This window comes from Cnephaeus nilssonii (genome assembly GCF_951640355.1).
Source record: "Cnephaeus nilssonii genome assembly, chromosome: 3".
Classification (NCBI taxonomy): Eukaryota; Metazoa; Chordata; class Mammalia; order Chiroptera; family Vespertilionidae; genus Cnephaeus; species Cnephaeus nilssonii.
Window position 1 is genome coordinate 241,040 of NC_137074.1, and position 61,368 is coordinate 302,407.

The following is a 61,368-nucleotide window of genomic DNA, read 5'->3' on the forward strand; positions in this document are numbered from 1 at the left end:
AATAAAAATAAAGAACCGGTTAGTGGATCTGGGAACTGAAGACACGGTCACTGGCTCGGGGAAGGTGGGGTCGGTGGGCAGCGAGGTTGGGCTCTGCCCGTGGCCCCGCACCGTTCACTCACACGTGCTCACACCGTGCTTGCTTCAGGAAGGCCTGTCGGCGGCCGGCACTTTCTGACGCCTTTAACGTCCCACGCTCCGCCGTGGGCATGACAGTGCCTCGTGAGCTTGGTGTGTTGTTATTTACTTTCATCTATAAAACTCCAGACTAGACCTGGGAAGTGCTAGCTCTGTCAGTGGGCGGCCACACAATTAAGCCACGTGATTAGGCCACATGAGTTTAGAAGAGTGAGTAAACGACATTGGGATCTTGTCATCAAAAATGAACGAAACGTACGAGTGTAAATCATTTTTAGAAGATAAATGTAAGTTTAAATGATGCATGAGTTTCCCCAGGGGCTCAACCAGGGGTGACGTAGGTGATTTAAACGAAATCTTCTGGTTTGAGTATTTGTAATGTAACCCCAGGGGCCCCGATTCATTGTCACTTTGGGCACAGCCAGGAAGACCAGCTTAAAGCTTCTCGAGCTTTAGTTCTTAACCTGCCCTTAAGGAAAATCGTCAGAAACATCTCAGGTCAAGGACAGATACAATTTTCTTGAAATCTTTGTTTGAAAAACCTAAATGGAGTACAAAATACTGTCTATATTTTCATTAATCTTCATTTACTTTTTTTCTTGGTAAAAAGGGAATGTCATTCTTGTTCATTGTGAATTTCAGAACCTAAATTTGGGAAGAGAATTCTAAAGGCACGCTAATTGGGCTCTGCAGAGAGCTCTTTAAGATTTTGACTATATACATAATGGTAGCATTCAGAGTATGAATTCCCTGTCATTAGTCCAGAAGGCTTTTTAAAGCAATACGCCTTTCTTCATGGGCAGGAATGTTTTCCTGACACACAAACAGCTTCCATGGCATGGACCTCAGCCCCGACGGGCACTGGGCATAGACTGGTCTAATTCGAGTGACTTGGCTGAGTTTGGCAAACGGTGAAACACTCGGATTCTTATCTCGGTCACATGCACCTGAGGAAGGCTTCTTGCTGGCTCGTGAAGCCCTCACTGCTGGTAGATGCAATGCATTCCCAAAGCTCCCAGGAGGCCCTGCTGACGTGGCTCCGCGGTGGAGTGTTGACCCAGGAGGTTGTGGGTTTGATTTCGGTGAGGGCACAGCCTGGGTTTCAGATTCCATCTCCACCCAGTAGGGGGCCTGCAGGAGGCAGCCGGTCAATGATTCTCTCTCACTGATGTTTCTATCTTTCTCCTTTCCTCTAAAAATCAATATAGCCATACTCAGTGTGGCTCAGTGGATAGAGCGTCGGCCTGCAGACCAAAGGGTCCTGGGTTCGATTCCGGTCAAGGGCACGTACCTGAGTTGCAGGCTCCCCCCTGGCCCTGGTTGGGGCCCTGGTCGGGGCGTGTGCAGGAGACAACCAACTGATGTGTTTCTCTCACATCAACATTTCTCTCTGTCTTTCCCTCTCTCTTCCACTCTCTCTAAAATCAATGGAAAAATATCCTCGGGTGAGGATAAAAAAAAAAAATTCAATATAAACATGTTTTAAAAAAAAAAATAAAGCGCAGAGGAGAGGCCCGGACCTTCGCTGGGCTCTCTGCCGCAGGACAAGGTCGGGTCTATCCGCCGCCTCTTCCAGGAAGCCTCCCTCCTGTTGGCTGGGCCCCGGTGGGAGGCCGCCCTCTGTGGAGCTCACACCCTGTTTCCGTGTCTCCTTTGAGAGGCGAGGCAGCCACTCGCTTGTGGCCGATACTGCAACTTTTAAGTGTGTTTTTAAGAAGCAGGGGACGTATCTGAGGCTCCGCTTTAGTCCGAATGCGACCACTGCTCAGGCACACGTGTCTGTGTGGGCGAGTCCGCGGAGCTAAAAACGGGAAGCGGACAGGTGTCCCCGAGGCCTGGCCATCCGTCACCCGTGTCTGCACCGCGGGGGACCCCTCCACACCGGCCGCATTCCGGGCTTTCAGGAGGAGGCCGCGGCGATGCCGCGCCACTATTTTGGGACGTGATGGCTTAATTCGAGAAGCGTTTGGACGCACAAACCACCGTCTCTTCCTGCCGCGGTCTGGCTGTCCTGGGCTCCCGGTGTCACCGGCGGAATGGGCTCCGCTTGGGCAGGAACCCCGGTGACTAAGAGGCTCGGGGACGCTGGTGGCACTGGTAATGGGCTCCATGGAGAAGAGGAAGAGGGATTATCTTCCTTCTTTTCCTGCCGGTGGCTGTCAAGTGTATTTTTGGTTTCTTACAAACCCGTGGACTCTTCACTGAATCAAAACCAGGGAAGGAGTCCCGAGATAATCATTTGTTCATTTGGGGGCTGATCCAGCCCCTAAGATGAAGGGATGTAGATTCTAAGGAGCTTGGAGAGCATCCGTTTTATTTATTTACTAGAGGCCCGGCGCACGGAATTTGTGTGCGGGTACGGTCCCGAGGCCTGGCCTGCGATCAGGGCCATCTTCCTCGGCTGCCGGCAGCCTGCCCCGCCCCCCGCCACCACCCATCCCCGGTTCCCCATTCGCCATCGAGCGATTGGAGCCTGCCGGCCTGGAAAGGGACCGAGAGGTGGTCAGTGTGCCTCCTAGTGACTGGTCGAGCAGTTGTTCCGCTGTTAGGGTCAATGTGCATATTACCCTTTTATTAAATAGGATAGAGGCCCAGTGCACGGGTGGGGGCTGGCTGGCCTGCCCTGGTGGGGGCCCCAGATTGGGGTGGGGGTCCCCGCTGGGGGCAGGGCAGGCTGGTGGGAGGGGCCACGGTCATTCTAGTTTCTGGTTGTTCTGGTTGTTCCACCATTTCGGTCGCTGAGCTTTTATTATATAGGATTTTTTGAAAAATATATTTTTATTTATTTCAGAGAGGAAGGGAGAGGGAGATAGAGAAAGAAACATCAATGATGAGAGAGAATCATGGATTGGCTGCCTCCTGTACACCCCACACTGGGGATCGAGCCCACAACCGGGAATCGAACCGTGACCTCCTGGTTCACAGGCCGTCGCTGAAGCACTGAGCCGCGCCAGCTGGGCGAGGGCATCTGTGTTAGAGCTCTGCCTTCCAGGTGAGGAACTGCGGCAGAGAAGTAGGGTCGGTGTCCACGTGGCCGAGAGAGCTGGAACCAAGAGAAGGTTTCTCAGCCGCTCGTGCCCTTCACGGAACGCGAGGCCCCGTTCTTGCGTTTCTGTGTTGACTTTTTCACAGGAAGGTGACTTGCTAAGCGACGTGCCAGCCTCCACTCTGTGTCCTTGACCTTTGACCCAACCTCTGAAAACACCGGCTACGTGGAAACTGATCCTCCGTCGAGAGGTTCGAGTCGGTACTCTGATGGGTTGGATGCCATCGCCGTCACCACCAAGTGCCCGCAGCAGTGTCCAGGCAAGAAGCTCCAAACCCAAAGAAGGTTCCGAAGCACTTGTCTGAGCCCAGGTTCAGGGCCCAGTCCCGGGGCAGCATCGCCAAGGGCGGAGGCAGCGGTTGGAGGAATGGCCGCGTCAGGGTTACTTTGTGCCTGAGAATCATTGCGTATACGTGAGGAGGGACATGCAGGGCCTGGTGGCAGACGCAGGGGGAGGAGGGAGCAAAGCAGGGAATCTCCGGGATAAAAAGTAAAATTCAGCCCTGGCCGGTGTGGCTCAGTGGATAGAGCGTCGGCCTGCGGACCAAAGGGTCCCGGGTTCGATTCCAGTCAAGGGCACGTACTTCGGTTGCAGGCTCCTCCATGGCCCGGGCCCTGGTCAGGGTGTGTGCAGGAGGCAATCAATCCATGTGTCTGTCTCATACCGATGTTTCTCTCTCTCTCCCTCTCTCTTCCACTCTCCCTAAAAATCATGGAACAATAGCCTGGGGTGAGGATTAACAAAACAACAACAAAAACACACAAAAAACCCGCGGCTTTTTGGCTACTGATTCTTCACAAAAACAGATGGAGCGTCGAAGGCTGACATGCAGCCAGGTCTAACTGGGAGGTAAACCCATGTCTCCTAACGTCCGCGTCCCCCGGCGTCCGTGTGTCCTTCCCTGCGACACGCTCACGTCCCGCGGTCAGCTTAGCTCCGGGCACCCCCAGCTCCCTGTGGTGTCTGTGCTCGGGGCTCCTCGGGGAGGGTCCACCTTAAAGCGAAGGGAGAAACACCTCGCGCTGCCAGGAGCTCGGCGGAAAGGAGCAAGGGCGTCCGGAGCGCCTCGCGGGCGGCTCCCGGAGGTGACAGCCGCGGGCCTCGCTCTGCAAGGGACAGAGCTGACCGGCCCCAAGTCCCGCTGTCCATCGGGGGCCTGGGCGGAGGTCAGGGTGCCCCCCCACCCAGGACAGGGGAGGAGCACACGGTGACGGCATCGAACGCTGCGCTCCCCTCTGCGCCCAGTGAGCCGGCAGGCGGGTCTGCGGGCGTTTTCACCTCATCGAGGTCTTCCCGCTCACACGGGACCCGCTCACACACGGGACCCGCTCACATGGGACCCGCTCACACGCGGGACCTGCTCACACGGGACCCGCTCACACACGGGACCCGCTCACACGCCGGACCCGCTCACACACGGGACCCGCTCACACACGGGACCCGCTCACACGCGGGACCCGCTCACACGCTGGACCCGCTCACACACGGGACCCGCTCACACACGGGACCCGCTCACATGGGACCCGCTCACACGCGGGACCTGCTCACACGGGACCCGCTCACACACGGGACCCGCTCACACGCGGGACCCGCTCACACGCGGGACCCGCTCACACGCGGGACCCGCTCACACACTACAGCAGCGGTTTCCACGGGGCACACGCCCGGGGCGGGGGGCAATGTGATATTTAAGGGGGTGATTCCAGAATGCGTTATGAACAGTGAAGTTTTTGCATTTCTTGTGGGTCTAGGGGCCTCATATACAGCATGTAAATAGAATTGTGACATTTATGCATTTCAGTTCTCTATGTTTTGAAACTTTATTTGCTATTCTTTTCACATCACTTCCTATTATTATGATGTTTTTAACAGTTTCTTAGTGACGTCTTCCTCAGGACCCCCACGGTCCTTTTGTCCTTTTGTTTTTCTCTTTCATGGCTGTCAGGTTCTTTGGAAGCTTGTGTAGACCAAGTTCATGGCCTTTCAGGCTTCCTCCCCGTGAATAGGAGTCACTTTTTGAACAACAAGGATTCTACGTGGGGGGGGGTGGGGAGGGGCTCCAGGATGTTAGAGATGCTGCCGGGGAGGGGCTCCAGGATGTTAGAGATGCTGGGGGGTGTGTGGCCAGAAAAGGTGGGCCCCACTGGGCTGGAGGTTTGTTACATAAACGCCCGCAGGGCCCTGCCTCCCTCCCGCCTTCACTCCAGAGGCCACCACTCAGGCAGGTCCTCACCGGGATGCGTCTGCATCGCAACGTCTTGCTTTTCCCGTCTGGGCCCTGCCTGTTGGCTTCCCGCCCTGGAGGACGGGGACTCGGCCCTTTCTCCCTGCACAGACCTCCTCCCCCCCCACCCCCCTTCACTCCCGAATTCCAGTGAGATCCACGTTCAGCACCGACAGCATCAAGGCCGCGTAGACGCCAGTCGGGCCAAGGCAGAGCCCACCGCCGTTAGGGCCCCTGTGCGGCAGCTGCCCCGGAGCCCAGGTGTTTGCTTGTTTGCTTTTTGTCTCATGTCCTTGTCTTTGCTCTTCGGCCGACTGACTGTCTAAATCTCCTCCCGTTCAGTCCAATGAAGTCCATCCCTGACATCCCCACAGAGCCACTGCTGCGGCCGCCGACCTGCCTCTGTGGGGGCCGAGGTGGCTGCCCCTCCTGCTGCCCAGGCCACCCCGTGGCCCCCCTTCAGCCGCTCTGGTGAGTCACTTGACTCCCCGTGCCCAGGACTCCCTCTTCCCTGGTTCCCGCCGCTTTCTGAGAGAAGTGCACGGGAGGTCAATGTTTTCCTAAGACCTTGATCCTCAGACTCGATTGGAAGTGTGCCCAGGTAGGGAATTCCAGGTGGGAAATACGTTTTCTTTGGCACAGTCAAGGCCAGCCCCTCTCCTGGTTTCCAGCGTGGTTCCTGGGACTGCGCCTCTGACGGCTGCGCCTTTGTTTTCTCTCCTCCGTGCGGCGTGGCACCTGTTTGGATTCCCCGCTTCCCCTGCGATGTTGGTCCGCTCTCTCAGCCTGTGATCCCCGCGCCCGCGCGTCCACCTGCTTCCCAGCCCCCGCCCTCGTGTTCCTGTCGTGTCCTTTCCCCTTTGCCATCTTACGGGTTGACGCCTGTGAGCAAAGCCAACCAACAGAAACACAAACAACACAACCGCCACGCTGCACTCGCGCTTCCCAGGGTTTCAGAAACGGAGGTGACGCTCTGTCCTGCCCGGAAGGAGAGTGGGTCCGGGGTGCAGTGCTTGAGCTCCTCAAGTATCGTTGGAGACAAAGGCTGCAAACTCAGACGCCCTCCAGGCCCGGTAAGACTACGCACCGGCCGAGGCCCTGCACCCCGCCCCCCACCTTTACGGTGCACCTTGCAGGCTCGAGTGTCCCAGCCCTTCTGGTCTGGCTCACAGAGTAGACATGGCGCTCACGCTTGGCCAGTGACTGTGGAATGAACGAGGGACTATCTGCTCCAAAGCAGAGGGAGTATTTAATGGAAAAATAAAATAAATTTACACAAAAACAATTTTATTGGAGCCCATCCATCCACTTATATAGTGTATATGGCTGTGTTTCACAATAGCAATAGCAGAGATGAGTAATTGCGAGGGAGACCTATGGCCTGGGAAACCTAAAATATTTGCAGAAAAGTTTGCTGACCCATCTTCCTGATGGACAGACTGAGGCTCAGAGGGTTGGCGGGTCTGGTCTAACTTGCACAGCATTTGGAAGCAGAATCGTAGTTCAAACCGAGGTTTTCTAACATGTTGAATGCCTTTGGGTGTGGTTTCCCCTATATTTTTGCCCTTTGGAAGAATAATCCCATATAATAAAGAGCCAATATGCAAATGGCCATCACGCTGTCACACTGGGGCCAGGGCACCTGAGGCCAGGCCGGGGGACCTGAGGCTGTGCCCCCCGCCCTACGGGGCTTGACAGGGGTGGGGCTGGCCGGGTCTGGATCTTGCGCGATTTCGAGGTGTGCGCGGGTGGGTGGGGACTTGACTCTGGGTCCCATGGTGCACCCCAGCCTCTGACAGGAGGGAGATTTTCATATACATTTTACTCATTTTCTTTCATCTCTGACGCTTCTATTATAGAGAAAGGGCAAATAGCAATATTAAAATATTTCCTCTAATTAATTCCCTATTAATGTGTACAAATATCGTGCACCGGGCCACTAGTTTTACTTGGAAAGTGCTTATTGTCTTCCCTGTTATTGTAAGTACTTTCCTTGTATTAAATCATTTAACCTCCATGTTCAGGTTGGGGTAAGGCAGGAGCTGGTAAATGCGGGCCTGAGGCTGAATCCAGGCAGCTGTTCGTTTTTGTAAATAAAGTTTTGCCCTAGCTGGTGTGGTTCAGTGGACAGAGCGTTGGCCTGCAGACCAAAGGGTCCCGGGTTCGATTCCGGTCAAGGGCATGTACTTCGGTTGCAGGCTCCTTCCTGTGCCCTGGTCGGGGCTCGAGCAGGAGACAACCAATCGATGTTTCTCTCTCTCTTTCCCTCTCTCTTCCACTCTCTCTAAAAATCAATGGAAAAATATCCCCAGGCGAGGATTAACAATAAGTAAGTAAGTAAATAAATAAAGTTTTGTTGGGACACACCACGCCCATTTGTGTCCTGTCTTTGTCAATAAAGTTGGAGCCCATCCACTCAAAGGCGTCTCCTCTGTGGCTCCCAGGAGGGCAGAGATGAGCAGTTCGCACGAGCCCGGAGCAGCCCGTGAAGTGTGGACACAGGTTGTCTGGCCCTTTACAGAGAAGGGCCTGGTGGTGCGGGGACCGCTGACCGTTGCACCAGCGTGAGAGATTTCTTTCTCGGAGACAGCAGGCTGCACAGGTCACACGGCCTGGCAGCGAACGTTAAAGCCTGAGAAAGCGTCTTTAGACCCTTCTCCAAACGCTGCCCACAGATAGTCGTGTTTCGCGTGCCAATGGAGAAACCCCAGGCCTGCCCAGCTCTGCGGAGTCACTGCCTGGCAGGGCCTGGTCGTAGTCAAAGGCATGAAGCCAGGATTGAGGCAAACTTGGGAAAGACCAGCCTGGAGCAAACTAAGTCTTCCCAAAACGTTTGCTGAGTCGATGAGATCACGTTCGTTGAGGCCACAGGCGTGCAGGAGCTGCTGTGGGTCTGATGGGCCGTCGCTCGGAAGCAAGCCCGGCGCTCAGCCTCTGAGAGGCTCCTCCAAGCCTATTGAGCTCCACTTTCTGCACCGCAGGAAACCGGTATTTACTGTGACAAGGACACAGTACAAACCGCGCGTCCTGCCGCCTCCCGGAGCCTCCGTCCGTGTGCTAATACTCCGATGCGCACACGCCTTTCGGGTGGAGTTACCGTAATTTTACTGAATTCTCAAAATGCCGAGAGGCTACTTTTGGTTCCAGTTCTGGAAAGCGATTCCCCTGGGGGTTCGGGTTTGTCGCTTTCCCGGACACGTTTCGCTCAAGAGCCAAGGAGATACACGGTTGCTCCTCGGGGAACGGAGAGCGCGGAGTGTCCCTCATTACCGGCATCGGAACGGCCTGAACGGAGACGGTAGACCGGGACAGAGCACACAGCCTGTGCAGGGGCCTTCTCCTGGTCTCTTTCTTGTCAAACTGTCCTTGAAGGACACCTTTTCCTCGGTGGCTCTGCACCGGCCGGGCCTCCGACGCCATCTCCGCGGTCAGGAGGCTGCAGCGCGGACCAGCCGTGCCGGGCAGTCCTGGGTCCGTCCCCGGCGTGGTCTCCGGGTGAAGCTCTGGGCGGGATCTGTCAGTCGCCCCGACAGTGTTGGCAGGTGACCTTTCCCATCGGGTCCGTGTGCGGCTGCCCCATCCGACTCGGGCGGCTCCCCGAGGGCCTCGGCCAGGCCAGACACGTCAACCCCCAAGCCTCAGTCTCTTCGTCAGGAAGACGGGCCGGGGAGGAGGAAGGGCTACTCATTCCAGCTCTTCCTGTTCCGAGGGGCCAGTTTCGTGGAATCCAGGGGCTCCAGCCACTGACTGCCATGGCCATGGCGATGGCGATGGCGCCGTGCAGATGTGCCATCTGCTTCCCCGTCAGCACACGTCAGAGGCACGTCTCTGACTCCCTCGGGGTCTGTCCCGAAGACGCCGGTGCCGGACGAGCCTGGATGCAAGGCCATTGGAGAGAGTCACACCTTCGTCTGCTCCGAGCCAAGAGCTGAGAGCCAGGCTTTTTTTATTTATTATTAATTTGTTTTTATTGATTTCAGAGAGGAAGGGAGAGGGAGAGAGAGAGAGACATCAATGATGAGAGAGAATCATGGACCGGCTGCCTCCTGCCCGCCCCACACTGGGGACCGAGCCCACAGCCCAGGCATGTGCCCTGACCGGGAATCGAACCCTGACCTCCCGGTTCCTAGGTCGACACTGAGCCACGGCGGCCGGGCCGGGCTTGTTGTTAATGGAACAATTCCGTTAGAGCGTTCACACAGACCGCATCTGGTTGGTGGGAACAGCGTGAGCTGTCACCCGGTTGTCTGAGTCCGTTTGCTCCTCTGTCATCAGGGATGACAAGACGGGCCAGGATTATTTTACCGGATCTTGGGGAAAAGGAGGGAGAGACGGTGAATGAGGCGCTTTTGATGAATTATACCGTGTCACACAAGGCCATGTGAACTGTCCAGTGAAACCATCGCAGTGACAATTCCCGGGAGGATCTGCCGGGCGCAGTCAGAGAGGTTTCTCTGGGAACGCTCTCAGGGTCCGCCTCGCCACGGCCTGCAGTGCAGCGTGAAGGAGCCTCCATTCACCAGGTCAAGGAGCTGCTAAGTGCCCTCCCTCATTGCCGAACCTGTGTGAGCCGGGTGAGGCTTGCAGGTTAAAAGTGAGAGGCATTCGGAGTTCTCATACATCCCCTCCCCGTGATGCTGCCCATCACGGACGCCTGGCATTAGTGCGGTGCACGTGGTACAACCGAGCCCGTGCCGATTCGTCGCCGTTCCCTAATCCCGTGGCGGACATCAGGGTCACGCTCGGGGGTGTCCAGTCCATGGGTTTGGCAAAAGTGTGGTGACGTCGTGTGTCCACCCTGTAGCATCACACGGAGTCTTTTCACGGCCCTAAAACACCCTGCATGCCACCTGTTCGCCCCTCCGTCCCTCTCCCTGGACCGCTGGCAGCCACTGAGCTTCCCCTGTCTCCCTAGTTTTGCCTTTTCCAGAATGTTCTACAGCTGGGATCTTATTCCTTTGTACGCCATATCGTGGCGTGTGGGGATGGCTTCCGTTTTGGACGCGTGGCAGTTAACTGGTTAGTCGTGTGGAGCCTTTTGACCCCGGCTCCGTTCACTTAGTAACACTTACTGGCTTCCTCGCTGCCCGCCTGTGGCTGGAGAGCTCACTTTTTACGGCTGGATAACCTTCCACTGCGTGCACGGACCACGGCGACGCGCCCGCCACCTGCTGAGGGCAGGCTGCCTCTGGCAGTGGCCGTTGTGAGGGCAGTGGCGACGGCTCCCGGGCAGGGCTGTGAGCTCCTGCGCATTCGGCTCCTCTGGGGGAGCAGCCGGGCATGGCCGCTGGGTCCTGTGGTCACAGGGTTTCGTACTGAGAAACCACGAGCCGTCGTAGGGTCAGTGCCATCTGCATGCCCACCCGGGATCGCGCATTCCTGCGGCTCCACACCCCCCAGCAGGGGGCGGGTTGTGCTCCGGAGTTCAGCCTTCCTGACAGGTGTGCAGGCCTCCTGGTCTGTTTGTTTAAATTTGTTTTTATTGATCTCAGGAAGGGAGAGGGAGAGAGAGAGAGGAACATCAACGATGAGAGAGAATCATGGGTCGGCTGCCTCCTGCACGCCCCACACTGGGGATGGAGCCCGCGACCCGGGCGTGTGCCCTGACTAGGAATCCAACTGTGACCTCCTGGTTCAGAGGTCGGCGCTCAACCCCTGAGCCACGCCGGCCGGGCTCAAACCTCACCTTCTGAACGGGGCTCCCGGCTGTTGCCCTCCGAGCGTGGGCCCGTGGCCGCGAGCGGGCTGGGTGCCTGGCGCTGCCCGAGGGCATTCCTGCCGACTGGGGTCACGCTGTGTGTGCCAGCCCGAGGGCACAGCCGGCCCCGATTGGGTCACGCTGAAGACATTCCTGCCGGGTGATGCAAGCCTGCTGTATTTTGGGTTTGCCAGGACTAACGAGTGAGAGCACTTGGCCTCGCCGCAGTCGCTGTTCATCAATGCCTCTGACAGGAGGAGGGCTGCACCGCCCTGCTTTTTCTAGAAGCATGACCGCATCCCGGCTGTCGGGGCGGCGAGGGCAGGAGGGGTGGCAGCGGGAGGGAACAGGAGGCCCGGGGACGCGGGTCTGGGACAGCAGGTAGCGGAGCGGCGGGCAGCTGTCGCTGCTGCTCAGACCGCCAGCGGCCGCGGCAGGTGCGAGCTCTGAGTCTCTGCGCACAAAGGCGCCGGGCGGCCAGCAGCGCTGCCCTGGACGACACGAGGGCACACTCCCCGCCGAGTGAGGTAAGGAACAGGTGTGCCCGCCGCTCACCGGGCGGGGCACACCGCCTGGCCGAGCTCGGCCGGCCGAGGAGGGATGGGAGGGCATCTGCTGTCGGCCCCCGTGGTCCACCCCGCGTCCCGACTTGGCCGCCGCTGCCCCGGAGGCACAGATGTCTCCGTGGTGCGTGCGGGCAGCAGCCGGGGTGTCTGTGGGCCACCTCCCTGCCCTCTCGGAAGCACAGAGCCGGGAGCCCCGGCCAGGGGCAGCCCAGCTGCGCATCCTCAGACGCTGTGACAACGTGGCTTGCGGACCGTGACGTTTTTCTCTTAGCCACAGGGTCCAGGGGGTTTTACGGTTTGTTTTGTTAAACTTGAGACAGTCTGTTCTACCCCCAGGAGCAGGTGGCTAACAAGACCCTGGATCCTAAGCAGACCGGGCTGCACAGGAATGAGCGTCAGGGCTGAGAGGAAACACTCCTTATGTCACCCTGTCCCCAAGCTGGAAGTCTCGTGTTCCCACTCCTTTCTAACTTAGGAGGACGGGGTGGGGTGCCCCGGGAGTCCTCGCTGTCAGGAGTGTGACATCAACGGGCCAAACGTGGTTCTAGCTTCGTGACAAGCAGTTGCTGTTTCTCCCCCCAGAGCTGAACGAGGTGGAAAAAGCCCGTTTTCTGTCCACATTCTGGGCGAGAGGACTCCGTGCATACTACGTCTCGTACGCACGTACATATATATGCCTCCGCTCTGGCTCTATAAATAATCGTGAAAACAAAACCCAATGTTCTGGGCACTATTTTTAGGTGGAGAAAAGTTATGGGAAAGACTCAGGGCCCTTCTTGTGAGAAAACGCTCTGCCGAAGTGGTTCCCACAGCCCCGCGGAGGGCGGCTGAACGATGATTTATATTTTGCCGTTTTTGGAGACATTTTCCTTAAAATACCCTTCAGCGTTTTTTGGTTTGCTGTCTACATGGAAAGGAAAGTAGAGGGTTTAGGGGAAACATGACTAAAAATAGAGACGTTAAATACATGTATTTAAGGAGCAAAGATATTTATAACAATATCTTTTCCTGGTGCCCGTGAACAAAAACGATCACACATCTTGGTTCAGACGTATTTGGGCTGAATTGTCTTATTGTAACAAATGTACGTGCCCGGCCGAGCCCATCTCGTCTGTAGGATATTTTCCTATTCGTCCGCCCTCGTTGATGAATTAAATGGTAATTTAATGGGGGAGGATGGTGGCAGGCTTTGTGTTTTGTATCGTGCAGGTAAGACACGCATCCTCAGCGATGCTGACAGATTTACAGGGAGGGAGTCCGATGTTAACGCACAAACGGTTCATAGCACGCCTGTGGGGTATTTTAAAACAGTCCTTGTTGTTTTTCAAAGGATTCCCTGATGCTTATCCTTTGCCACCTGATCAGTAATTCACGTCCCGTAGACCTTCGAGCCCAGTCTAACGACAGTCCCCGGTGCCCAGGACTTCTCCGTCCCTCAACTCAAAAGGAGCGGTCAGACCCCGAGGGGCCAGGGCTGTGCCGGTCAGGGTGAAAGGATGCGACAAAGTCCAGATGTCTGTTTCCAAAGCAACATTTTTGTGTCAGAAAAGGGACTGTAAACGGGGCCGGGACTCTGGGTGCAGGGAAGGCAGGCCGGGGACTGGGAGCATCTTCACGAGAGAGCGTCGCCTCCCCCCACCCCCCGCCTTTGCCAAGGCCCTGCGGTTGCGACCTCGGAGTGAGTGACGATGCCTCTTGTCCTGCAGCTGGAAGACCCGGGGGAAGGCCGCGGCTCCGGCGCCCACATGCTCAGCGCCGCCAGGGTTCCTGCGGATCGGCCCGTGCGCATCGCCTTCAGCCTCGGCCAAGCCTCAGGTGCGCCCTCCGTCCTCGCGCCCCCTCCCCGCGCGCCCCGCGGTTGTGCAGTGTGCCGGCTGACCTTGACCTCAGGGCAGCCTGTGCAGGTGCTGCTGGCTGACCTTGACCTCCTGACCCCCATCAGGTCCCAGCTGGGAGGCTTTAAGGCGGGAGCTTCCCCGTCTCTCATTCTTTGGTCATTTGAGTCCATTTCCTCTTCTTCCTGCCCCACTTCAGCTTTCTGTTGTTAGGAGAGTCATGGCTAACTTCCCGACAACAGCAAAGCAGGTCGTTGCTGAGTTTGTTGAGAGCGGGCGGTCGGTGGGTGTAAAAATACGCTGTCTCGGCTCCAGTAGCGTTTCCTGCCGCTGAGCTGCTGGGCGGCTCCCTTACTTCCCACGGGCAGAGTGAGGGGTGGCAGGTGAGGGGGGTGAGGCGGGGTGAGGCACGTGGTGCCTAGACAGGTGAGGTGGAGGGATGTGTGGACAGGTGAGGGGGGTGAGGCGCAGGCAGGTGAGGGGTGTGCTGTGTGGGCAGGCGAGGCGGGTGCTGTGTGGGCAGGTGAGGGGGTGAGGCAGGTGGTGTGTGGGCAGGTGAGGGGGTGAGGCGGGTGGTGTGTGGGCCGGGTGAGGGGGGTGAGGTGGGGGGTGTGTGGGCAGGTGAGGGGGGTGAGGTGGGGGGTGTGTGGGCAGGTGAGGGGGTGAGGTGGGGGGTGTGTGGGCAGGTGAGGGGGGTGAGGTGGGGGGTGTGTGGGCAGGTGAGGGGGTGAGGCAGGTGGTGTGTGGGCAGGTGAGGGGGTGAGGCGGGTGGTGTGTGGGCCGGGTGAGGGGGTGAGGCGGGCGGTATGTGGGCAGGTGAGGGGGTGAGGCTGGTGGTGTGTGGGCAGGTGAGGGGGGTGAGGTGGGGGGTGTGTGGGCAGGTGAGGGGGGTGAGGTGGGGGGTGTGTGGGCAGGTGAGGGGGTGAGGCGGGTGGTGTGTGGGCAGGTGAGGGGGGTGAGGTGGGGGGGGTGTGGGCAGGTGAGGGGGGTGAGGCGGGTGGTGTGTGGGCAGGTGAGGGGCCTTCTCCAGGGTTGAGGGTGAGGAGGCCGCCTGCACAGAGCCCGCGTCACGCCGCCCTCAGGGACTCCTCACACACCGGGAATCGCACCCCTTTGACCGGACCTCGGGGTGTGTCACGGCTGTGACAAGGGAGGCTTGCATGTCCATGCGTGTCATCTGTCGCCCTCAGCCAGGGTCGTATCTGTGCATGTCATACACAGGGAGTCCCCAAAATGTACACACACTCTGAATGATTCTAAAGGCAGTGTTTATTACAGTACACTTCATTTCCAAAATGAGGCATCCGCTGTGAATGTTGACTTGTTCATGTCTTAGGAGCCTAATACGGGGCTCATTCCCGCAGCCATGTTAGGTCTGTTTTTCTACTTTCTCCACCTCTTCCTCCCCCTCCCCGCCCCCTCCTCCCCCTCCTCTTCTTTCTCCCCCTCCTCTCCCTCTCCCTCCTCCTCTTCTTCCTCCTTCTCCTCTCCCTCCTCCCCCTCTTTCTCCTCTTCATCTTCTTTCTCCTCCTCCTCCCCCTCCCCCTCCTCTCCCTCCTCCCCTTCTTCCCCCTTCTCCTCCCCGCCCCCTCCTTCTCCTCCTGTTCCTCTTCTCCTCCATATTTCTCTGAGATGAATTGGGATAGAGATTAAGAACATAGGCTCTAGCGTCAGCAAGGCACGGCTTCTAGACCCCTTTTCATCACAATTTTAATGATTTAGCGTAAGTCACTACACTTTGCTGAACTGCAGAGTTTGGTGAGATGTGTAAGATGATTGACAGCTGTAAGACTCGGGTTAACCCTGTGCAGGTGCTTCATGGAGTCAGTTCTCAGCTGTCCCTGACCCGCCTGCCTCTCCCACGTGCACTCGCTGTCACGACAGTCACAGTGCCAGGGACCAGTGATGATTTAGGGACCAGTTAGCCAGGGGGCTGTGGTGTCCCTGGCCCCTTGTCCCTGATCTGACCTTACTCGTTTCTACGCTCCCAGACTCAGGTGGGCGAGGTGGGCGAGGTGGGCAAGGTGGCACACGAGGGCACGGCACGACTCGCCCTCTGCGTTTCTTACGGCGGAGAGCTCTGGGGAGTCTGGGATGCAGAGCAGGTGCAGCGGCCTCTGGGAAGACTGGAAGTCACCGGGGCTCGGAGGCAGGGAGGGCACTGGGAGGCAGCGCAGGAACGGTGCCCGTCGGGGTAGCAGGTAAAGAGGGGGCTCTTTATCTTTTAACAAGTCCTCCCTTTCCCTCCAAACACAAAGCATGAGCAGAACCTGAGTCAGAAGAGCAGGATGATTCCATAAGCACTAAAACCCGTCCCCGGAGCGAGGCCTGGATGTGGGACACGCCCTGCCGTTCCCGGCCTCTCCGACCCAGCAGGACGTTGTGCCCATTTACGGACGGGGCAGTTGGCGCGGGGAGGGAAGTAATTGCCCCCAATGGCAGCGAACAAGCAGCATTAGAAAGGGACTCAGCCCGTTGGGAGGTGGGGCCCCGCCAGAGAAGAGAAGCCTGGTCCGGCCGGCCTGGCTCGGGTTGGGCGTCGACCTATGACCCAGGAGATCACGGTCCGATTCCCGGTCAGGGCACAGGCCCGGGTTGTGGGCTCGATCCCCGGTGTGGGGCGTGCAGGAAGCAGCCGGCCCATGATTCCCTCTCATCACTGATGTTTCTATCCGTCTGTCTCTCCCTCTCCCTTCCTCTCTGACGTCAATAAAAACAGTTAGGAAAGTAAGAGAGAGAAGCACGCGTGCTCCTGAGAGCAGAGCGTCCGGTGGCGGCGGGGGGGAGGGGGGGGTGTGACGGAGGGAGGTCAGTTCTGAAGTGTTAGAGGAAGAGGAGGGACGTGGGGGCACCTTTTATCTGACGGTAACGACTCCCATGGACTCTCTGTGAAGCAGGTGTTTCTGGGTAAGTGTGTGCTAAGCTAAACGAGTAAGAATATTCTTACAGAGGATGATGGGTAAGAGTCACAAAACAATGGCAGCAATAATGGCGACCAGAGGACCGCTCCTAAGAAACGTAAAGCCCGCCTCAAACCAGGTCCGATTCCCGGTGGGGACCACGCCGTCTGTTTGACGCTCGACCTTGTTGGCCTGATAGTGCCAGGTGCTGGCTGAGGTCACGTGACGATCGATATTAATATTAATATAATTATTAATGATAAAGAACTGGCAGTCTGCCCAGGGCCATGCCAAGTCCCTACCTGTATCCATGTCTCTATCCACATCGGTGGCCCTGTTTACACCTGTGTCTACACCTTTGATTCTGTGCACCTGGAGACCTCGTGTGTATTAAGGAATTCATGCCTCTAATGCTCAGTACGAAGGAGACAGATTAAAAAAGCTTTTGATGTGTTTCAAAGCGGCGTGATGCGCTCATGAGAAGCCAGGGATCCAGACCTTTAAAAAAAAGTCGTTTGATATATTATTAACGTGGGTTGGCAGCCGTATAGCACTTATTTTACTTCTATAAATAAAGCATTAATCTCAATTTAGATTTAAAATGAAAGTGCTCGAAGCCCTTTTGCGCATCTGTGAAATTTGGGGCAATATTTCATATACAAAGTGTTTGCTTTGATGGGAGAGTGGCAGGGAGACTGTTCCACGTTGAGATTTAGATGGAAAGAGTAAACCCCAGGACCAGGGCGACGCCCCTTCACTGGCCGGGGAGCCGAGGAGGCAGGGCTCTGTTCTCTCTGTTCTCCGATGAGGAAAAGGGTACCGTCAGCCCCGTGGGCCACGGGCGCACCCCCCCCCCCCCATTACCCCTTCTGGTCCGACTTACGGTGAAAGGGAACAGGAGCTAAACCCGATGATATTAAGCACTGGTTGTCATTGTTACTGGTTATTTCCTGGGCACCAGCTGTGGGGTAAATGACGATGTCTGCATTCCTTCACGAGTCAGGGAGTATCGTGCCCATTTAGCAGAGGAGGAAACTGTGTCTCTGAGAGGTCACGTGATTCTCCCCGTTCACCACCGGCAAAGCCGACGGGCTTCCGTGCAGGCCTGTCCACGCATGTTGCACGGACGCGCCGTGTCCTCTGTGTCAGGCCTTCAGAGGCAGACGGCCCCGGGAACGTGTTTGCGTGAGCCTGGGCACGCGCCGCGGCCCTCACGCGCTTGCCTGTGAGCGTGTGTGTCCCTGAAGGACGGTCTCCGGGACACCAGCTCGGGCCCAACCGCAGGCAGGACCAGCTGCAGGGCCTGTGGGGGCTCCTGGCCAGAGAGGGTGGGGTCTGCAGACTCTGTGGCGGAGCATGTCCCCTGTCTGGGCCCCCCGGCCCAGGGGCCCGTGCGGGAGGCCCTGGGCGGCTGCCCCGGCGGGATGAGCAGGTGGATGGGATGGCGTGTGAGCAGGTGGCCCTCAGCTCCTGGCTGGGAGGGAAGGAGGGGGGCTGAGCCGGCTCCCCGGGGTCTCCTCCGTGAGGATTGGGTTTCCTGGCTCCCGAGTGTGCCTGCGGTGGGGACCCCGTGGGGGGAGTCTGGCCGGGATGTCGTGCAGAACAGGGGCTCAGACGCTGTGCACACCTGGTCGGTTTGGGCCGAGTTGCCACCTCTCGGCTGTAAAACAGGAAACGAGGACACAGCAGCGAGGACTTCTCAGGGTTTGCTTTTATCTGCAAAGTGCGTTTACCCGATAAACGGGCTCTCCTGGCCGAGGGTCAGCGGGTCTTGTGAGTCGGTGTTAGTGTTCTCTGTCCTGAGGAAGCTGACGACATGGTTCCCAGGGTTTGGGGGAAACTGCTGGGGCTCCGAGCGTGTGTGCTGTGGGGTCACGGACCAGAGGGAGGAAGGCAGAGGCTGGTCAGACGGCAGCTCAGCGCCTCCCAGCGTGCGGGTCCAGTTACTGCGGAGCGGGGAGGATCCGCGTGACAGACCCCGCGGCCCCACTTACTCGGTTCAGGGAGAAACGCAACGAGGATTGTTGTTTAAGGGACAGAACAGCCCTGGCCGGTGTGGCTCAGTGGATAGAGCGTCGGCCTGCAGACTGAAGGGTCCCAGGTTCGATTCCGGTCAAGGGCATGTACCTTGGTTGTGGGCACATCCCCAGTAGGGGGTGTGCAGGAGGCGGCTGATCCATGCTTCTCTCTCATCGATGTTTCTCACTCTCTGTCCCTCTCCCTTCCTCTCTGTAAAAAATCAATAAAAAAATATATTTAAAAAAAAAGAAGAAAAAAAAAAGGGCCAGAAGAGCCGGCAGCTGCTCTGTGGGCCGAGATGACGTCCAGGGCACAGGGCGGACCGTGGCGGGCGGAAGCTCTATTTTAAGTGCCGCGGACTTAGTCCCATCGCGCCTGCTCCACGGGCAGGGCCATCTGCTGGCACACGCTCCTCTTGAATCTCTCCTTCGAGTTCTATCCTCAGTGGTTTCTGCGCCCCCCCCCCCCCCCCCATCGTGTCCAGCCAGCCCACCGCACCCTTTTGAAAAGGGAGCCTGGAATGATTTCCTCAAAACGTTAAAACACGATAAAGCGATTTGCCGCTTTAGCCCAGAGCCCTTGTCGCGGCATTCGATCAATATTTGGTAAATAAATAATTTTTTTAAAAAAATATGTTTTTATTGATTTCAGAGAGGAAGGGAGAGGGAGAGAGAGAAACATCCATGATGAGAATCGGGTGCATAAGTGAACTTTAATCCAACGTGCTTGCATCCGATTTTGTTCCATTCTAAACAAACCTGGGGGCTGCTTTTCTTTTTTAAAAAAAGGGAGATTGGCCGGGGGTGGGGGAGGCTCCGGCATCGCTACTGTACGGGCACCTTGGCTTCCGGAACCGCCGACCGGGCTGCGCTCTCAGGAGCCGGTCCAGCGCCGCCCGCCAAGGTCTCCCCGAGCTGGGCCAGGCGTCCGCAGCTGTGTCCCCGGCTGAGTCATCGCCCTCCCCCGCCGGCCCGGCCCGTGACTCACCGCTCCGCTTTTAGCCCATTTGCCTATTTTTAAAGCCCGCTGGAGAAGACAGCCACTGTGTGAGCGTAAACAGGCCGCACATCCCCGCGGGCGCAGCGGGCTCCAGGCCCTGGCGCGGCTGGCGGCCGGGCTGCCAGGGCAGCAGATGGCCCGGAGGCACCCGCTGGCGTGCCGCCTCACATCTGTCTGTGGTTTTCTCGCTGCCGATGCCACTTCCTGCTTGGATTAGTCCCACTTGATTCACTTTTAAAACTAAAGCCCTGCTTGTATTTTGCTTGTAAAACACCAATTCTCCGTTTATTTCTACGTCGACTGACAGGCTTCCCCAGCAACTCGAGGTTGAGCCCTCACGTGCCTGCGAGGTGGTCAGCGTGGTCACATCTATGCGCCCGTGTGTGCGGTGACTAAATCGTGATGTAGATTTCGGCCAGGGGCTTCGTCGATTCTGGGTCACACGGGGAATCTGCTATTAACTTGGCTATAAAAGCGAATTCCTTTTTCCCCAAAAATGTTTTTACTGATTTTTCTGTTCTTTTAGAGAGAGAGAGAGAGGGAGAGGGAGATAAAAACATTGATGAGAGAGAATCATTGGTCAGCTGCCTCCTGCACGCCCCACCCTGGGGATGGAGCCCGCAACCCTGGCATGAGCCCTGACCGGGTATCGAACCGAGACCTCCTGGTTCATAGGTGGATGCTCAACCCCTGAGCCATTTTTGGGCTGTTCTTTTTTGTTAATTCTCATCAGAGGATATTTTTTCAATTGATTTTTTAGAGAGCGTGAAAGGGAAGGAGAAAGGGGGAGAGAGAAAACCATTGATCTGAGAGAGACACATTGATTGGTTGCTTTCCAGGGCCTGGCATCAAACCTGCCACCCAGGTACGTGTGCTTGACCGGGAACCGAACCCGCGCCCCCTCCCCGCCCTGGCTGACACTAACCACTGAGCCACCAGCCAGGGCCAGAGCCTTCTTCACTGGAGAACAACCAGAGACGTTTGCGAAACGCTGGTCTCGGCCGCCTCGGCTCGGACCCGCTGAGTGCCGCTGTCTTCTGCGTCTGGTCCGTCTCCAACGTGAGGACAGACCAGCGGGCGTCGGCGCCGATGGCTCGGCCGCGGGGGAAGGGTCCGGAGTGACAGTCTATCTTCCCTTCCAGATGGCGCCCCTCCGGAGGACCCCGCGCGGCTCTTCCCGGAACTAGACCAGCAGCTGCAGGTGAGGGCTCTCCGCACCCTCCTTCCTCCTCGGCTTCACGGCCCAGAGCTGGGCCGCGGGCTGGGAGGCAGACAGAGGGCCAGGCCCTGGGCACGCCCTGCCTGTGGCTCTCAGCACCAGCCGGTCGGGACACGCAGAGGGGCCGGCTCCTGTGCGGGGGGAGGGTAGGGTGGGGGGGAGGAGGGGCGCTGGGCTGGGACGCGCGCCATCCACTCCCTTTGTCTGGGCCACGCAGCGTCCACTCTCTTTGGGCCACGCAGCGTCCACTCCCTTTGGGCCATGCAGTGTCCACTCCCTTTGGGCCACGCAGCGTCCACCCCCTTTGTCTGGGCCACGCAGCGTCCACTCCCCTTTGTCTGGGCCACGCAGCGTCCACTCCCCTTTGTCTGGGCCACGTAGTGTCCACTCCCCTTTGTCTGGGCCACGCAGCGTCCACTCCCTTTGTCTGGGCCACGCAGCGTCCACTCCCCTTTGTCTGGGCCACGCAGCGTCCACTCCCCTTTGTCTGGGCCACGCAGCGTCCACTCCCCTTTGTCTGGGCCACGCAGCGTCCACTCCCCTTTGTCTGGGCCACGCAGCGTCCACTCCCTTTGTCTGGGCCACGCAGTGTCCACTCCCCTTTGTCTGGGCCACGCAGCGTCCACTCCCCTTTGTCTGGGCCACGCAGCGTCCACTCCCCTTTGTCTGGGCCACGCAGCGTCCACTCCCCTTTGTCTGGGCCACGCAGCGTCCACTCCCCTTTGTCTGGGCCACGCAGCGGGCCTGGCTGGGCTGGGACTTGGTAAACGACGGTGCAGAGGAGGCGACCTCAGCGTCCTCGTCTGTGCTCAGCCCTCCCCACCTTCCCGGTCTCTGACGGCTTCCCATAGAACAGCGTTACTCTAAGTGAAGGCTTTAGAATCCCGTCTGGTGTGACCATGAGGATGAGGTCGTGCAGGATCCATCGAAGACGCCCAGTTCAAGGCGCCGAGTGGTTGGCTTAGGGCGCTTGCTTCTCTCTAGACGACAGGGGGTGACATTTCGCAAACTCGGCCCTGGGACAAGCTTCAGCCTGAAAACCTGGACACTTGCCTCAGGCCAGACGTCCACGTTGCAGGTCACAACACAGGTCACAGGTCATTACACAGGTCGCAGGTCATTACATAGGTCACAGGTCGCAGGTCATTGCACAGGTCACAGGTCATTACGAGGCCGCCCTAGGCCCACATCCTGTGCGTGGACATCTGCTCAGTCACCATGTATTTCCTCTAGACATTGCGTCTGAAAGCCCTTGGAGGGGCTGCAACCTCCAGTTCCCAGCAGACCCGGCGTTTCCTCGCACCCAGCGCCGTCCCCACTGTGGCTGGGCCTGGTCCCTGGAGGCACTGGAGCTGGGGACCCAGAGCCCTCGGCAGGCAGGAAGAGCAGGATGGCCCGGGGTCACCCACGCTGGTGTCCCCTTCCTCGGCCAGTTCTCACCTCGGAGCCCGGCCCGGGCCCGGTCTCTGCCCAGCAGGAAGCCGCTCAGCACGGCGGTGTCGGGGGGTAGAGATGCCGCAGGTTGCCCAGGACGTGGGGTCACACCGGGCACACTCGCTGTCGGAAGACTTCTCTCTTCTCTCGAGTGTCCCCTGCACCCCCCGCGCCCGCCCCCCTCTTCTCCTCGTCCCCTGCGGGATCTGCTGCCCGCCCTGCCTCCTGGTGTGCACACATCCCCCCATTCCTCTCTTCACACCGGCTCTGCCTGCGATTCCATCCGCCTGCTCCCCCGGCACCTGCTCCTGCTGGGCCTCTGGCTGTCCGGCTGCTGGTGGTCTGGCTGGGGAGGCACGATAACAACCATCCCCTTGTCCCCATTACAGTCCTCTCTGCTTTAGCTCACTGTCGTCCAAAGCTATGTTATGGGCCGGCTGGTGTTCCCAGTGGTTAGAGCATTGGCCACTGGACCAGAGGGGTGTGGTTCAATTCCCGGTCAAGGGCAGGTACTCTCACGGTGATGCTTCTCTCTCTCCCCCTCCTCCTTCTGACACGGCTGCCGAGCCTGTGGGCGCTCAAGTCGCTTCGATAGACGTGCGGTGTTTTTGTTCCTGGTTTGCCAGGTTGTCATAGTGTGGTCATGGAACAACCTCACAAAACCTGTCCTGACTTCCCGATAGCTTACACACTCCATAGTCACTTAAAAAACTCGGCTGTAAAATATCCGTGTGGTGGATCCTCCACCACCATTTGACCCCCAGGGTTTTCTGTTGCTTTGCCAAGAATGTGGACATGTTGGAGCATGAAATTTGTGGCGCTTCTATTTTCACAGAAGCCCAAAACAGCCCCGGGCAAGAATAGCCGTGACCAACACGGCCCTTGATGTCTCTATTAATGCAGGAGGTTGGGCAAGAGAGCTCAGGGCACGGTAGGTGTGAAAACGAACATCCCTTCACGACATTCATTTATGGGCCCTGGGCCTCGGCCCAGGGGCAGGTGGTAGGTTGGTTCTATTTTGTGTGGATTCCTTTCCTGGAAATGGGTTTCTAAATTCTCCTCGCCCATCAGAGGCCGCGTGTGGGCGAGCGCGTTTAGGCCGTGCAGGGCCCAGTTATGTCCCCTTCTAAGAATGAATGGAGCATCTTCAGGCCCCTGTGTCCTTCCGTTTGAAAAAGGTCACGACTGACCTCCTCTCTCTCTGGAAAGACAGGACAGGAATGTAACGGGGTCAGGACCGAATTTGCCTTCAAATCGAGTCACGCCGCTATGTTTTGGAGACCATGGAATGGCCTATGGAGGCTCCAAAGCTAAGCTGCAATGGGGTCTTGATTATGAGCCCTGGAATGCGGAATCCGTGTTCATAGCCGGGCGTTGGCTAAGCTAACGAGTGGATGCTGATGGGGATCGCAGGAAGCAGGCTTGGCATTGGACTGGCCGGGACTGGCGCTCAGCTCCACACCCGCTCGTCCTGCGATCCGGGGAATGAGTGCTATTTACTCTCTCTAAGCCTCGCTTCCCTGAACTGCAGCATGGAGATAATACCTCGCCCGCGTTACTGGGGTGGGGATCAGCTGTGAGCATGAGCAGCGCGGGCACAAGTGCTTGGCAAAACCATCGCTCAGCTCATGTTAATTCTCTTCGAACAAAGTACAATCACGTGTCCATGAAATAGGAGCATCTCTTTGGAGTTTTGAGTTGGGATAGAGGTTTGGAGGCCTTCGTCTTGTTTTCATGAAGTTAAGGAACTTGGAAAACAAGGTGACTTTTTTTTTTTTTTTAAAGCAAATTGAGCCATAACCACCCCTCCCCCACCCACCCCGAGTCCCCCGTCGACTCTGAGAAGAAGTGGCAGGTGTCGCGGTACACACTGAACTGGCCTCTCCTCAGACAGTGTCTGGTCAGTCCAGAAGCTGAGGTCACCTCCACAAATAAACAGCGCGCAGCTCGAGTTGTGGACAATAATATCCTGTTATCCGAGCAGTCCCTCCAGACACTTCTTTTAGGTCTTGCATCCATCGATCCCGTCGGCTGGGGAAGGAAGCTAGGAAACGGAGAGGAAGCCAGCCTTCCAGGGTTCTCCGCCCTCCAGCGGAAATGGCTGCTTCTCCCTCTCAAACACGCTGATCAGACCCTGCGGTGTCTTAGGCTGCTGTGACCACAGAGGAAAGACATACAGATCTTTGGAGCTCGATAATGGCACCTTTGGTCCTTTAGAGACCCAGTGGGCAGTAGGGTATGCCTTGTAGGAAAAGTCTGAGACACTCTTGAGTTGAGTTATCACCCTTTGGGTATTGCTTATGTCAACAGGAATGACTCAAATATTCTTCGTTCCAATGTTAATAAGGGACACTGCACATTTACTAGTGCTGACGTTGACCATCATGTAGATGCTATCAAATGTCAGTTCTTAAAATGCTTGAAATTATTTAAAGTTCTAGATAACAGCATTTTCAAATATTGCAATTAGTGCTGAGTACTTTTTCCATTTAGTTTTAACAAATAATGCTTGTTAATTTGGGGTCATTAAAGTGCAACGTAGCCGTAGCCAGTTTGGCTCAGTGGCTAGAGCACCGGCCTGTGGACGGACGGGTCCCGGGTTTGATTCTGGTCAATGGCTTGATCCCCAGTAGGGGGTGTGCAGGAGGCAGCTGATCAATGATTCTCTCTCATCATTGATGTTTCAATCTCTCTCTCCCTCTCCATTCCTCTCTGAAATCAATAAAAATATATTAAAAAAATAAAGTACAACATAAATTTAAACCACTCTGCCCCCTCCCCCGCAAATGAAAGGTAACATCGAGAATTAAGGAATAAATACGAAGTCTGCTCAGCAACCATAGAATATTTAGCTTCCTAAATATATCTCGTGTGTGGGAAGCTGGAGAGGAAAATTAACGGCTTACATTTTCAAGGTGGAGGGGCCAGTAGTACTTGAAGGAGCCAAGGAGAAAACGGAAACGCTTAAGCTGGCTCTGCCCTGTGGAGAGAGGTTTGGCCGGGACCTGTCCCCCGGGGCCCCGTCCAGGGCCCGGGGCCATTTCAGGAGGAGCTGGCCCCACACCGTGGCCGGTGGACAGCGAGGCGGGGTGGCGTGGCTGGGCCAGGAGCCTGTGGTTTCTCAGTTACTTCATCTCGTTAAATCGGTCCGATGCGTGGGTGGGGCTCACCTCATCGTGTAATTAAAGCCCTTGGAAGCTCGTCCCGGCAGCTGGGGAGGCGGGGGTGGGGAGGGCAGGAGGAAGTGCCCTCCTGGGCGCTGACCTCATGCAAACCCCGGGCTGTGTCTTGGAAAAGTGTCTCCGCGTTGGCTTGAGACGCCGTTAGGAGAATGTCTTAATTTAACCTTCTTAGAACCGGACGTGTGCGAGCAGAACAGGTACCCGGCGGGGCCCTGGGTGGGTCTGCACAGTGTGCGTCCCATGACCACGGTGTGTGTGCTTGTCCGAGAGGGGTGCCTCGCCACTGCCTCTTCCAGGCAGGGATCTGCAGGTCCTCTTCCCGGGAATGCAGTACTTCACGCCTCGGGCAAGAGTGTGGGAGGATGTGGCATCATTGTGGAGAAATAAGAACGTTTTCTCCTCCTCGGGCAACGAGACATTCTCATCCCCACGGAGAGTTTATTTATTGCTCGTGCGCTCCCAGCCCGGAAATAACTACAAAGACCTCTTGGATGAGAATAGTTAAAATTAAGCAATGAGAACTGAAGCAAAAATAAAAGTGTTAATTCTTCTTCCACGAAGTTAACCGACTATTTCATCCGGTTACCAGGGCTTTCTTTTAAGATACTTTTAAGTTTTTAGTGTGAACATGTGTTAGTATCTTAAGTGCACGGGGGCCAGTTAACTCCCCCGTGCCCGTGTTCTATACGTCACACGATGGAAGCTTGCTGGTCGCTCTGCTTTCAAAGTGGAAACTTGATTCTGGTGCTTGAATTTCAGCATCTGTTTCCTCAGGCAAATCTGTCCATGGACACTGTTGGCCATACACACTGAGTGGCCAGATTGTGACGATCTCTGGACGCATAATCATCTGGCCACTCAGTGTACATCCTATAGAATAAAAGGCTAATATGCAAATTGTCCCCTTGACCAGGAGTTTGACCAGCAGGCAGGCTGGCCAACCGCCCATGTGCCCTCCCCCTGGCCAGGATGGCCGGACCCCACTCATGCATGAATTCATGCACCGGGCCTCTCTCTCTATATATATATATACTGAGTGGCCTGATTATTATGCATTCAGAGATCATAATAATCTAATAATCGCCACTCAGTGTAGTGTCTCCTGTTCTGAGGGGTTGTAAGAAGGTAAGAGAGAGTCACTGTCAGAGAGGATTTAAGATGCTACACACAAACACATGCACACAAACACACAAACACATGCACACAAACACACAAACACATGCACACAAACACACAAACACATGCATACACACAAACACATACATACACACAAACACATCATACACAAAGCAATGCGTGTCCTATGTCATACAGAGCATCACCTTCCATTACTCTATGGTTCTACTTTTCATTTCAGGCATGAAACCTAAATATCTTGCTACTCTTATTCACCAGAATTCCTACTGGGATAAGCACACGTGTGTTTAAAAATTCTTTGGTGAGTCTCCCGGCTGGAGTGAGTGTCCCGTGATGTGAGCGCCCGCTGAGCACAGCGGGTCCTGCTGACAGAGGTGCTTGCACTTGTCCGGCAGCCGTGGGGTTATTGGCTCCCGATGTTCAAGTTCCCGGGGAGCAAGGTCGGGTGCACAGGAGGGGAGCCTCGGGCAGGGCATCCCTGCAGCAGAGTTTGGGAGATGGGCTGGGCAGCAGGAAGAGAACTCTTTTTTGCATTCAATTTTATTGATTTCAGAGAGGAAGGAAGGGAGAGAGAGAGAGAGAAACACCAATGATGAGAGAGTCATTGATCAGCTGCCTTCTGCACGCCCCCCACTGGGGATCGAGCCCGCAACCCGGGCCTGTGCCCTGACTGGAAATGGAACCGCGACCTCCTGGTTCATAGTTCGACACTCAACCGCTGAGCCATGCCGGCCGGGCTGCATTAACTTTGTTTATTCTGGTAAAAATCACATATGGTAACGCCACCACCTCCGCCACTCCTGGGTGTGCACTCGGCGGCGTTAGCACATCACACTGCCGTGGGGCCGTCTGCAGACCTTTCTGTCTTGCAGACGGACACGCTCCCCATTACACAGCAACTCCTCCCTGCCCAGCCCCTCGCAGCCCCACGATCGTTTTACCGTGTGGTGGTTGTGCAAGATAATGTCCGTCCTCTCTTTAAAAAGCCGATCTTGCTCTCCAGGGCTTTCATGCAGATTGGGAGGCCTCGGTGTGGGTGGTGCCGCGTTTACGGGTCAGGTTGGGGTGAAGACGGAGCTCGTAGGACCCGGCACCTTTGCTCCCCGGAGCGCTGAGCGTGTTTGGTTTGTGCTTTTAAAATTGGCGTTGCTCCTTGCCTGTGGGAAATCCTTAAAACATTATTATGTATTAGTAGCATGGCTATGCCGCTTAGGACACACGAGGACACGGAATATCCCGAGACGTCCCCCCTCCTCACATACCCTTAGCAGTAGGGTCCCACGGCCTGTGCATAATTCTGCCTTTGAATTTTCCACAATTAAGAAGCGCTAATAAAAAAAGAACCCGTGGACCTTGGCTGGTTTGGCTCAGTGGATAGAGCATCAGCCTGCAGACTGAAGGGTCCCGGGTTCGATTCTGGTTGAGGGCACATGCCTGGGTTGCAGGCTCGATCCCCAGTGGGGGGGGGGGGGAGTGTAGGAGGCAGCCGATCAATGATTCTCTCTCATCATTGATGTTTCTATCTCTCCCTCTCCCTTCCTCTCTGAAATCAATAAAAAATTACATATATATATATATATATATATATATATATATATGCACATATATGTGTATGTATAAATATAACAGAACCCGTGAAAAAATTCCAGTTAATAAAAAGCTAAGGGGGGGGGGGAGAGGCCTTTCTCTTCTTAAGAAAATTATGTCTAATTTTCAGTTTTCCTTTTACACTGTGGCGGCAAAGGGCAGTTCCCCCTTCATTGTGGCTGCTCTCGTCCGTAGCCTCCGGCGCACACGAGTCGCCTCAGAGCCCTGGAATCCTTTGCCCTCACATAGGTAACTGCTGACTGTGGATCAGGCTCCTACACGAGGCAAGTTACTGCCTGGACCGGGTGTGGTCTGCGAGTTTCACGAGGCCAGGACACAGAGGCACGGCGTCTCAGGCTCCCAACACGCTGCCCCCACAAGGCCTGGGCCCGTACACGCAGCTCAGCTGCCCGGAGTAAATTGCTTTCATTCTCCTCACTGTCATCCCTGGTAATTTGCCAGTGGAACAGGTGAGAATTGATGAGCTGGTGAGTTCAAGGGCAGACTTGGAGGGCCAGGCGTTCTGAATTCCTCTGGCGACAGCTTTATCTGGCAGGGTGAGTTGGACTGTAGGCCTGCCCGGCCCGACTTTTCAATTTATTGCTAAACTAGAAGCCCAGCGCGCGAAATTGTGTGGCCCCGCCCACCCACGCCGGTCTTTGGTCATTACGGTGTTAGGGCTGCAGGCCTTTTGTAATATAGATAGAAAGGGGTTGTCCCAACAGGCTGAGCTCATGCTGCGAGTGTGTTCATGGGCGATAGGGGAAGATGCTACACAATGTAATTTTTATTAGATTTTCCATTAATTAGGACACAACAGATGTTCCACAGGAAGGTACATGTCCTCCAAATCTATTTCGAAAATTTACTTTTTAAAAAAGATCTCAGGATAAACGAGGAGGGTCATCTCATCCACCAACCAGACAACAAACTCTATGGAATTTCTACTGTACCGAGTGGGGTCCCTAACTCTGACACCCAAAAAGGTCCGTGTTCTTGCAGAACGTAGTGAGAGGCACAGCAGTAAGACATTCACTCGTTCTCAAGTTACCAACACGGAAAAGGTGAGCACACGACCAGTCAGACACACAGCTCACACGCCTAGGCCGTGGTGAGACGGAAGAGCTCACAATGAGTTCCTATTTCTCAGCTATCATATATCATTTTTTCTATAAGTAATTGAAAGGGGTGATTTAAAAAGCTCCTTAAAAGGCTGCTAACGAGAGTTTCTAAAAATAACGATTTTAATAACCTGCTGCTAACTAGAAATCCGAATTATAAATCTGGAAAGCGAGGCTCGTCCACGTGTGGGGAGTGAGGTGGCCATGCCGCCTGCGCCTCGTGGAGGAGGAGAGCGAAGGAACTCGGCCCTCCTGGGCCTCCCGCTCCTCCTTCCTCCCCTCGGGCTGGTCCTGGGCCTCCCGCTCCTCCTTCCTCTCCTGGTCCTGGGCCTGGGCCTCCCGCTCCTCCTTCCTCCCCTCGGCTGGTCCTGGGCCTCCCGCTCCTCCTTCCTCTCCTGGTCCTGGTCGATTTTAATAACCTGCTGCTAACTAGAAATCCGAATTATAAATCTGGAAAGCGAGGCTCGTCCACGTGTGGGGAGTGAGGTGGCCATGCCGCCTGCGCCTCGTGGAGGAGGAGAGAGAAGGAACTCGGCCCTCCTGGGCCTCCCGCTCCTCCTTCTTCCCCTCGGGCTGGTCCTGGGCCTCCCGCTCCTCCTTCCTCCCCTTGGGCTGGTCCTGGGCCTCCCGCTCCTCCTTCCTCCCCTCGGGCTGGTCCTGGGCCTCCCGCTCCTCCTTCCTGTCCTCAGGCTGGTCTTCCTGGGGTGGGGGGGCGGGGGGGCCCAGAGTCCCTGCAGACACTATCCCGCCCGGATCCTCGCTGCAGCTCGGGTGCATTTCTCAGAGAGCCTTCCCGGTCGGCTGCTCCGGGAGGGGAGATGCCACCGGGGCTGCGGGACCCGGGCCCACGCAAACAGACCCGGAACCGCCCGTGGGTGAACGACGTGTGGGGTCTCCGGCTCAGGCCTGGGATGTGACTGGCTCTGGAAGGTGCGTGCGGGCTGTGTTCCGTCATTAGAATCGGCAGGATGCTGCTGGCACTGCCGGTCTCCCCCAACCCCCTAAGGACACTGGAGAGCAGAGGCTGTGTGTGTGTGTGTGTGTGTGTTAATGTATATTTTTATTTCTTCTGCGGCGAGAATGTGGACTGACTTCTTGTCGTTGCTCCCCAAGCCTCTGCCGCCCCGCCATGACTCCCTGGAGTCCATGCAGGTCTTCAAGCAGCACTGCCAGATCGCCGAGGAGTACCACGAGGTCCGCAAGGAGATCGCGCTGCTCGAGGAGAGGAAGTAGGTGCCGCAGTCCCGGGGGCTGGGAGAGAGGAGGGGTGGGGGGGCCCAGGCTGAGCTGGGCAGGGCCAGGCTTAGCAGGCTTAGCTGGGGGCAGGGGCTGACATCCTGGGGTTCTGAGGTTGCTAGGCACCTTGCTGTCCGTCCTGTTTGTCCCAGAAATGATCCAAGTGGCACCTCTGTAGGGTCAATGCTTTGCGAGCAGTGAGGAACAACAGGGTGCTTTCTCCCCCCACACGTAAGTTTTTCATAAGCATTTTTAACTCAGGAAATTAAAAATGCCAAAATACACCAGAGCAGCTCTCTGTTCCCTGTGGATGTGCGGAGGCCCAGCCCTCTTTGGCTGTGTGGCTTGTACTGAACGCTTGCCTGCTGGGTTCCCACAGCAGGTGGACGAGCCGCTGAGGTAGGATTAGGGCCAGGGTGACGTACTCGTGTTGGATGAGTGACACATGCGTGCAGAGTGAGTCCAAATATGGTCCTTAATTATTTGCCTCTCCCCTTCCTCTTACTGGAGAGACATAGCATATATACTTATTACTTAATTTTTAAATCAAAGCAAGAAATTGATGGAATTGTCAGGACTCTGGAGACCCAGCGAGGCGGGTGCACGGGGAACGTGGTGGAGAGTGTGGGTTTAGGTTGGGACTTCCGCACTCACCCTGAGACCCCGTGGCAGGCTGCGGGCCTTTCCTTACCTCGTGGCTTCGTTGTGTTTCAAACACAAACCCTACCTGGACTCTGGTTATCGGGTCAAAGGTGTCTGCGAGGTCAGAAACACCGCTTTCCCCGCACGTGTCTGCGACTCGTTCTGGTCTGAGAGTTCTCACAAACGGGTGTGTGCAGGCTGAATCTTTACACACAGGCCGAGTCCCCAGAAAAGTGTCATAAAGGGACCGAGGAAGCTTATTAATGGCGTGACCAGTGGTGAGCTACAGGAGGACTTGTTTACTCTGCAGCTACCGAAGTCTGTTCCTGTGTGTGTGTGAGTGTGTGTGTGTAAGACTGTGCTAGTATGTGTGTGTATATGTGTGTGTGTATGACTGTGTGTGTATGAGTATGTGCGTGTGAGTGTGTGAGTGTGTATGACTGTGTGTGTGAGTGTGTATGACTGTGTTAGTATGTGTGTGTATGAGTGTGTGCGTGTGAGTGTGTGTGAGTGTGTATGACTGTGTGTGTGAGTGTGTATGACTGTGTATGTGTGTGTGTGTGAGTGTGTGTGTGTGAGTGTGTATGACTGTGTTAGTATGTGTGTGTGTATGAGTGTGTGCGTGTGAGGTGTGTGAGACTGTGTGTGTGAATTGTGGTGTCGTGACAAACATCTAGTTATGTATTTATCTGTAAACTCAATTGAGGTGCTGGGGGACTTTATCTAAACCAATGGGAGTGGCTCTTTATTTGGGGTGCAGTGGAAGACACCCACTAAGTTATAGGATCTGTACGTCTAGGTGTTCGTCTGCTGCATTTAGAAAGCCCGCCAGGACAGCAGCGTGTGTGTGGCGCCTCTGGTGTGTGAGGGAGCCCTGCCCCTCTGCTCCTGCTTAGAGCAGTGGCTGCCGTGGCGCCCAGCGGGCAGGCGACTTCCAAGAGGCAGAGCCTTCGAGAGCTGGTGGCCCGTGGGCCTAGGCAACGACTCCACACAACCCGCCAAACCACAGAAATGTTGGCCAAACCCCAGCTCAGCCCCTCACCGGCCTTCCTAAGTCCCAGGCTGGATGTGCGGCGAAGGCCAAATCTTTTTCATAAAGTCTCTCAACTTCCTTTGTCTTCATTCCTGCTTCTGCCCTTCGGGCTGCAATATGCACGGCTGGCCTGGGAAGCACGCCCAGGGCGTGGCCTGACCCAGACCTCCAGGTGGCCCGCGTGCTTCTGTGGGTCCCCTCACCCCTGGCCTCCGAGGACACTGCCCCCTCCCCCCTTGTGCCTCTGCTGCGCTGGCACCTCCCTCCTCTGCCTCCTGAGCCCCCCTCGGAGGAAGGCTTAGCTAGCCCCCGCTCCGCCTTCCTCAGGGATCCGCTCTGTTCCCGAGAGAGGAAAGCTCACAGGAACGAGACTTCTGGCACTGTGTGTGTGCGTGTGTGTGTGTGTGTGTGTGTGTGTGTTAATGTGTGTGTGTGTGTGTGTGTGTGTCTGTTAATGTATATTTTTATTGATTTCAGGAAGGAAGGGAGAGGGAGAGACAGAAACATCAATCAATGATGAGAGAGAATCATTGATCGGCTGCCTCCTGCATGCACCCCACACTGGGGATTGAGCCGCAACCTGACCCTGACCTGGACTCAAACCTTGACCTCCTGGTTCATAGGATGATGCTCAACCCCTGAGCCACGCCGGTTGGACTATTTCTGGCACTTTTTTAAAAAAACATATTTTATTGATTTTTTACAGAGAGGAAGGGAGAGGGATAGAGAGTTAGAAACATCGATCAGCTGCCTCCTGCACACCCCCCACTGGGGATGTGCCCGCAACCAAGGTACATTCCCTTGACCGGAACCAAACCTGGGACCCCTCAGTCCGCAAGCCGACGCTCTATCCACTGAGCCAAACCGGTTTTAGCATATTTGTGGCACTTTTGTAGCTGGTTGCCATCAGTAGTTACCCACCTCAGGTCTGCTCCCTACAGACTCGAATCCCAGCCCCCCAGTGGGAGCTGCGCTCAGGGCGTGTGTGTGTGTGTGTGTGTGTGTGTGTGTGTGTGTGTGTGTGTGATTTAGAGTGGTTGTTTGTAGTGCTTATGGGAGGCTGTAGCATCCTCCTTCCTCAGGGAAGGATGGGATTTCTGTGGTCTGTGTTTAGAATACGGAGGTAATATCAGCAGTGAAGACGGAGATAAATTGCTGGGCAGGAAGCATGGTTACATCTTCTATGATTACAAGGAAGTAGGTCCTGCAAGGGTCCCTAAGGGACTGGTTCTGTTTTCTGCTGGTTTGGATGAGAGCGTCTTCCCGTCACTTCCTGAGGTGGCCGCCCAGCCCGCCCCGGCGACTGTGAGTGTCTTGGGCACAGGGCGTGGGCCCTGGTCCTCAGAGGAGCTCCTGGGCGTTGCTGCCCTTAGGCTGAGCTTCCTCCCTTCTCCAGCGGGGGGCGCCCGGGGCACGTTTGGGAGACTGCAGAGCCGGAGGAGAGGGGGGTGTAACTAAGTCCTGGTATTGAGCAGGTGAACTTTCTTGTAGAGTTATAAACTCAGCACAGAGTGACTTTAAATGATTACTTCTGGCCTGTTCACCAATCACGTGAGAAAAGCCTGCTTTTACTTTTATTGGCTTTTTTTTTTCTTTTCAGTTGGGGAAAAAGGGCAATTTTATTGAAAGCTTTTAAAAAATTACTAAGCATTCTTTCATCTTTAGACAATTCCTGAATCCGTTTTTATTTCTAGGCTTTTTGCATGTGAATATTTTTATATAATTGCACATATAGTAACATGAAATGTGCACATGCTTTTTCAGTAAATAGTGTAAGTTTTTACACACAGTTTTGTATCTGTAATGGGAACACATGGAAGTGAGACAGAGACATTTTTTGACTTGAAATTTGTCCCTGAGCTGTTTGACGGAAAGTGTTTAATGTACATCATTAAACAACAATTGGCTCTGCCGTTAGGTTTGAAATTAGTAAAGGTCCCTTTGCTCCAGAGAGAGCATTTGATCTTATTCAAAGGAGAAACCACTTGGCCAGGAAACAATTGTGTTTAAAAGATAGACTTAATGTCAGAGAACCGATCCACTGTGTGAAGTCGGGGTGGAGACGGTTCTGTAATTAAAGCGGCTCAGTGGTTCGGTTCGGTGTGCTCGCCGAGGTGCAGCATCCTCCGCTGGTGGGGCTGTGTCCTCTCAGGAAGGGGAGGAGAAGGGGCAGGAAAGGAGAGGAAAAGGGGAGGGAAAGGGGCGGGAAAGGGCCCCTGAGCAGCCGGCAACCCCCCGTCCTCCCGCCAGCCCCTGGTACTGCTCACTGCCCTCGGCCTCTGTGGGCCCCTCTCCCGGACGTCCAGATGCAATCAGACCCTACGTGCCCGCTGAGAATGGCTTCCTTATGGAGCACGATGTTTGCAAGGTTCATCCCCGCATCCTGCATCGCACTTCATTCCTTTTTATGCTGAATAATATTCCGCTGTGTGGCTAGACCGGACTTATTAATCCATGTCATCTGCGGATGGACATTGGAGCTGTGTGCACGTTGGCTGCTGGGCCTAATGCTGCTACAGACACGCTTCTATGTACTAGGTCACGTGTGGACACATGCGTGCAATCGGCCTGTGCTGGCGTCCCTCCATCCATCTCGGTGCTCTCCACCCCACAGCCGGCCCCTGAGGGGGCGATAGAAAACCCGCAGTGGCCTCTCTCCAGCCTGTGGAGCTGATTGGTTCCTCACTTAGACGCTGGCTGTGCCGGATTAATCAGGACTCGCTAATGGACGGGCGTGGATAGTCTGCATTAATGGGCTGGGACAGATGATTGACGTTTTGACAGGATCACTGACGACATGCATAATTACGACACTAATTTAGAAACCTATCAATAAAGTCCTCCTGATTCTAGTAACGAAGACATTGTTGTCGACATTCTCTGCTCGGGAGGATTAGAGAGACAGTCCGACCATCCCCGTTAGTGGTCAGACCTGTGAGTTGTTTTCTCTGCCGGTCAAAACGACTCGCAGATGCTCCAGGGATTGTAAACCAGCCGGACATGGAAGCAGGACAGCGGCCACAGTCCAAGCCAGGACTTCCAAACCCTGTGATTCGAAAACAAAACTCTGCCTTTCCCCGAGTTGTCTGTGGGGCAGTTGACAGGCAGGAAAACATGGAACAGGACGATGAGCTAATGGAGGGTCTGGAGGGTCGAACGTGACCTGACCGTCTGCAGGGAGTAGAGGCACGTCTCTTACTTGTGCACGTTTCACTAATCAATTTCTGAAAATCATCCTCTTAGTTACAGTTCCCATGGCGCATTACTCTGTGTGAGTGTCAGGTACACAGCGTGCCGGTTACACCAGCGGTTCCCACGGGGCACACGCCCCACAGGGGGGCAATGTGATGTTTAAGGGGGCGATTCGAGAATGCGTTATGAACTGTGAATGTTTTGCATTTCTTGTGGTTCTAGGGGCCTCATATACAGCATATAAACAGATATTGTGACATATTTATGCATTTCAGTTCTCTCTGTTTTGAAACTTTGTTTGCTATTTTTTCATCTCACTTCCTATAATTTTTTTTTTTAACATTTTCTTAGTGACGTCTTCCTCAGGACCCCCACGGTCCTTTCATTCTTTTATTTTTCTCTTTTGTGGCTGCCATGTTCTTCGGAAGCTTATTTAGACCAAGTTCATGGCCTTTCAGGCTTCCTCCATGTGAAGGGGAGTCACTTTTTGAACAATAAGAATTCTACATGGCGGGGGGGGGGGGACCAGGAAGTTAGAGATGCTTAGGTGGGCGTGGCCAAAACAAGGTTGGGAACCACTGGGCTAGAAGATCATGTACTTGACAGAGGGACCGCCCCCCCCGCCCCAATATTTCCAGTGCCCACCGGCAGCTTCCATAGTTGTTACAATGTTATTGACTAATGTCCTGTGCTGCGCTGATCAATTTATTTAAGATCATACATGTTTATTTATTTTTAAAAAATATCTTATTGATTTCAGAGAGGAAGGGAGAGGGAGAGAGAGAGAAACATCAATGATGAGAGAGAATCACTGATCGCTGCCTCCTGCACGCCCCGCATTGGGGATTGAGCCAATAACCGAGGTATGTGCCCTTGACTGGAATCGAACCGTGACCTCCAGGTTCATAGGTCGACGCTCAACCACTGAGCCATGCCGGCCGGGCTCACTGCATTGTTTATAGACACTTACTGAGAACTGAGCTGTTAGTCCCTGCGCGTCCCTCCAGTACCTTTAGCCGCTTCCTGGTTCTCTATCTGCAACAAAAGGACAGACAGTGCTTTGCAAACCAGGCTGCAGGATGGACGTTGGGTCAGGGGAAGCTGCCGGGAGGAGGTGGAATTCCTAGTCCCAAGAACTAGTGCCGATTTGTTCAACTTGGAAAGGAGAGAGCAGGAAGGTGCCTGCATTTGGAGGGGAGACTGAGCGTAAGCACAGCTCTCCACCCACGGACACTGGGCAGCGTCTTAATCGTCAGCAGGTTTCCTGCCCCCCCCCCCGCCTCAACTAGTTGTCATTCTTTGCTGCACCCGTAAAAGGTCAGAATCCTGACGGCCGAAGGGTTTGTGGAGCGTTTTCTGGTTTGGGTGTCTCAGCAGAGGTGCCAGGACCGAAAGGATTTTCGGCCTGGGCCCGGCCGATGTAGCTCAGCAGTTGAGCATCGAGCCAGGAACCAAGAGGCCACGGGTTTGATTCCCGGTTCGATTCCGGGTCAGGGCACCTGCCTGGGTTGCAGGCTTGACCCCCTGTGGGGGGCGTGCAGGAGGCAGCTGGCGGATGATGTCTCTCGTTGTATCCTTCTCCCTTCCTCTCTCTCCAAAAAGTCGATGAAAAAATATATAACAAATAAAGGATCCGAGGCAGAGGGTGAGATGTGGAGGAGCGGGCTCCTCTGTGCATTTACATGCGTGCATTTGTGCGTGTGCATTTACATGCGTGCATTTGTATTTACATGCATGCATTTGTGCGTGTGCATTTGTGCGTGTGCATTTACATGTGTGCGTTTCAGCGTGTGCTCTCCGCTCCGCCCGCAGGAAGGAGCTCCTCGCGAAGCTGGCGCAGGCGGAGGAGGAGAAGGTGGACGCCGCCCAGCTGGCCCGCGAGTTCGAGGCGCTGACGGAGGAGAACCGCACCTTGAAGCTGGCGCAGTCCCAGTGCGTGGAGCAGCTGGAGAAACTCCGCATCCAGTACCAGAAGAGGCAGGGCTCGTCCTAGCTCGGTCGGCCCCTGGCCCCTGCGCCCCCCCCCCCCCGCCCCCCGCATCACCACCTCCTGGCCACCCACATGCTGCCGCCTCTCTGAGCTGGGCACGGCGAGGTCTGGCCCGCCCGGAGGGAGATCTCACGTTAAATAAGACAACGAAAGCAAACCTACTGCCCCGAGTGTTTCACAATTTGTCCCCAAAGTATTTCTTCTCATTTAGGAAGATAGGACAGAAATAGAATATCAACGGACTCCACTTACACAGGATGAAGCCACGCGACAGGCCAGCCAGAGGCTCACTGCTGTTTGCCTGCACGTGTTTAAATCCCACGTCGTTAATATTCCCCCTGGCGCCAAGCAGAGGCCTCCCGGACGTGCTCATGTTGTTAGAGTCAGCCCTCCCCCCGCGAGGATTGTACCAGCATCGATGCTTCCTCGTGAAAATGTTAGCAGCGGGTTGTGCCAAAAGCACGTTGGCGGTGCTGGCCTGCTGCTGGCCTAAGAGCAGAAAAAGGCGCGTTTCTTCACGCCGCACGGGCCCCGGGGAACGTGTCCCCCTCGAGGAGTTCTGGGGGCCCCGGGAAACGGGAGGGGATAGTGTAGACATTATTTTGGGGAGTCCTCAGGAAAACATCAGTAAAATGATGACTATGGCTCTGTTTTGGATTTAACAAGGCGTTTGGGGTCAGTAATAACAAATGGAAATATATGCGTAAATTCAGGATTAACACGAGTTTCCCGCGTTCTGCTTACCACCATCTGTCCCCCACTGATCTCTTTGTTTTATGTCCATTTCTATTCATGTAACTTCTTTTTCATTAAACACGATCAAAACTGCCCGCCTGCCTCCTGGCCCTTTCCTCACCGACCTCGTGCTCAGGGTCAAGTTGGTCACGCTCGCCCGAACCTGCCCTGCGTTGGGGCTGCAGGTGCCAAAGAGCAGCAAACCCTTTCCTTGGGAAGACGTGGCTTCTCAGTGAGCAGCTCGGGGCTGGAGCTAATCAGATGCACGAATGTCTGATGGTATTTCCCAGAAAACGTACGGCGAGGAGCTGATTGAAATAACAAGGCGGCCCGGCCGGCGTGGCTCAGTGGTGGAGCGTCGACCTATGAACCAGGAGGTCACGGTTCCATTCCCGGTCAGGGCACAGGCCCGGGTTGCGGGCTCCATCCCCAGTGTGGGGCGTGCAGGGGGCAGCCGGTCCATGATTCTCTCATCATGGATGTTTCTCTCTCTGCCTCTCCCTTCCGAATCTGAAATGAACAGAGCTCCCCCAGCTACAGGCCTCTCCTGGTGTGGGTTTACCCCTGAGATGCTCTGTGACTTAAAACCGTCACAGCCGACGCCGCTGTTCCACGGTGACCATCAGAGTCCACTGGAGTCACTTTACGTGTAGCAAAGCCATGTTGGTGTCTGTCGTGTCAAACAGAATTTTACCACCATATCTTGTTTTAAGGCGTAACTTGCATTTACACAGAGGGTTTAAAGCGATACCTTGTATCTAATAAAACGTGTGATTGTCCACTCATCCTGCACGGGTTTGCTTAGCTTAATACGAAGAATCTCGTTTGCCCTGTCAAGAGAATGCCAAATGATCTGAAGATATTTTTGAGACAAAAGTATTTTTAATAAGTCAATATCAACTGAGATGTAAAATGCTATTACAGGCCTGATACACAGCGTCCTCCCCGGCGGCCTCTCCAGCACCGCGTGGAAGCCGAAGCTGCGGTCCCGGCCCAGCGTGACCCGGCCGCCCTCCGGCTCCACCCGCAGGCAGCTCCGGTGCCGTGCAGCAGGACCCAGCTGTCCTTGGGCAGCAGCGGGCGGACTCGCAGGGCCACCCTCACCGGGCCGCCTCCAGCCCCCGGCAGCCCCTGGGCCTCCAGCCCCATGGCGAGGGCGGGCTGCTCCAGGGGGCCCTGCAGGGGTGCAGTGCAGCCCCTGACCCTGCAGCCAGACTCTGAGCCCTCTTTTTTGGTTTTTAAATATATTTTTATTGATCTCAGAGAGGAAGGGAGAGGAGAGGAACATCCATGATGAGAGAGAATCATGGATCGGCTGCCTCCTGCACGCCCCACACTAGAGAACGAGCCCGCAACCCGGGCCTGTGCCCTGACCGGAATGGATCCAGGACCTCCTGGTTCATAGGCCCACACTCAACCGCTGAGCCACGCCGGCCGGGCTGACTTCATCTCTTGACTCCGTGTGGTGGCCGTGGTGTTTGTAAAAGCCCACGTTTGCTGACTCTGAACCAGCCTCGCAGCTGCAGAGTCCCTGTGGTTTGGCGCCCGGCCAGCGGGCGCAGGAGTCGGCCTGAGGGAGACCAGGCATCGCGGGCGAGGAAGGAGGAGAGGGCAGGGGCCCCAGGGGGTTCTTGTCTTCCTGCCAGGCGGCCTCACGGGCCCTCTTGCCTTCTCTCAGTCCCCCCAGCGAACAATCAAGAATAATCCGATGTTTCTCCCAGTTCAAGCTTTATTCTGAGAATCCATCGCTGTCCCAGGTGAGAAGCACGCCCCCCTTAGACTTTCAGGAAGGCATGAAAGTCAAGAAAAAGTTTCACCATCTAAGCTGCGTGTTCCATGAGAAAGACACTGACCAAAGACAATCCAAAAATTCACCTGCAGAAAGTGAGCAAATTCTAGTTTCTATAATATCTCCTTTCTTACGCCACCTGGGCGCTCTGAATAGCAGCCAACGTTTTCAAAAATAACCTGATTGAAACCAAAGGAAAAGGGGAAGACGACGACAACATCCGTGCCTTTCCCTGCAGCAGGTGAGCCACTCGGCTGCGGCCGAGGGCCCTGCCGGGAGGGCGGGCCTGCCCCTCGCTCCCTCCGCGGGGGCACGGAGCTGAGGCCGGAGAGCTCAGCGCGGCCCTGGGAACAGGGGTGCCACACCCATGCTTGGGAGCAGGTATTGCTCAGTAACAATTAAAACCAATCATAAGGGAGATGATTCTAGTTTATCCAATGAGGCTGATGCAGCACAAAATCTTCGTTGTTTATAAATTTGTTATTGAATTTATGGGAGTGACATTGCTTAATAAAATCATGTGGGTTTCAGGGGTACAAGTCTATAACACATCATCTGTCTGTGGTATTGTGGGCTCACCGCCCCACGTCCAGTCTCCTTCCCTCACCATCCATCCCCCCTACCCTCTCCCACCGCCCCGTCCGGTAGTCACAGGCTGGTGTCGGGGCCTGTGAGGTTTCATGATGATTTTGCTCAGTCCCTTCCCCTTTCTCACCCTGACAGGGTCGGGCTGCTCTCTGCAGCTGAGTCTGTTTCTGGCTCATTTGGGTCATTAGGTTCCCGTGCGAGTGAGGTCTTGGCACTTGTCGTCCTCGGTGGCTTAGTCCACGTGGCGTCGTTAACTTCTCCTTCTGAAGACCCAGACCCGCCTCCTGGTGCCGGAGCCTCAGGCCTCCGTCCTCCACAAGGGCTTCCCCTCGGGATGAGCACAGCTCGGCTTGTAATTCCTGTCCTGGAGCCGCGCCCACGCACCACACCCCTCGCACAGGCGTCTGGGAGGCGGAAGTGTGTGTGTGTGTGTGTGTGTGTGTGTTGGGGGGGGGTCCCTCTCACTGCAGAACAGCCGTCACTGACAGGGAGGAACTTCATCCTAATCCCGCCTTCCCACTTCCTCCTTTTCCTGTGAGTAATGAAGGCTCTCGGCCTGTCTTGCTCCCACCAGCCAAAGGTCGTCTCTTAGAATCAGGGTCGCGCCACATAAATACAGGGTGAGGTGACAGTTGTGAGTCTGCAAAACATGGAGTTAATTGCAGTATTATTATTAATTATTGTATTGTTTTTCATACAAGCAACTGTAAGCCTACGTTTGCCCACCCCATCTATATATATAAAAGCATAATATTCAAATCAGCCGGTGGGCGAATGACTGGTCGGCTATGATGTGCACTGACCACCAGGGGGCAGGCACTCAACACAGGAGCTGTTCCCAGCCCGCAGGCCCTGATCGCCCAACGGGGAACCAGGAACCAGGGGTGGGTGGTGGCGGATGCGGGCGGCGCTGGGGCTCCGACCACCCCACTGGTCACCCCACACACAGAGGGCAACCAGTGGCAGCGGCCGTGGCGGGGGGCAGGGCTGGCTGCCGGCAGCTGGAGAAGATCGGCTCTAATCACAGGCCAGGCCTAGGGACCCTACCTGTGCACGAATTTCGTGCACTGGGCCTCTAGTCCATTATAATGAGGACATTTTTCTCTAAAAAGAATTATCCTAACACAGTTTACATAATTAAGATGTTTGTTCTTCACTCTTTATATCCTTTTCTAAAAAATACATTGTGCAGCCTGGCTGGTGTTGCTCAGTGGATAGAGCATTGGCCTGTAGACCGAAGGGTCCTGGGTTCGATTCCGGTCAAGGGCACGAACCTCGATTGCAGGATCCTCCCCGGCTCAGGCTCTGGTCGGGGCTCGTGCAGGAGGCAGCCAATCGATGTGTTTCACATCGATGTTTCTCTCTGTCTTTCCCTTTCTCTCCCACTCTCCCTAAAATCAATGGAAAAATTTCCTTGGGTGAGGATTAAAAAATAAAATAAAAATTTAAAAAGTAGAATACCTATTGTTACATGATTTTTTTCCCCAACAGAAGTTTTGTCTTTTGGTCACATGGACTTTAATCTGGGTAGTCAGCAGATTCCGTGTGACTTACATTCCGTGTAACTTATGTTCCATGTAACTTACATTCCGTGTGACTTATGTTCCGTGTAACTTAGGTTCTGGGTAACTTACGTTCTGTGTAACTTACGTTCGTGTGACTTACATTCCGTGTAACTTGCATTCCGTGTAACTTACGTTCGTACACTGACCGGCACTGAGCTCGCTGTTCACGTTTCCTGTTCTCAGTTGCTTCTCTGTCAGAGGCAGACCTGCAGGCAAGGCCTACTTCCTCATCGTCCCCAAAGTGCTGTTTTTGGGTGATTTCATTTCTTCTTCCAAGAAGGTTGGCTGACCCTCCCTGAGCAAGTTCCGGTGTTGTGTTTAGTCACAGACGAGACACAGGAATGACCGTCCGGCTCGCCTCGTGTGGGTGGGAGTCGGCAAGGCAAACAGCCCGGGTCCCGCCCCAGGTTCTAGGAACCGGGGTTCCATCCAGGCTCCCGAGCCGATTCATTCCCATCTGTCTCGCCTCTGCTGACGAGGCGACATGTGGAGAGTTTCAGAACAAAGCTGTTTATTCTGTTTATTTTCATGTTTAACACCAATAGTCCTAAGCTTTCAAATTTGTTCTATAAACTGATTCTTTGTTTAACGGAGAACAAAACTAAGAAATCAGAACCTGGGCCCTAACTAGTTTGGCTCAGTGGATGGAGCGTCCGCCTGCGGACTGAAGGGTCTGAGGTTCGATTCCCGCTCAGGGCACATGCCTGGGTTGTGGGCTCCATCCCTAGTTGGGGGCGTGCAGGAGGCAGCCCGATCAATGATTCTCTCTCATCATTGATGTTTCTCTCCCTCTCCTGTCTTCTCTGAAATCAATAAAAATATATTTTAAAAAAGAAAGAAAACAGAACTTGGTTTTAAACAGACTAATGATGAGTAAATTTTAAAAAATGTCCAGTGATAACCATAGCCACTTTTCTATCGTTGTTATGTAATGAGATTGAAGATGTTTCTAATGTCTTATCATATTTGGTGTTCTCAACAATTTTTAACCTTAAACATTCAAACACTCATCCAGAAAATATTGAGATGCGTCTTTGTGGTTGAGGTTCGTTTGAAAATGATTCCCGCTTCTTTGGAGTCTGCCTTTCTCCGTTGCAAAGGGCCATGTTTTATTAAACATTGAAAAGTGTTTCATAAGGGGGTAATTTTCTCCACACCCACCTCCAAGGTTATAGACGGACTAGTTCAGTAAGGGAATGCCTCGCCCTCTCCTCCTTTCTCTCATGGTTTCTTCTTCTTCCTGCCTTGTCGTCATCCTCGGACTCATGTAGATGTTTTGGCTGGAGGAGGTGAACGTGTGAGTGGGGAGATACTAGAGGGAAAATGTGCAGCTGCGGGGAGAGAACTTAAAGGAGGAGCAGTGTTCTCCCGGCTGCTCTCAGCGGCTCCTTCAGGCCAGCCCCGCCGACGTGTGTGTGTGTGTGTGTGTGTGTGTGTGTGAGAGAGAGAGAGAGAGAGAGAGAGAGAGAGAGAGAGAGAGATCACCCGCCGACGTGTGTGTGTGTGTGTGTGTGTGTGTGTGAGAGAGAGAGAGAGAGAGAGATCAACCGCCGACGTGTGTGTGTGTGTGTGTGTATGTGTATGTGTGTGTGTGTATGTGTGTGTGTGTGTGAGAGAGAGAGAGAGAGAGAGAGAGAGAGAGAGAGAGAGATCAGGTTGGCCCCCACACGCTGAGCTGCGTTCCTGCACCAGGTGCACCATCGAGTGACTCGTTCCTTTATTCCTGTTTCTGGCGATTATAACCCAGGACACTAGGGTGGTGCCCACCGCACGGGCCTCCGTGTGGATCAGAAGACGCCCTGCCCGGGACGGCCGCGCCCCGCCCACCTGCCCTGGGTCTGAGGGGGGTCCGCCCTGGTGCCATCCCCCCTCCCTTCCCGGCGGCGGGCAGCGGGGAGGAGGCCTGACTCCCCCCAGGAGGCCCTCCCCTCCTGCGGAGGCGTCCTCCTCAGACTGTCTCTCTCTGATAGCGCCCCCTCCTCCGATAGCGCCCCCTCCTCCGATAGCGCCCCCTCCCGCACCCTGCGGGGCCCTGGGCGGCTGCACCTCCTCGGTAGTGTCCCCACCTGGAGCTGTGCCTTCCTAAACGGCCTGTTTACCACACGGTCCTCAACTTCCTGCTGGGGCTCCCGCTGGAGAATGCTTTCTTGACAGGATGTTGGTTTGATGGGAGCAGGTGATCAGCCCCTTCCCTTTAAGCTCGTCAGGGTGGGGGGTGCAGGCCACCCCTGGACCGCACCTGCACCTTGGTTGCAACCCAAGTGGTGTGTGTGCATGTGTGATTATTGTGCGTGATCATTTTATGTGCTCATGTGTGATCATTGTGTGATCATGTGCAAGAGTGTGTACATGTGTGATCATGTGCGCTCATTGTATGTGAGTGTGTGAGTGTGCGATCATTGTGTCTGAGTGTGTGCATGTGTGATCACTGTGTGAACGTGCATGTGTGATAATTGTGTGTGCACGTGTGATCATTGTGTGCGTGAGTGTGCATGTGTGATCATTGTGTGCGTGAGCGTGCATGTGTGATCATTGTGTGCACGTGTGATCATTGTATGTGTGAGTGTGTGATCACTGTGTGTGAGTGCATGCGTGATCACTGTATGTGAGTGTGCATGTGTGATCACTGTGTGTTCATGTGTGATCATTGTATGTGTGAGTGTGATCATTGTGTGTGAGTGCATGTGTGATCATTGTGTGTGCACATGTGATCATTGTGTGTGAGTGTGTGCATGTGTGATCATTGTATGTGTGAGTGTGTGATCATTGTGTGTGAGTGCACATGTGATCATTGTGTGTGTGCACGTGTGATCATTGTGTGTGTGAGTGTGCATTTGTGATCATTGTGTGGTTGCATCTATGGTCATTGTGTGTGTGCATGTGTGATCACTGTGTGTGTGAGTGTGCATGTGTGATCATTGTGTGCGTGAGTGTGCATGTGTGATCATTGTGTGCACGTGTGATCATTGTGTGTGTGAGTGTGTGATCATTGTGTGTGAGTGCATGCGTGATCATTGTGTGTGCACATGTGATCATTGTGTGTGAGTGTGTGCATGTGTGATAATTGTATGTGTGAGTGTGATCATTGTGTGTGAGTGCATGTGTGATCATTGTGTGCACGTGTGATCATTGTGTGTGTGAGTGTATGATCATTGTGTGTGAGTGCATGTGTGATCATTGTGTGTGTGCGCACGTGTGATCATTGTGTGTGTGAGTGTGCATTTGTGATCACTGTGTGTGCATGTGTGATCATTGTGTGGTTGCATCTATGGTCATTGTCTGTGTGTGCGTGTGTGATCACGTGTGCTCTCATGAATTCCCAGGATAAAGTACTAGCAGTGCAGTGGCTGGGTCAAAGGTTATTCACACTGTTTCACTGGGAAGGAGTTTGCCAGATGGCTATCCAAGAAGTTGGCCTGCATTTACCTTTCTCTCTGCTTTAGTCAACTGCAGGTTGTGAAACTTTAAATTTTTTTTTGCCATTTTATAGGTAGAATGCTATCTTTTTCTCTATGACATTATATTTCTTTAATTATGAGGAAATTGTGGGCTTTTTCACATATATCTTGGATACTTACATACGCTTAGTTGATTTTTCTATTGGGTTAATTTCTTCCTTATTTAGAAGTACTATTTTTACATGAAGGAAGTAGGCTCTTGGTCGTATGTGTAGCAAATGTTCTTTTCCAAAGTTTCATGCCATGTGGATGTTTATGAGTTTGTATAGGCAAATAACACCACCCTTTTCATGGCGTCTGGATTTCACGTCGGGCTGAGAAATGCCTTTCTCACGCGGAGAGAGCCGCTGAGAGACCCAGGTCTGTCCCTCGTACGCTTTGCCCTTTTGACGCGTGCCTTTGTGACCCGCTGGGACTCAGCCGGGTGGGAGGAAGGAGTCGGAGTGTCCCGTCGGCCAGCTGGTTGTCTGGGGGCAATGGGCGAAGCCTGGGTCTGGCGAGGACACAGTAAGCGGCACGGCTCTTCGTCATTCGTGTGGGACGCCGTCTTCCCTGTCCCCTACCTGTCCAAGGGCTTGGGTTTATCTGTATTCTCCTCGTGTCCTTCCGTTGGCTTGGTCGTGGCAGAAAGATGGCCCCAGGGACCCCAGTGTAAGCCAATCGATGTAAGGCGGCCCCAGGGACCCCAGTGTAACTCATACCCAGGTGCAATCCCCTCCCTCACGGCGGGGGGGGGGGGGGCCTGGTGACGCGTTCGTAATGAACCGGACACTGCGAGCGTGGTGGGACGTCCGTCAGCAGTTACTACAGCCCCTGGGGCTGCTCATCCTCTCCCGCTCCCATGGGGGCTGTGGCCAGCCACCTGCCAGGTGGGAGCCGCCCCGTGGGGGACACCTGGGCCGGTGATGTTGTAGACCCCCAGTCACCCACCAGCGAGACTACATCCTTCCAGCAGCCGAAGAGCGAGCTTGGAGAAAGGCCCCGCCGGGGTGAGACCCGAGGGTGGCCGCTACGATGCTTGATGCTTCGTGTCCTGGTCAGACCCCCAGAGTCAGGAAACCCGGCTGAACCCCCACGTCCAGGGCCCTGACTCACAGCACCCAGAGGTGAAGACCCTGAGCTGTTCAGGCCGATGAGTTTGGGGAAGTTTGTTGCGCAACGATGGACGACGAACGCGCCGGTTCGGCCACAAATGTTTCACTTCTTGTAGTTTTGTTTTCATATTTGATAAAAGACGTCTTTTCTAATTATATTCTCTCCAGATTCCCCCCTGGATAGTCTAGTAGATGGAATCTTCCAGATAAACTTAGTATTGTTTAGTCAAATATCTCCCAAAGTCTTGATCCTTTTAAAATTTATTTTTTTTGAAGGTTGAATGGATCCTTTTAGAGCTTTTAGCTTTTCTATGTAGGAACACTCAACTTTTCTTTGATGTCTCCTCAGTAAATGGTAACATTTTCTTCATATTTGTTCGTATAGTCACTGATAAGATGATACCTCATTATTTGTTGTTGTTGTTTTTTTTTGTTATTGTAAGATTTATTTTTTCTGTTATTACAATTTGTATATAGCAAAGCTATTCATTTTTATAAATGGCGTTTTAACCAGCCATTTTATTTAATCTTCTCCTGCAATCATGTGATCTTGAAATAATGAGAATTATGCATCTGGTCATTCCCAATACATAGACTCCTCATTTATTTTTCTCATTCGGTGGCATTGGATTTTCCTTCCGGAACATGGAGTTACAGTGGTGACAGCACTTCAGTTTTGTTTGTGAAGTCTGCGTGCAGCGTGGAAAGTTTTCCCGTTGAATTTGATGCGATGAAATGTAAGGATTGATCTATTTTGCTTTGTATCAGGAGCGGCTGTTTGACTTTACGTCATGTATTCTCTGCATTTATGGAGGTGGCTACCTGATGTTTCTCATGTGAACGATTAACACTGAAAGTGGTGCTAACAATTCTCACGTCAACAATGCGGCCAGGGGCGACCCCACGTCCCAGCGTGGTCTGCGGCCTTGCAGCTCGCCCTTCGGCGCTGTGACCGACGCTGTGCGAACACGGGACCACACCTCCGCGAATCCCAGTGACGGTTGTTTGTAAAGTGCAGCGGGGACCGCAGTCAGAGTTCCCGGGGTTTCCCGGGGGACGTGACGGTCAGAGACCCTTTCCCTTTCTGCCCGCGTCCCTAGGGTTCGTTCCTTGAACATCTCATTCATCCTGTGCTGCCTGTAACACATGCGGGAGGAAAGGATCATTCTTCCCCAAGGACTTTAGACCGAAGGACTTAGGACGCGACGCAGAAGGAAAAGGCGGACTTTGGGGTCAGACGAGGCTCAGACACGCTTGGTGCCACAGGCCTGATGCTTTGGGGGAAGGTCCCTCAACGGTAAGAGGAGAATCCAGCTCCTTCAGGGGTGCTCATCAGAACAAGGATGTGGCATGAAGAGTGTCTGTCTGCAACGGGGGACAAAGGCGGGACAGCTGTAATCCTCTCCACAATAAAGATCAGAACAGAGCGCCTGTCTGGGGAGGTGCCCAGCGATGCCTGTCCTACTGTGTGTATGTAGGTGCAGCTGCGTGGTGTTCACACAGGGGACACCCTGTCAGCGTGATGTAGGAGGCATTTACAACCCAATCCCAGAAGCCCAGGGGCGTGAAGAGACAGGGACAAGGAGGCGGGGCCACCCGGGACTCGTGACGGACGGCAGGCGTCCTGCTTCCGCCGGAATGAGCCGGGGAAGGCGAGGAGTCGTGTCCCAGGAGGAGCTGGAATCTGGGCGCAGCCTGGCACGTGCTTGCCCCTCACTTCCAAGTCCCGGAGGCCGTGCCTGCGTGACGGTGCCTGTCGCACACCTCGAATCAATCATCGCTCTGAACACGGTGGCCGATGGTGCAATCCTTCCTCGCTTGTTTGGGTTAGGATTTCCTTGGCGTTATCACTGGCGGGGAAAACGGATCCTCTGAGATTTCCTCTGGGACGTGATTCCTTTCAGTCACGACAGTCTAATGAATTCTCGAGGATTTCATCCAGATTCATCCTCCTTTTTTTTGGTTTTCATTCTTTTTTAAAAAAAATATATTTTATTGTTTTTTTTACAGAGAGGAAGAGAGAGGGATAGAGAGTTAGAAACATCGATCAGCTGCCTCTCGCACACCCCCCACTGGGGATGTGCCCGCAACCAAGGCACATGCCCTTGACCGGAATCAAACCTGGGACCCTTGAGTCCGCAGGCCGACGCTCTATCCACTGAGCCAAACCGGTTTCGGCTGGTTTTCATTCTTAAACTAGGGGCCTGGTGCACGGATGCGTGCACTGGTGGGGGGGCGTGGCCTGCGGGGATCGGTCTGCTGTGGGAGCACTGCTCACCCCGCCAGCCCAGCAGCGCTCCCCCTGTGGGAGCGCACTGACCACTAGGGGGCAGCTCGTGTGTTGAGCGTCTGCCCCCTGGTGGTCCGTGTGTGTCATAGCGACTGGCCGAGTGGTCGTTCTGTTTGTTCTGCTGTTCCGTCGCTGGGCTTTTATATATAGAGATATGGCTCCTTTGGTTTTGGCTGCTTTTCTCTTGAATGATTTTGAATAATAATTAAAAAAAAAAAAACACCTGCAGCCCTGGCCGGTTTGGCTCAGTGGATAGAGTGTCGACCTGTGGACTGAAGGGTCCCGGGTTTGATTCTGGTCAAGGGCACACTGGGGATCGAGCCCACAACCTGGGCACGTGCCTTTACTGGAATTGAACCATCACCTCTGGTTCATAGGTCATGCTCAGCCCCTGAGCCACGCTGGCTAGGTGGGGTAGTAGTAGTTTTTAATAATAATAAAAAAAAAGTCGTGACCACCTGTGGAATGTTCTTTGTGGTCCTCGTGGGAAGATACATAGATGTTATCACCCTGGAAAGCAGAGTGGCATTATCTCTCAGAGCTTTATACTCACAGGCCAGGTGGCCGGCAATCCTGCTCTCGGGAATATGTCCAAGACGAAGCCTGCCCACGTGTGACGGGCAGCGTGAGAATGCCGTGTCAGCAGGTCCCCAGCAGAACGTTCACCATGGCCCACGCCTGGGAGGGCAGGGGTGCCCGTCAGTGGGACAGGGGGTGAGAGAACCGCCGTGCAGTCACACCGTCCGATGGTACACAGCTTCTTACTAATAACACCCACGACAGGATACGTCTCGTAAATATAATGTCGAGTGGAAAATACTAAATGCCAAGAGGTTACTTCAGCATGCTATCCTTCTAAAAATGAAGGTAAGATCAAATAAAAGTATATATATTTTAGAAATACATACAGATAAAAATTTAGAAAATGCTTGTTGAATTTATTATAATTATTTATTTATGTAATTTTTAAAGCATCAATTCTTTTTTATTTTATTGATTTGAGAGAGAGAGAGGGGGAGAGAGAGAGGGGGAGAGAGAGAGAGAGAGAGAGAGAGAGAGAGAGAGAGAGAGAGAGAAACATCAGTTTGTTGTTCCACTAATTTGTGCATCATTGGTTGGCCTTGTATGTGTCCAGACCAGGGATCGAACCTGCAACCTTGGCTTATCAGGACGATGCTCTAACCAGCTGAGCTGCCGGGCCAGGCTCACATAATTTCTTAAACTGGCAATGTCCTCAGGGAGCACTTGCTGAGCGTCAGGCTGCCATTAGGGTCCTGGTCACCAGCCCCCCGGATGCCGTCGAGTAGCCGGGGATGTTGCCCAGGGACCATGCGTGGCTCCTGAGGCCCGAGCGTGAAGACCGTGTGGCGCCGGCCGGGCTCTCTCTTTGGCGGAGGCACCACTGTCATGAGGATGTGCAGGCGGCTCGGAAGGGGAACCCGCGCAGCCTCTGCCAGCAAAGAGCCGTGGTGGGTGAGTCACCTCGGAAAATCCCGAGCCCCGGGGGCCCGAGGGCGGCCGCGGCCCCGGACAACGGAGACGAGAACCTCGGAGTGACCCCGGCCAGGACCTCCAGCCCCGGCCCCCACGTGCCTGACCCACGGCAGCCGCGAGACACTGAATGTCTATTGTTACTCGGAGCTGCTACCACCTACAGTAACTGGATATGCAGCAACGGATGCCACATGCAAAGTTCACCGGTGAGTGCCCCTGAAAGCCATACTTCCACTGGCTAGCGATTTCCTTGTACGAAGAACCTCGATGTTCACATTTTAACAACAAGTTGTCCCACATAACGATTTCCCTGGTATTGTTTATAGGATATAAAATTGTTCAAATGTCTTAATACACAGTTTGCATTTTAAAAATTACCTTTATAATGTTAATCATTTTGAAGATAAAATGAAAGCTTATGTGGTTTAAAATTTTAGCACAGTGGAAGGTATATTTGGAGTTTGGAAATTAATATCGACTCGTGAGCGAACAACTCTATTATGGGAATAAAACGATCATAAAAGGTGAGTCTACATCCTGGAATTTAAGGTGCTATTTCCTCCCTCCTATTTAACTGTATCTTTCCCATGCTTCTGTTTCTAACCGAGACCCAACCCTATGCTGAATGCTATAATTCCAACGAGTGATTATAACAGGGATGAAGTTTTCAAAAAATAATTCAGAGCTAGAGAGACCAGAGAGAAGATTCTTCACCATATGATTCCACGTACATGACGTTCAAACATCAGGCAAACTGCCGTGTGGCGTCAGGTTTCTGTACAGAGAATGCTTGTCTTTTGGGGACTCCGGTCATTATTGAGGGGTGCACCAGGGAGTCATCGGGGTACGGAAACAGTTCCACCCACAGATCTGGACGTGGTTCAACAGGTTTTCTCCACGGGCAGCCCCCTCCCCTCAGTGCTCTGCTCTGTGGATTCCACCTGCCTCAACTTCCCCAGCACCATCCCCTCAGCCCCGGCTGACACCGGCTCCACCTGGGTCGCTCTCGCCAGGCAGAGTCTGGGGCACGCATAGGACTCGCCTCGTGTGCGTCCCCTCTCTCAGGGAGCATGGTCCTACCTCGTCGGAACCCAATAGCCAAAAACTGGTTTCCTAGTGTTTTCTTAGTTTCTGGCTGTTTCTGGTGGGAGGGCCAATATCGTCCTTGTTACTATACACTGAGTGGCCAGATTATGATGATCTCTGAACGCATAATAATTTGGCCACTCAGTGTGTATCCTATATAATAAAAGGCTAATATGCAAATTGTCCCCTCGACCAGGAGTTCAACCAGCAGGCAGGCTGGCCAACCACCCATGTCCCCTCCGCCTGGCCAGGCTGGCCGGACCCAACCCATGCATGAATTCATGCACTGGGCCTCATTCTATATAATAGAAGAGTAATATGCAAATTGACTGTCATTCCAACACAAAAGATGGCTGCCCCCATGTGGACACAAGATGGCCACCACAAGATGGCCAGCAGGGGAGGGCAGTTAGGAGGGACCAGACCTGCAGGGGAGGACAGTTGTGTGTGTGGGGGACCCAGGCCTGCAGGGGAGGACAATGGGGGGGACCCAGGCCTGCAGGGGAGGACAGTTGGGGGGACCAGGCCAGCAAGGGAGGCAGTTAGGGGCAACCAGGCTGGCAAGGGAGGGCAGTTAGGGGCAACCGGTCCAGCAGGGGAGGGCAGTTAGGGGCAATTGGGCCGGCAGGGGAGCAGTTAGGCATTGATCAGGCTGGCAGGGGAGTGGTTAGGGGGTGATCAGGCTGGCAGGCACGAAGCGGTTAGGGGCAATCAGGCAGGTAGGCAGGCAGGCGAGTGGTTGGGAGCCAGCAGTCCTGGATTGTGAGAGGGACTAAACGGGCAGTTAGACATCCCTCAAGGGGTCCCAGATTGGAGAGGGTGCAGGCTAGGCTGAGGGACACCCTCCCGCCTGTGCACAAATTTCGTGCACCGGGCCTCTAGTCTCTCTCTCTCTCTCTCTCTCTCTCTCTCTATATATATATATATATATATATATATACTGAGTGGCCAGATTATTATGCGTTCAGAGATCATTATGATCTGGCCACTCAGTGTATCGTGGGCATCAGCAGAAATCTCGGTGTCTTCTGCAAACACGTTGGCTCCTTTCTGCTTTTTTAAAAAAAAGTGTAGAGAGTAACCTGCCTCGTCCTTTCCCACCGGCCGCCTCATAAACCTCACCTATTTCTGTTTATGAACGAGCAGTAAACAGGCCACACCCGTGTGCGATCGCCCCTGGGGAAGCGAGCGCAGCATTCCTCGCATTTCTGGCGTCTCCTATCGCTGGATTCTATCGGTGTGACTGACACCGCTTCCTGAGCGAGGGCTGAGCTCCAGCCCACTTTTCTGATGCCTTCCCTGCGGCTCCAACACGATCTGATCAAACACAGACGCGGCTCTGCCGGCCGCCCGGCCTCGGTGGCCAATCTGGGCTGGGGCTGCGTCCCGGCTCAGCCACCCAGAGCAATGGCCTCCCGTGAGCTCGTCCTGGCCAGCTCCGTGGGCAGGACGTTCACGGGGATGCTTCCCCTGAACTCCACGACAAGCCTCCCTGGCAACGAGGTTGGCGTCATTACGGTTACACGATGGCGATCGGCCCTGGAAGGCAGCACGCTGAGGCGAATGCTAGAGTCACCCTCACTAACTGTGTTACCAGGGGAGTTCTTGAACCTTCCGGGCCTGGGATTCTTCCCCTGCGAGGGGAGTGGAAGAACATTGCTGCACAGGCTGCTGTGGGGACTGTACGGGGAAAAACACGTGGGTGTTTCGCACAGGGACGGGTGCGTGCAAGCGACGACACAGGTGACTCGCTGCATCCTTCTTTACGTGAGACGCCAAGAATGAGAGGGATGTTGCTTTGTAACACCCAGAGACACTGCGGGGACTGACAAATGGCATGGGAACGTACCTTCCAGATCTTCTGTAGGGGTCACTCTCACGGAGCAGGGCCACGCTGGTAGCTTTGGAATGCATGGTGTCTTTGATGAAGGCACTGCTCCCATGGTGGGAGTGCTGGGGGGGGGGTACTGAGGCAGACCTGTTCATGGAGCCAGGGGCTCAGGCCATGGAGGCTTTGCTGCCCCCGCGTGGGCTCTACCCGTGTCTCAGGCCCTTCCGGGCAGCCGTCTCTGGCTCTCGTCTTTGCTTGAGTTTAGACTTGCACGAGCCCGTGACTCCATCTTCGCTGGCTCCGCCCACTTCCTCTCACACAGGCATTTCTCTCCAGGCGCACTGGCTTGTTCGATCCTGTCTGCTGTCTGCTTCTTGGAGGAACTCACCGGAGATCTTATTTGGTTCCCTCTGGTCCTCACGCCGATCTATCCAGGCTGCACAGCGCTGTTCCTGCCCCAGGCGGGCAACCATGACCCCCTGCTCTCCCTCAAGGTCTCGCCATTCTCCCAATGGCTCCTCTTTCTTCCTTCACTTATTAAATATATTTTATTGATTTCAGAGAGGAAGGGAAGGGGAGAGAGAGAGGAACATCAATGATGAGAGAGAATCATGGATTGGCTGCCTCCTGCACGCCTCACACTGGGGATCGAGCCCACAACCCAGGCCTGTGTCCTGACCAGGAATCAAACCCTGACCTCCTGGTTCAGAGGTCGATGCTCAACCCCTGAGCCACACGGGCCGGGATCATGTAGCTTCCTGGAACTTAAATACTCATTCATTGTGACACTGGACAACTACATTACGTATTCGACCCTCAACTTCCTTATCACGAAACAGGACGGACTTGCACGTAGTTCTCCCCACTTTTCTAAAGTTCGTGTGAGGACACTTCACTTTTTAAAAAAATACTTTTTCTTGATTTCAGAGTGGAAGGAAAAGAGAGAGAGAAGCATCAATGATGAGAGAATCACGGATCAGCTGCCTCCTGCACGCCCCCCACTGGGAATGGAGCCTGCAGCCCAGGCATGTGCCCTGACTGGGAATCGAACCCTGACCTCCTGGTTCATAGGTCAACGCTCAACCCCTGAGCCCCTCCAGCCGGCGAGGACACCGCACTTTTACGAAAGACCCACTTTAGGATCTGCTTTCGCTACCAAACGAAGTCGGGGGGCTTTGCTTTTTTTTTGTTGTTGCCGTTAATACTCACCAGAGGATATTTTCTTCCATTGATCTTTTTAGAGAGAGTGGAAGGGGGAAGGGGTGGGGGTAGGGGAAAGAGAGAAAAAGAGAGAGAGAGAGAGAGAGAGAGAGAGAGAGAGAGAGAGAGAGAGAGATGTGAGAGAGGATTGTGAGAGAGGAACATCAATCCACTGCCTCCTACGTGCTCCCTGACTGGAGTGGGATCGAACCCACAACCTGGATAGGTAGAAAAGAGTAAGTAATTTATTTGTGCAGCATTACACTGAATGAGTATTTACATTCAGCTGGGGCATTGAATCGGCCACGTTTTGACGTGCGGGATTATGTTCCCACCAGCAGAGCCCCACCGGCCAGGGCGAGACGATTTCTATTTTAACAGAGAAGCTGAGAGCAGGCAAAACCTTCTCACCCCAGACATTGGTCTCCAACGGTTTCAGGCGCCAAATAGAGAGCCATGGAGGCAACGCCTGACCTGCTGGGTGTGGCAGCCCCGTGTTCAGGTGGGTTTTCGTCACTTAAGTGACAGCAGCGCCTGTGACCCCCTTCTCCACCCTCCGGCCCCTCCTGCTGTTTGCCAGGTCCCCCCGTGTTCCGGGGACGCCCGGGGCGCACAGTGAGTCGGAGACACGCCCCAGTGTCCTTCCTGGTTTATCCGAGGGGACGTAAGTGCTTTTTCCAACTGTATTTCTTCTGGAATCTTCTGGAAATCTTTTTTTCCCCCCCCCGAAGCCAGGAGGCCATTTTCTAGTGTTCTAATCAATTTAAATCGATGCCTTTAGAATCTGGAGCTGAATATTAATTCTAAAGCCTCTTTTTACTTCGGTAAAACCTGCAAATTTTTAGTATAAGAACACATTTCCTTTCACCAAACAGAACCCACCCTCTCCTCATTCCTATGGCTTCCCTGCTTAGACGCAGATTCTCCACTGTGGCCGCTTACAGCAGCTCTGCCTCTGTCGGTTCAGGCAATCTGTTAATTACGTGCAGACTTTTACTATTCAGCTATAAAATGCACAATAAAGGAGGGAGAATTTAAATGGCCAGAATAATTCCACGCTCCCCAATGTTTTTGGAGCGCTCACACCCATGAAGTTGTTTTGAGAGCTTTAAGCTTCCTTTCTCCCGTCTGGCAACGGGCCCGTGTTTCAAAAGAACCGTTTCCTGGAATTTTATTGGAGTATTTTTAATGGGCTTATCTGCATCCCGGTTTTCTTATTTGTGGCCTAGTTATGTCGAAGAGGAGATGGCAATTCTCCATCATTTCATGAGAAGACCTGGTGTTTGGCCTCACACGGCCCTCCGCAGGGTTATCCGCCGCCAGTCCTTTGCCAGCTGCAGGTCACATGTCGAGGTCGCGAATCTTCACAACAACCTGTTTACTCCCACAGAACCAGCAGCCGGCTTCGGGGTTCCCAGCGCCCGTGTTGACGCAGAATGAGCAAGGGCCTGCCAGCGCCCTGAGCTCGAGGAGGGGTGTCAGCTAAGGCGGCCTGTGGCTTCTGTACTCGAGACTCCGCGTCAGACGCGGAACTGGAGAGGTTTCTCTGTCTCTGGTACGAAAGGAGCTGAGCCCACAACCGGGGCTGCTCAGCTGCGCCAGGAGCCCCAGGAGCTGAGCGTCTTTGGGGCCCAGCCCGTGACCTCCAGCGTCGCCCACAGAGGCAGCCACCTGCCCCTCTCCTGGGGGCGGCAGAGGGCACAGCCGAGCTGCTGACTTGGTCTCTTGTTATCTGGAGAGGAAGAGCTGCCTGCAAGTTCCATCGAGGGCGCATGGATCACATCTGGGGACCAGAGCGAGGGAAGGGGTCTGGGCGGTGTTTAGTGAGGAAGGAAGAGGGGGTGGGCACTGGGCAGCCAACCGCAGAGTCCCCCAAAGGGGCCTCAGGGGAAGGGACGTGCTGGGAAGAAGGTGTCCCTGCTCTCACGGACTCGCACCACTTGGACCCGCCACCGCGGGCTCCTCCTTGTCAAACCCACCAGGACTCAGAGCTTGCAGGTCACACGTGGTGACCCGGCCACAGGTGCACACAGCCCCGGAGCGGCGGAGGCAGGAGAGGGGAGGGAATGTGTCAGTTAACCAGGAGAATACTGCGGGCAGGCGTGCCGGACGCCGATGCTCCCCCGACCACCCCCCCCCCCCCAAGGCCCTCTCGCTGCTGCAGACAGTGCGCACCAGAGCCACGAAAAGGGAGGTGAAGGCGACCCTCAGGGCGAATGTGGAGGAGCCAGCCCCCTGGGCCCTGCTCCCCTCCGCATCCTGCAGGTCACGGCGCCAGGAGCAATGCCCTGCGTCCCCGGCTGCGCGCCCTCACCCCGGGCAGTGCCTGGGTGCCGCCTGGTCGCTGCCTCGGGATCTCCTTCTGGGCTTCAGCTTTGAGAGCCCCTCTTTCTGACAGTCCCAGGCTCCCCTCACGTCTGGTGACATGTTCACTTGGCCTGGTGCACCCGTCAGGGGCCGGGCAGGAAACAGGCACCAAACTCGAGGGTCAGGGCTCTAACCTGGGCTGGCCACGGTGAGGAGCCACCCCCTGCCCCCCCGGAATGCTGTTGCTTTGATTAAAGTCTCGGAGAAGGGGACCTGACAGGAGCTGGGGACTCGGTCCAGGGGGAACACAGCCACAGTCCACCTCTGGCCGGGTCGGGGGACGGCGGTGGCCCGGCTGACAGCCTCCTTGTTCAAATACAGCCGCCCACGCCTGCCTGGAGGCCTGCTCCCCGCACTGCGCAGGGTGGAGGGCTGGCCAGGGGCTGTGGCTGCCCAGGGACGCTCCTCCCCTCTGGCAGTCTGTGCATCTCTCCTCCTCAGCTTGCACAGCTCAGGGGCCAGTCCTTGCACCCGTTTCCAAAGCACTTCCTGTGTGTGGCGCCCTGGCCGGGGGCCGGCTGGTGCTGGGTCCAGGCCACTGGGCACTTCCTCCTCTCCCCGGGCCCACCCAGGCCCACCCACCAGCGAGCTGTCACTCACGCAGCAGGTTCCCTTTGAACCCGGCTGCTGGGAACCTGCAGCTCCTCTTGGTGGAGGATCCGTGTTTGGTGACATGTCCCTTCAGCTTCTTCCTGGCGCCACTGCATTTCCTCTTATTCCTTCTTTTAATTTATGAACACGTTTCTCGTATCGGAGCACGAGGAACCCTAGATCAGGTCTCCCACCCTTGGCACTATTGACACTCTGGGCCCAAGGGTCTCTGCTGTGAGTGGGGAATTAGTGTCTTTATCCATAGGTTGTGCATCGTAGGGTGTTCAGCAGCGTCTCTGGCCTCTACCCACTGCATACCAGTCCCCGCCCTGGGGGCAGCCTCCGCTGAGAACCTTGCTACAGGCGAGGCGGCGAGAGGTGCCGGAGGGGGAGCAAATCTGAGCCCCGATATGGCACCTCTATGCATTGTGCCACCGCACTGGAAAAGGGATTTGGAGAATGCTTTCTTCAAAATATATTTTTATCGATTTCAGAGAGGAAGGGAGAGGAAGAGAGAGAAACATCAACGATGAGAGAGTCACTGATCCGCTGCCTCCTGCACGCCCCACACTGGGGATCAAGCCCACAACCCAGCCATGTGCCCTGACCGGGAATTGAATCGCGACCTCCTGGTTCACAGGTTGACACTCAACCACTGGGCCACGCTGGCTGGGCGAGAATGCTTTCATTAAAGGAATATGTGATTTGTAGAGTTTGGCCCTCGCAAGCATTTTAAAGATGGAGAGCTGCAGGCACAGTCCTGGATGGGAGCCTCAAGGGCGCGCAGCAGAGCGTCAGGCGGGGTTTCCGTGCTTCGCCGTCATGACTGTGGCTGAAGACGCCCGGGTTTCTGACTCGGCGCCAAGCACAACGTCACCGGCTGGACAGTGAGCACGTGCACCGACCCGCCAGGAATCTCCCGCGGTGTCAGGAGGCCTCCAGGGAGCTCTGTGCACCTGTCCGTGTTCTGGCCCAACCCCCCCACCCCTTTCTTCCCTCTCACCTCCCTCACCAGGTGCCGAGCACTCAGGCTGCACCCCAGATCCTACGATCTCACTTTCTACCGCCAAGCACTCATTACGAGGTCTGTGTATGCACAGAGCGTATGTGTCCGTATAGCTATAGGAAGTCCAATTTCCAGCACTGGCTTCTGGGAGAATAACCATTCCTCTACTTCAGCGTATAAGTAAATACATACCGCAGGAGGGAACCTGAACTGAGGGCCGTCTCAAGGGTCGTCTCTGATCAAGGAGGTGGACACAGGTTTAAAGTGAAAGTCTCTTGGACATGTTTTCTGTTTTATTTATCTGACCTTTCCTCTAAGCCCTGATCCTTGTGGTTCTTCTTACAAATTTAACCGCATTTTCAAGCTCGATCCCATCATCAGATATTTTCTTTAACCAAAACACCCCAAACTTAGTGGCTTAAAACAACAATCATTTTATTATTATTATTATTTAATCCTCACCTGAGGATATTTTTAGAGAGAGAATGGAAGAAGGGAGGAGAGACAGAGAAACATTGATGTGAGACACATTGATTGGGCAACCGAGGAACATGCCCTTGACCGGAATCGAACCCGGGACCCTTCAGCCTGCAGGCCAATGCTCTACCACTGAGCCAAACTGGGGAGGGCCACAATCATTTTATTATCTCACTAGGAGCCCAGCGCTCGATTCGAAATCGCACGGCGCCGCCCACCCTCGAGTCACCGGTCCGGCCCTGCCTCCCTCTCCGGCCCATGAAGCAGCCGCGGCCACTGCTGATCAGGCCCTCCCCCAGAACAGGCACACAGAGGCCCCTGCCACCCCGCCCCTGACACTTCGCATGCAACCTTCTCCTGTCCAGTCAACCTGTTGCAGCGTCCTGGTTAATTAGCATATTTCTCTATTTTATATAGACTAGTGGCCGATGCACGAATGAAGATTCGTGCAAGAATGGGCCTTCGTTCCCCTGGCTGCCGGCACTGCCTTCGCTCTGGCGGGAGCAGCCTTTCCGCCTTCCCATGCTGCCCAGAGGCCCGCAGCGGCTGGGGTGGTGCTGAACGCCTGGGTCCCGCCCTGTCCCCCGGCTGCTTGGCACCTGCATATGCAAATCAACCCGCCATCTTTGTTGGGTTAATTTGCATACTCACTCCTGATTGGCTGGTGGGTGTTAGGTAGATAGATGATTCTGTGAGTTGACGGGCTGGGCTGGAGGCTCTTCTGGCTGGGGCTGGAGTCAGGTGAGCGTGGCTGGACCATGACAGGAAGGGGGTCACACACACCTGATGCTGGCTTAGGCGGGCTGCTGAGCGAGAGGCTGCTGAGCAATAGGCCACAGTGCTCCTCCCTGGCTTCTCACAGCTGGGGTGGGAGGTGGCTGTTGGAGAGGGGGAGCAGAGAGATGTTTGGGGGAAGTAGTAGAAGATGCCAGTTTTCCTTGAGACCTGCCCCAGCATCCCTCCTGGGTGTTCCGTGGTCCACGCAGTTACAGGGCCTGCCGATCCAACCGCCTGGAAATCAAACCTATAGGACGCCAGGCTTCAACGGAGTTTTGAAATGTTCCCCGCCTTGGACCCCCTCTCCCCCTGAACTCCCAAGCTGAAGGCAAAATCCCTTCGAAAAGTCCTGCGGGCCGCAGGGTGGTGACGTCAGGTGGTGACGTCAGGTGACGCGGGGTCACACAGGCTTTGCCGCTTTGCACGCGCATCTCCTCGTAGAGAGGCCACTTTACCTCGGGAGCCACTGGGCGCCTCCGCAGCTCAACTTTAAAACTGACCGGGCAACAGGACAGTGAAGACCTGGGGGTGGGGGTGGGGGCAGGGGGAATGGGAGATATCTGTAATACTATCAATAAAAAATACATTTAAAAATAAAAAAATAAAACTGACGCTGGATAAAGACCAGCATAAGCAGCAGAGGACAAAAGCCTGAGCAGAGCTAGGCGGACCGCGGGCCCCGGGGTTTCCTGGCAGCCGCAGCGCCAAGGGCACACCTGGGTCTCGGTGAGACGGAGTGCTGCTGGGTGCTGCCTGGGCCCTGGGTGCTGCCTGGGTCCGGGGTGCTGCCTGGGCCGTGGGTGCTATCTGGGCCCTGGGTGCTGTCTGGGCCGTGGGTGCTGTCTGGGTCCGGGGTGCTGCCTGGGCCCGGGGTGCTGTCTGGGTCCGGGGTGCTGCCTGGGCCCGGGGTGCTGTCTGGGTCCGGGGTGCTGTCTGGGTCCGGGGTGCTGCCTGGGCCCGGGGTGCTGCCTGGGCCCGGGGTGCTGTCTGGGTCCGGGGTGCTGCCTGGGTCCGGGGTGCTGTCTGGGTCCTGGGTGCTGCCTGGGTCCGGGGTGCTGTCTGGGTCCGGGGTGCTGCCTGGGCCCGGGGTGCTGCCTGGGCCCGGGGTGCTGTCTGGGCCCGGGGTGCTGTCTGGGTCCGGGGTGCTGTCTGGGTCCTGGGTGCTGCCTGGGTCCGGGGTGCTGCCTGGGTCCGGGGTGCTGCCTGGGTCCGGGGTGCTGTCTGGGTCCTGGGTGCTGCCTGGGTCCGGGGTGCTGTCTGGGTCCTGGGTGCTGCCTGGGTCCGGGGTGCTGTCTGGGTCCTGGGTGCTGCCTGGGTCCTGGGTGCTGCCTGGGTCCTGGGTGCTGTCTGGGTCCGGGGTGCTGCCTGGGTCCGGGGTGCTGTCTGGGTCCTGGGTGCTGTCTGGGTCCGGGGTGCTGCCTGGGCCCGGGGTGCTGTCTGGGTCCGGGGTGCTGTCTGGGTCCGGGGTGCTGCCTGGGCCCGGGGTGCTGCCTGGGCCCGGGGTGCTGTCTGGGTCCGGGGTGCTGCCTGGGTCCGGGGTGCTGTCTGGGTCCTGGGTGCTGCCTGGGTCCGGGGTGCTGTCTGGGTCCGGGGTGCTGCCTGGGCCCGGGGTGCTGCCTGGGCCCGGGGTGCTGTCTGGGCCCGGGGTGCTGTCTGGGTCCGGGGTGCTGTCTGGGTCCTGGGTGCTGCCTGGGTCCGGGGTGCTGTCTGGGTCCGGGGTGCTGCCTGGGTCCGGGGTGCTGTCTGGGCGGTGGGTGCTGTCTGGGTCCGGGGTGCTGTCTGGGCCGTGGGTGCTGTCTGGGTCCGGGGTGCTGCCTGGGC

At 55.2% G+C, this 61,368-nt stretch overlaps 1 protein-coding gene across 1 annotated transcript; it reads left to right on the top strand.

Annotated features, from left to right (window-relative positions):
* The first annotated feature begins 13,382 nt into the window (after nucleotides 1-13,382).
* Nucleotides 13,383-37,954, top strand: MAP3K7CL (MAP3K7 C-terminal like). Its single transcript, XM_079767366.1, has 4 exons — nucleotides 13,383-13,488; nucleotides 20,569-20,627; nucleotides 30,220-30,335; nucleotides 37,022-37,954. Exons 1-4 carry the CDS (start codon nucleotides 13,419-13,421, stop codon nucleotides 37,200-37,202), a joined length of 426 nt encoding a protein of 141 aa, XP_079623492.1. The 5' UTR covers nucleotides 13,383-13,418; the 3' UTR covers nucleotides 37,203-37,954.
* Nucleotides 37,955-61,368: the final 23,414 nt, after the last annotated feature.

Bases quoted from the DNA above. Each gene is read 5' to 3' on its own strand.
- MAP3K7CL (XM_079767366.1), top strand. From the start codon at position 13,419: ATGCTCAGCGCCGCCAGGGTTCCTGCGGATCGGCCCGTGCGCATCGCC. The intron at 13,489-20,568 runs GTGCGCCCTCCG...CTTCCCTTCCAG, and splicing joins CAGCCTCGGCCAAGCCTCAG to ATGGCGCCCCTCCGGAGGAC. The intron at 20,628-30,219 runs GTGAGGGCTCTC...TTGCTCCCCAAG, and splicing joins AACTAGACCAGCAGCTGCAG to CCTCTGCCGCCCCGCCATGA.